This window comes from Fringilla coelebs, assembly GCF_963513975.1.
Source record: "Fringilla coelebs genome assembly, chromosome: 19".
Lineage (NCBI taxonomy): Eukaryota > Metazoa > Chordata > Aves > Passeriformes > Fringillidae > Fringilla > Fringilla coelebs.
In genome coordinates this window covers 1,185,488-1,239,373 of record NC_140045.1, presented here as the reverse complement: position 1 = coordinate 1,239,373, position 53,886 = coordinate 1,185,488, and the positions used below count along the sequence as shown (strand labels likewise).

At 64.4% G+C, this 53,886-nt stretch overlaps 1 protein-coding gene across 1 annotated transcript; it reads right to left on the bottom strand.

Annotated features, from left to right (window-relative positions):
- Nucleotides 1-5,054: 5,054 nt before the first annotated feature.
- Nucleotides 5,055-49,902, bottom strand: SDK2 (sidekick cell adhesion molecule 2; the record flags this gene model as incomplete). The annotated part of the gene is made up of 44 exons (XM_084218537.1): nt 5,055-5,860; nt 7,388-7,514; nt 7,785-7,923; nt 8,462-8,602; nt 8,845-9,009; nt 9,676-9,801; nt 9,896-10,261; nt 10,619-10,805; nt 11,398-11,513; nt 11,628-11,729; nt 11,928-11,984; nt 12,514-12,667; nt 12,779-12,849; nt 12,955-13,058; nt 13,229-13,430; nt 13,508-13,702; nt 13,949-14,047; nt 14,326-14,515; nt 14,640-14,755; nt 14,832-15,069; nt 15,166-15,316; nt 15,456-15,565; nt 15,645-15,766; nt 15,856-16,047; nt 16,316-16,414; nt 16,562-16,757; nt 17,379-17,494; nt 17,708-17,889; nt 17,973-18,113; nt 18,182-18,329; nt 18,497-18,633; nt 18,711-18,887; nt 19,099-19,201; nt 19,378-19,545; nt 19,634-19,750; nt 19,898-20,092; nt 20,162-20,245; nt 20,489-20,679; nt 20,889-21,000; nt 21,902-22,035; nt 22,682-22,829; nt 23,865-23,971; nt 31,728-31,887; nt 49,824-49,902. 44 exons carry the CDS (start codon nt 49,900-49,902, stop codon nt 5,504-5,506), a joined length of 6,621 nt encoding a protein of 2,206 aa, XP_084074663.1. The 3' UTR covers nt 5,055-5,503.
- Nucleotides 49,903-53,886: the final 3,984 nt, after the last annotated feature.

The window sequence follows — 53,886 nt, the reverse complement described above, 5'->3', positions numbered from 1 at the left end:
CTCGTGACACCCACGAGGCTGCACCCACATCCCTCCACTGCTCCATCTCCCTGTCCCCAGCCAGTCCCACTGCTCGATCCCTTTTTGGGGAGGCCCTGGGGTCCCTCCAGGACGTGGGTGGGCGGTGGCCGGGACACGATGGCAGGGATGTCCGTTGTCACCCCAGGCGACCAGCGTGGGTGCTGGTGCGGGGCTCCACGGCCCCCGGGATGGGTTCCACGGCCCCGGGATGGACTCCACGGCCACCGCGGCCCCCCCGGCAGTGGCGGTGAATCCCGAGATCATCCCAGCCCCACTGACAGCGAGAGTGCTGCTCTGCACAGCCGCTGCTCGCTCTCTCGCTCGCTCGAGGGGATTAAGACCAGACCTTTGTGGGAGAAAAGGGGCGGGAGAGCCCAGATTATCCCGAACCTGCCTAATGCAGCGTTTCTTGGCTATTCCGGAGAGTCTGGCGTCTCCGCGGAGGAGGGAGGGGGTGGCAAGTGGGGCGCTGGGATGCTCTGGCCACGCCACTCGTGGGGTCTCGGGTGCTGGTCCGGAGGTTTCTCATGTCACCGGTGCAAGGAGCTCCGGCCCCCGATCCCGTTGTGACAGCGCTGGGTGGGCAGCACCGGGCACTGGGACGGCTCAGCTGGGGCTGACACTTCCCTCCGTCGGAAGGAAGCGGTGTCACCACGGAGCTGGGCAGCGAGGCACTGCGGAGCTGCTGCGGTTGGCACCCGGGGAACAGCCTCTGCCCCCAGCCCGGGTGTCCATCACCATCCTGCTCACGCCTGCGTCTCCATCCTGGGCTGCGCTGCTTCCTCCAGTGCCGTTTTCAATGCCCATTTTATTGGCAAATTTTATTTTCCTTGCTCTCCGTACAGAGAAGCTGAGGCCAGAGGCAAAGCCCCGGGCCGGCAGTTGAGGAGGGGGCCACCTCCGGATGCAACAGTGGGGTTTTGGTCGGTGAGGAAGAGGAGGAGGGTTTGCCCCGGCCCCCAGCCTCATCTCGACCCTCTCACGTGAGACAAAGTGGGCGCTGGAAGGCTGCCGGGAGCCCGGCGCAGCGCTGCTCGCCTCACCTGACGCTGTCACGGGAGCGTGGAGATGGCTGAGACAGCGCAGTCGGCAGGGATTAACATCACCCGGCTGGTGGGAGCCGCCGGGAAGGCTCCCGCGGGCCGGCCTGGCTCCGGCTGGGAAGAGCAGGCACTCACTCAACTTGAAAAACTGCCTGGGAGAGACGGGCCCCCTCCCCTGGGGCGCCGGCAGAGCCCCGCGGCTGCAGCCGGCCCTGGGGAGGGAGCCCGGGCTGCTGGGCGGCTCCGGAGCACGGATCGCTCCCGCCCTTCCCCAGCCACCGCCGGCTCCTTTTGCTGCCTCTCAGCAGCTTTTGAAAGCAGAAAAGAAAAAAGAAAAGGCTTGAAAAGCACTTTGAAAAGCAGGGCAGGGAGAAGCGCCCGGGCTCCCGGCAGCCCCATCCCCTCCTCCTGCTGCCAGCTTTGTCTGCCGGCGCTGCCGAGCCAGCGGGGAGCTCCCCCCGAGCTGGGGATCACTGTCCGGACACCCCAGGGTACCCGAACAAAGCACTGCCCCCACACCTCCCCCAAATCCCTCCAGCCCCGGGACCCAGCGCTGCCTGCTGCCAGAAACCCCCCCAGTATCCCCGCAGACATCCCCCAGTAACCCCACAGACACCCCCCAGTAACCCCGCAGACACCCCCCAGTAACCCCGCAGACACCCCCCAGAGCCGGGGGGTGTCAGCCCTTCCCCACAGCGTTCAGGGCTGAGCAGGGACCCGGAGAGCCCTGGCAGGATGCTCTGCCCCTCGCTGCTGGCACCTCGGCCAGCTGGGCACCGTGGGCAGCAGGTTCTCCGCGCAGCTCTCACCTTTCCCGGCTGGAGCCCTCTCCTGGCTGGCAGTGCCAGGGAATGGGGGTGGTTTTCCCCCAGGAATCCATCCCCTGGCTCTCTCCCGGGGCAGCTGCTTTTCCAGCCTGGAACCCGATGATGTTTACAGCCCCTTCCAACCCAAACCTTTCCATGATCCCACCTGGAGTGTGGCTCCTGCGGTGCCCATGGAAAGCCCTGCCCTGGCACGGGGACCCCTCCAGGGGGGTGCCCCGGGCACAGGACAGGACAGGGGGCACAGACCGGGCTCCGTGCTCTCCTCTGCTCTCCTCTCCTGCCAGCCTGGCATGGAGCAGTGCCCGGGGCTCCGGGGCTCTGAGGATGCGCCGAGCCCCGTCTGGCCCCCGGTGTGGCAGGGCTGTCCCTGTCCCCAAGGCAAGGGAAAGGTGGGGACATGACACACTTGGCTCTGTCCCAGGAGCCGGCAGGGAACCGGAGATATCAGGAGGACAGGGAGAGCCCAGGCCGCGGGGCTGCTTCTAAAATAAATAAATTAAAACAAATCTCAGATTTCAGCCCGGCTTTACCACTCACAACCCTGATTTTGGCACATCAGCATCTCCTCATCACACCTGGAGAAGGGAACAGCTCCTGCTCCAGCGCTGCCCCCTCCACCTGGGGCATCTGGGGCTGCCTCGCGTCTGCTGTGCCCCCCTTGGCTCTGCCCTGCTCTGCCCTCGGGAAAGCCACAAGGCAGGAGCGGCACTCGGGAGAAACGTCAGGGCCGGTTTGGTCCCCGGGGAGTGATCGGCGCTGACAGCTCAGCTCGGCTCGGCTCAGCTCAGCCCGGCTCAGCCTAGCTCAGCCTGCCCGGCTGTGGCACGGAGCGGCCCGGGGGGAACGGGAACGGGAACACCGGGAATGGGAATGGGAAAGGAGTGGGAATGGGAACAGGAACAGGAATGGGAGTGGGAACACTGGGAATGGGAATGGGAAAGGGAACAGGAATGGGAAGTGGGAACGGGAACACCAGGAACAGGAATGGGAATGGGAGTGGGAACAGGAATGGGAATGGGAACAGGAATGGGAAAGAGAACAGGAGGCCCTCACCTGCCAGGAGCCGCCAGGATGGTGGGGAGGGAATTTGGGAAAGTGCTGGTTGGAAGTGGAGGTGGGAGAGAGGTGGCCGGGCTCAGTGCCTTTCCCTGTGAGCCTGGTTGGTTCCACTTCCTCTGTTCCATGGGGAAACTGAGGCAGCACAGCCGAGCAAGAGCTCTCACCAGTGCCACTGGCACCCAGCCCATCCCTGCCGTGCCCACAGCACCCTCTGCCGTGGTGGGAGGTGGGATCTCCCCCCTTCCTCGGGCACTGCATCCCGCAGCCGTGGGAAGCCGCGGGCTCAGAGGGCTCCTCCCACCCTCGCCACCATCGCCACCTGGCATCCCCTGGCACCCCGGGCACAGCCACAGCGTCACCTCGGGGCACGGCGCCAGCGCTGAGCCTGCCGCAGGTGTGGCTGCACCCTCGGGCACCTCCTGGCAGCCAGGGACCAGCTGGGCCAGGGCAGGTGAGCCAGGCCTGGGCTCGGTTTGTCCTGGAGCTGGGGAGCACAGGCAGATCCCTCAGGGGTGGGATCCAGGCCTGCATCCCCCTGTCCCGGGATGGAGAGGGGTGTGGGGAGCTCGGTGCTTGCAGGGCTGGCACAGCCATCACCAGGGCACAGCCCTCACCAGGGACCAGACATCACCAGGGCACAGCCATCACCAGGACACAGCCCTTACCAGGGCACAGCCCTCACCAGGGACCAGCCCCAGCCCCAGGAGCCCCTCCCTCCCAGCAATGCCCCTTGCAGGGGTGGCACCCCTTGCACAAGCAGCGTTCCCTGCCCTGGCAGCTCACCTGCACTGCTCCACTCCCCCGACCTGCTCCGCCCCGTGTCCCGGTGGGAGGAAGGTCCCTCTTGCACAAGCAGCATGCCAGGGCTGCACACGAGGAGCAGGCACAGAACCCCCTCTGTGCCACGTCACTGTCCCCACGAGTGGGGTGCCAGGGCTCCCAGGAGGGGACGGGCACCCCTGGGGGCTGCACTGCTCTGAGCAGGCCAGAGGAGCCACCCCCCAGCAATGCCAGCTGCTCTGGGGACACCGTGAGCCAGTGTGGGGACAGACGGTGAGTGTGGCTCAGCAGCAAGGCCAGCTCTGCAGCCCAGTTCTCCCAGTCCAAGGAGGGGCTGCAGCACTGGGGCCCCAGTGCAGCACCAGGCTCCCCCGGCAGCCCCCTGCCCACGCCAGGGTGAGGGTCCCAGTTTGTGGCTGCCAGGGGCTGTGACAGGGACTGTGCAGCCCTGGCATGGAGCTGGCACTCTGTGAGCCCTCCCCACCCCCAGCCCCGGCTGGTGACAGCTGATGAAACCTGAACACATCACCTGGATTTTCCTGCCGGGCCTGAAGGGCAGAGCGAGAGAGGGCGGCTGTGCACAGCCCAGGAGCCATCCCCAGTGCCAGGGCTGCTGCTGGCAGTGCCCAGAGCACGGTGCAGTGGGGTCTCCTGTGCCATCACCCCATTTCCCCACAGCTCCCGACCCCACTGTGATGGGAACGTGCAGGACACGGCCACCACAGCCCCCTGCACCCTTCTGGGCTGTACCCAGCACCTCGGGCACCCCTTGCCCAGCTCCTCCCTGGTGCCACAGGGCTGCCACAGGCCCAGTGGGACAGCAGGACACACGGACACGTGGCATTGGGCCTTTCTCTGGCAGAGCAAGGTGACAGAGAGGGGACACGCTCGTCCTCAGGCTGTTTATTGGCATCTCCCTCAGCTCAGGGTGCCACGGCCCTGCCGGGCTGGTGCTGGCTCACCCATAGGCACTGTGGGGGCTGGGCTGGGCTGTGCAGACACCCCCAAAACAGCCACAGACCCCCCGGGCATCAACACCCCCCAACGCCCTCAGGCCTGGGCACAAAACCCCGTGAAAACCCCCAAAGCAGCAGAAGTGCCGAGGGGAGGCTCCAGCTGCCCCATCCGAGTCCTCCCCCGAGCCCCGAGGTGCAGAACTGGGGGGTTGAGCACCACCTGCACCCCACTGGGGCTCTCCTGGGGTTCTCCAGTCCTGCCTTCTGCTGGGGGCTGTGCTGGGCCAGGCACCGAGGAGGGCGGCGATGGATTGTCCCCTGGGATCCTTCCCCCTTCTCCCAGAGGCTGGGGGGTGCAGAGTGGGGGGTTCAAGTCCAGAGGTTTTAGGATCAGCAGAGCTCCTCCGGCCCTGTCTCTGTGTCTCCGCCTGTCCCCACGTCCTGGGGGAGCCAGGGGTGGAGGGGCCGGGGTTTGGCACGGCAGGAGCCCCTGCCCCAGCCCCCAGCCCCCAGCAGCAGCTCCGGGGCAGCCCCCACGGGGGCCAGGGGCCATGTGGAGTCTGTGACACAGAAGCTTTGGCCACGGAGGGGCCCTGGGTTTGCTCCCCAGCCCCAGGGACGGCGCTTGGCATCCGGCAGAAACCCCCTGGAGCCTGGGGCTGCTCCCCTTCCTCCTCCTCCTCTTCTCCCCTCGCTGCTTTTTCCTTTTCTCTTAATTTCTTGGGGCTTTTCTTTAATTTTTTTTTTTTTCTTCTTTTTCCCTAATTTTCCTCCCCTCTCCTGTTTCGTTTTTTCTTCGTTTCCTTCTGTTTAAATATCAAACGAAAGAGGAAAAGCCGGCGATGGGGGCTCGGGAGCCGGGCGCCAGGCTGCTGGGCGGGCGGTACAGGGTCCCGGGCTGGCTGCTGGGGGCGTTGCCGGGGGTCTGGGGGGTGGGAGTCCTGCTGGCTTTGGGGCGGAACAGGCTGCCCTGCTGCGTGGAGGTGCTGTTGGAGAGCGGGGTGTGGTCGGGCTCGCCCGAGTCGCTCTCGGTGTAGCTGTAGGCCTGAGCCCGGGAGATGCCCTTCTGCTGCCGCCGCCAGGAGTTGTAGTAGGTGGGGTCGCTGATGTAGTGGTTGACGAAGGAATGCGCCTTCTGGTGCCCGGGGTCCACCTCGTACTCGCTGTCACTGCCCTGAGAAACAGCGTGGGGACGCGTGGTGAGGTGGGGACAGCTCCCAACAGCCCCCAAATTCAATGGGGTCGGGCTCTGCTCCCAGAAATGAGAGGGAACGGCCCCAACATAAAGAAAAGGCATCCAGGCTGCAGGTGGGAGAGCAGGATCAGCCTGTGCCCTGTCAAAGTGCTGAGCCTGGGCTGTCCCTCTCTGTCCTCCTTGACCTGGCCCTGCCAGCACTCTGCGTGTCACAGGTCCTGCAGGGACACCTGCACCCCCCCAGCTCAGCCTAAAGGCTCCAATTTCTTGAATCCCAATTTCTTAAACCTAAAATCCTAGGGAATCCCGAGTTCCAAGATCTCCTTGGGAAGATGGCTTTACTTGCCCTCCAAACTGAGTGAACCAAGCTGTGCCAGGGGAGGTCACGATTTCAGGAGGAATTTCCACACGGAGAGGGTGGCCTGGCATTGCCAGGGGCTGCCCAGGGAGGTTTGGAGTGCCCGGGGAAGGGCTGGACGTGGCACTCAGAGCTCTGGGCTGGGGACAAGGTGGGCATGGGCTACAGCGTGGGCTGGGTGATCTCAGAGGTCTTTTCCAGCCTGAATCATTCTGTGATTTCCAGTGCTTTCCTGGTGCTTTCCCAGTGCTCTTTTGGGAACGCTGGCGAGCACATCCCAAAAGTATTTAAAGGCTGGGACGGCTGCAGCATCACTGGGGGGTTTCTGCCTCTTGCTAAAACAAAACAAAACCTCATACAAAAGGTTCCTGAGCGCTGCCGAGGCCGCGCTGCCCCCGGGGCTGGCGGGGAGGGTGTTTTTGGGCTCTGCCGGTAATTGGATTCAGCTTCTCCGGCGGCGCACAAAGGGCCCATTGAGGGCGGTGGGAACTGCCCCGCGCCAGCGCCAGCTCCCGCAGCTCTTCACAGCTCCTCAAAAGCCACTCGAGCCCCGCTCGGGCCGCAGCGAGAGAAGCCGGCATCTGCCAAGGAAACAGCCGGTGCGGGCAGCGGCGGGGGGGCACGCTGGGCACGGTCCCCTCCTGCTCGGGGACGGCCCTAGGGACCCACGGGACCTTTCCCCGGGTGTCAGCCCCTCAGCATCCATCCTGGCGGGGACGGTCCCGTGGCCTCCCCGGGGCTCCACGCTCCTGCCCGGCCACAGCTGCCCGTGGCCCCGGGACGAGACAAAGGTGGCATTTTGTGGAGTTGGCAGAGCCGCGGACGTTGCCACCGGCGACCGGGCAGCGGGACGGCCCCCGGCCCCGCTGACCTGCCGTGCCCTGTCCCCAGCAGCCCTGGGAGCCCCCCGCAGTGTCACATCCGCAGCACACGGGCCGGGGGCTGTGCCAGCTTCCCTCGGGCGCTGTGCCGCCGAGCCGCGGGGATGCTGCTGCCTCCAGAGCGGGGTGGGGCGGGAGCAGCAGCGCAGCTCCCAAACCGGGACGCGCCTGGCGGCGGGCAGAGGAACGGGCTGATGCTCGGGGAGGCCTCTCAGCGCCTTCCACCCCGCCCAGGTCCCTGTCCCCGTGTGCGGCCCCGGGGCTCACCTGGGAGTCGGAGACCTCGGAGGGTTTCTCGGTCAGGCTGCTGCTCTCGGCGGGGATCAGGTCGTTGTACTTGGTCACGTCCTCGTCCGAGTAGTGCAGGCTGCCGGGGCTGGGCCGGGGCGGGGACCTCGGGGACACGCAGAGGGGGGGTCAGCGTGTGTCCCCTCTGCTCGGGGCTGGGCCACTTGGGGACAACCCCAGGGATCCACAGGGCCGGCTCAGGGATCACCCCTCTGCCGTGCCAACCCCTTCCCAAGAACCCCGATGGACTTTCAGGGGGGGCACTGGGCAGATCAGGGTCACCCCTGGGGATCCAAGCCCTCCTCGGCCCATGACCGAGCAGGGATGACCAAAGATGCTCCCCCTGTGCGGGGAGGGGGCTGTGAGGGGTCCCTACCGGGTGTAGATGCCGTTCTTCCTGCAGAAGGAATTCTTGACCGAGAGGCGGCGGTTGTTGAGCTCCAGGGCGGGGAAGCTGCCCTCATCCAGGCTCACCATCTCGCCGTGGCTCAGGGCGGCCGCCTTGGAGCTGTTCCCTGGGGGATGGGATGCTCAGCCTGCCCCAGCCCCTCCACAGGCAGCACAGCACGGCCAGGGGGGCTGGGGATGGCCCTGGGGGGGGTGTGCTGGTTCCAGAGTCACCAGGGCCTGGGGACAGCCAGGAGGAGCCAGCCCTGCCCTGGCTCAGCCCCCTGCCCTGCCCCAGCGCCCCCAGCTCCCCACTCTGGGATGTTTGCTTAACGAGGAGCTCTGGATTTTCCCCACAATTTGAGCCCTTGACAGAGCTAAGAAAACAGAGCTGTGTTTGGCTAATCCCAGTGACCTCTGCGAGCCCCTAGGCTGCCCTGCCTCCACAGCTGTCTGTGGGACAAACCCTTCATTTCATCCCGAGCTCCCGGCGCTCTCTGGGACCGTTATGGGGTGGCACTGGGGCTCTGCAGGAGCTGTTCCCAAGGCGGGCAGGAGGGGAGGCTCCCACCACTCCACACAGACCCCAAAGGCAGGGAGAGACCCCAAGAGGCTCCCACGGGAGCAGGAGGGTCCTGTCACCACCCACCACACTCCCTCGCTCACCTGAGTCCGACTTCTTGGAGTATTTCTTGCTCTGCCCGCGGATGATGAGCACGAAGACGAGGAGGAGGATGAAGATGAGCCCCACCAGGGCAATGACCACCAGGAACCACCACTCCTCATAGAACGGGTTGGTTTTCTGGGCTGGGGCACAGCAGGGAGGGTCAGAGGGGGACAGGGACATGGGGACAGCCCTCTGCAGAGCACGGGGGCACTTGGGGAGGCCTGGATCCCCAGAAAGGGACAGGGCTGCAGGGGGATTTGGAAAGGGGGGGCTGGCAGTGGGACTGGGGTTCTGTAGGAGCTGGGGTGGGGTTCAGTGATGGCCACGAGAACAGAGCACCAGCAGGACCCTCCCTCTGGCACAGGGGGCCCCGGGAACCCACCTGAGACGGAGGGGGAAGGGGTGCTGGGGGTGCCGTAGCCGTAGTCGTTGACGGCGATGACTCGGAAGTCGTAGCTGACCCCCTGCTTGAGGATGTCCATGCTGAAGGTGTAGGAGGTCACCTCCTTGGGGATGTCTTTGATGAGGATGTCCCAGAGCCCCTCATCTGGAAGAGACAACGGGGCTGGGATTTTAGGGCTGGCTCTGCAGGACCCCCCAGGGCAGGGGTGCTGTCCCTCCATCCACCGGCCCTGCAGGCGCTGCCCTTGCCAGCAGCCCCACCCAGCAGCGTTTTCCTCACGGACACCCCCAGACACTGGGTCCTAACACCCAACCCAGGCCAGCACTCCCTGCCTCAGTTTCCCCTCTCCTGACTGTCACCATCATATTTTCCGGAAAAATCTCCGCACCAGGATTTCTCTCCTGGGAAGCCTCAGGGAAAAAGGAAAACAATGTTATCTCATTTGCTCATATCTCCTGTGTTTCGCTGCTTTGGAATGTGGTTTGGAGATTGTTTATCCAACAGATGGTTGTTTGGTTGGTTTCATGTGAATTGTTTTGACTTAATGACCAGTCACGGTCAGGCTGTGTCAGGACTCCTTCCAGCCACGAGTTTTCATCATCATTCTTTGGGGCCTTCTGTCTGCATCCTTTCTCGATTCTTTAGTATAGTTTTAGTGTAGCATTCTTTAATACAATACAGATCACAAAATAATAAATCAGCCTTCCAAGAACACGGAGTCAGATTCATCAGTTCCTCCTTCGTCCTGGGGACCCTGCAGACACCCCACCTGCCCCCGGGGTGGGGATGGAGCAGAGGCAGCAGTGGTACCTGAGGGCCGTGCCTCGATGACGTATCTGGTGATGGGGCCCTGGCCGGGGTCCCCGCTGGACCAGTGGATGGTGATGGCCGAGCCATAGCGGGAGATGAAGGGCTCTCCGGGGGGGCCGGGGGCACCTGGGGACCAGAGCACAGCTGGAGACAGAGGCACAACCCGGCCCAGAGCCGGGCCAGCCCCCACCCCATCCCTCACCCCGCGTGCCCCCCGTACCTTCCCCGGGCCCCGTGGTGATGTTGGCCTCGACGTCCGGTCCGTAGGCGAAGGTTTTGGCCCGGATTCGGAAGCGGTAGGTGACGCCCTCAGCCAGGTCCTTGACCTTCATCCACAGCGGGCTGCTCCCCTTCACGTCCACTGTCACGATCTTGCTGACGCCTGCGGGGATGGAGGCTGAGCCGGGTCCCCCCGAGCCCTGCCCGCCGCCCCCGGCCGTGCCCTCACCATCCACGGGCGTGCAGGGCTCGTAGACCAGCCTGTAGCCCTCCAGGACACCGTTGGGCAGCGGTGGTGGCTCCCAGGACACGTTCACCGACGTGGTGGTCAGCTCGCTGAAGCGGATGGAGCCGGGAGCGCTGGGGGCTGCCAGGGGACAGGGGGACAGAGCCAGCTCAGTGCTCCAGGGGACACCCCCAGCAGCAGGCAGCCCCTCTCCGTGCCCCCACCCTAATGCTGATTGACCACCAGCTCACACCCCCGGGCCCCATCCCTGCTCCAGCAAGGATTCCACAGGGGAACGAGTCTCCTTGTGTCCTCCCAAAACCTTCATCCTCCTCAAGATGAAACATTCACCTCCATGTGCCCCCACCCCACAAACCCGCTGGGGTGAGCCCGGGGATGCTCTGCTCAGGATTGCAGCACGAATCCCTGGAGCTGGACCCGTGGAGACCCGTCCCCAGAGAGCCGAGGGTGCAGGGGGAGCCGTGCCACGGGCCCCACCTGCCTGCTGTGTCCGTGCCTTCACGGGGACGCTGCGGGGCCCGTCCCCCGCGGCGTTGAAGGCGGCCACGCTGACCCAGTAGGAGGTGTAGCCCGTCAGGTTCTTCAGCTTCGCGCCCGTCTCGGGCAGGAAAAGGGTCTTGACCCTCGCGCTCTGGTTCTGCCGCTGCTCCTCCCAGAAGTGGATCTGCGGGAGGGGCCGAGGGGAGCTGGCTGAGGCACGGGTCCCACCCAGCTCGCCTTCCCCGAGCCCTCAAACGTCCCCGCCCGGGCTCCAAGTGGCCAGAGGGAACAGAAGAGCCCCTTTTCCAGGAGGGCTGCAGGCTGTGCCGGGCATCAGGCACGGCTGGCATCACCAGGGGGTGCTGAGCTCGCCTTCGAGCCGGGCCAGATTCCCGCGGGATGGGGACAAGCAGGAGGAATCACAATGGATGGGGACCCGACATATCCCTGTACATGCCGACATACCCCTGCTCTATCCCTGTGCATCCCGACACATCCCAGCTCTATCCCAACACATCCCGGCTGCATCCCGGTGCATCCCGACACATTCTAGCTGCATCCCGGCAAATCCCGGCTGCATCCCGACACATCCCGGTCGCATTCCAGGGCCGACGGCGCCATCTGCTGCCCCGCCGCCGCTCGGCACCGGGATGGGACACCCGGCATCTCCTCGGGAGCCCCTTCCCTGAAATCACGCACAGCACCCCCAGTGCCACCCACCCTGTGCCCCCCAGGGGTTCAGCCCCTCCCCAGAGCCCCCCGGTGGCAGGAGGTACCTTGTAGCCCTGGATGTCCCCGTTCTGGCTCTCCACGGGTGGCGGTTCCCAGGTGACATCCAGCTGCGTGGCCGTGGCCGCCTGCACGGCCACGTTCTGGGGCGCTCCGGTGGGCACTGTGCAGAGGGAGGGGACGGTGTCACTGTACTGATTCGGGCCGTGAGGGGTCCCAGGACAGCCGAGCCCCCTCCCTGCAGCCCCCAGCAGAGGCAGACCCTGCCAGGACTCACCTGCTTCCCCCACAAACACCTCCTGGGGGGGGCTGGGGGGTCCCTCGCCCACGGCGTTGTAGACGCTCATCCGGATCTCGTAGCGCCGGTGCTTGCTCAGGTCTGGGGGACAAAGGGCGAGTGGGACCCTGGCCAGGATGGGGCAGCCCCGCTACCCCTGAGGGACCTGGCAGAGCCCCCCATGTTGGGAAGAAGGGGGTGTCCCCAAGGAGCAGCTGGATGGGGCAGAGGGGTTCCAGCTGGCCCTGCAGTGCAGGGACACGCAGGGGTGGCAATGGGGGACACGGGGTGGTCACTTACTGTCCAGCTTGTACTGGGTGAGGGACACCTCGCTGAGGTTGTGCACGGCATAGACAGCTGGGCAGGAGAACGGGGGGGTCAGTGCAGGGCAGGGGGGGCTCCTACCTCTGAGCCCCCAACCCCACACAGCCTCCCCACCCCACTGTGGGCCAGGGCTCCCCAGAAAGGTAATGCTCCCAGGTACTGAGGAGCATTTCCATCCTCCAGCCCCATCCCCTGAGTGCCACAAGCCAGGTTTGGGCATTGGGATCCCCACAGAGCACAGGGCCAGGTCCTGCCTTGGGCTCTGCCCTTGTCACTCATGTCCCTGCTGCCACCAGAGTGGATGTGACCCTGCTGCCTGCAGGGGCTGAGGACAGCAGCAGGACGTCTCACAGCCCGTGTTAGGTGCAGACACCCCTGTGAGGTTCACATTTGTGGACACAGTGGAACACAGCCAGTGACAGCACAAAGGGACTTTAGGGACCACGGACCTGGTGGCACAGGGAAATTTGTGACAGCTCCAGAGGGCACAGCCCGACCCTGCTAGCAGGGAGGTGCTGTGGATGCTGCACTGCTCAGATCCCACCTGCCACCCCCAGGTCACCCCAGCCCCTGTCCCAGGGCCGTGGGCACTCACGGGTGGCGCCGGGGTGGCCGAGGCCGCGCAGGGCGAAGCCCCTCAGGCTGTCGTGCAGCAGCTCCCGGTACCGCAGCCGGAACCCCAGCAGGATCCCGTTGATCTTGTCCTCAGCCGGGGGCTGCAGGGGAGGGAGGGAAGGCAGTCAGAGGCTGCTCTGGCCCAGGGCTCCCTAGCACTCTGAGGTGCCACCTTGATGCCACCTCCCCGGGCAGGGCAGAGGGGACAGTACCTGCCAGCGGATGAGCACCGACGTGGTGGTGTGGGGGGTGATGGAGAGGATGGTGGGAGCCTCCTCGGGGACTGTGGGGGAGAAGAGGGTGGTGAGGCTCCGGAGACGCCCAGGGCAAAGGAGGAGTTCCCCTGGGCACGGGGGTACCCACTGTCCCTGCCCCAGGAGGTGCTGACCCGCCTGCAGGGTGGTGAGGGACTCCGACTCCTCGCTGTACTCGCTGTCCCCGATGTCGTTCGTGGCCTTCACACGGAACTTGTAGGAGGTGAAGGGTTTCAGCCTGCAGGGAGCAGAGCGGGCTGGGGACAGGGCAGCCAGCCCCCGAGCCACCTCCCTCCCACCGCGCCATCGCTCCCCAGCCTCGTACCAGCATTTCCCACGAGATGGGGAAACTGAGGCACCGGGAACCCACCCGGAGCGTCACCACCCACCGCGTCCCCAGCCCCTCACCTGTCCACGACGAAGGCGGTGGCGTTGTGGCTTACGGGGGCGGAGTGCAGAGCCCAGTCTCCGTCGGGCAGCTCGCGGCTCTGCACGGTGTAGTAGCGCACGGGGGAGAGCCCGTCGCTGCCCGGCTCCCAGGACAGCAGCACGCTCCGTGCCCGCACCTCCTCCTGCTGCGCCAGCGGCTTCCCGGGGGGCTGCGGCCGGGCTGGGGGAGGCGAGGGGCTGGGAGCGCTGCGGGGGCACCGCCAGCCCCCCGCCGCCAGCCGGGACCCCCATCGTTACCTCTCTTCTCGGTGGTGACCACCAGGGCTTCGGCCGGCTCGCCCCAGCCCTTGCGGGTCTGCGCGGTGACGCGGAACAGGTAGGTGGCCTCGGGCTGGAGCCCCGTGGCCGTGAACTGCCGAGCGCCGGCATCCAGCACCTCCACGGCGGCCGCGGTCACCGCCGAGGTGTTCAGGCGGTGGCTGACCTGGTAGGCTGCGGGGAGGGAGCGGCGTGGCGGCACTGGGGAGGGGACACCAGCCTGGGCCCCTCCCCGTGCCGCCCCCTCCATCCCAGCCTGTCCAAAGGGAGCTCACACCCAGCCCGGGACCAACATCCGGGCAGGGAAACTTCACCCCTGAGGGCTCCCAGATCCCAGGGAACTGGTCTCTGATAATCCCGGCTCCCACAGCGCCTCTGCAGAGCATCCAGTGTGGCTCGACCCGGGTCCTCCCCACCTACCCAGGATGACGCCGTTGGGAGCTGCCGGCGGCTGCCAGATGAGCCGCACCAAGGTGGTCCTCACTTCAGGAAAGAGGAGCCCCACGGGGGGCCCGGGCACTGCAGGGGGACAGACTGGAGTCACTGGGGAGTGGGGAAAAGATCCCATCCCCTGGGAGGCCTGGGCATCTTGGGCAGGGGGAGAGGGATTGCCCCAGAGAACAGGGATAGGATGGGATCAGTCGCCCAGGGATAGGACGGGATCAATCACCCAGGGATAGGACGGGATCAATCACCCAGGGATAGGATGGGATCAGTCACCCAGGGATGGGATGGGATCAGTCACCCAGGGATGGGATGGGATCAGTCACCCAGCCCAGCCAGGTGCTGTCACCCACCATCATCCAGCGTCCTCTCGAGGACAGGAGGCCGGCTGGGGACACCATCGCCCATCCTGGTGAAGGCCAGCACCCGGATCTCGTACAGGGTGTACTTGGCCAGCCCGGTGAGCTGGGCACTGCGGGTGGCATTGCCCTCTGCCAGCCAGAACTGGGCACGTGCCTCCGAGCCCTTCTCCTTGTACAGCACCTGCAGCACAGCCCGTGTGACACAGCTGGGCCACCAGCTCCTTGGGGGTGGCACAGCCAGGACCCCACAGCCTGCAGGCTGATTCCCCCAGGGAAGGTTGTGGTGCCAACAGGCAGGAACTCACCTTGTAGCCCAGAATGAGCCCATTGCAGTCAGCCTCGGGAATGTCACTCCATCGGACCAGCAGGCTGCTGGAGGAGGTGGCCGCTGCTGACACATTGCTGGGCCCGGAGGAGGGCACTGGAGGGGGCAGCAGAGAGGGTCAGAGGCCGGATTGGCCCAGGTGGGTGCCCAGTGCCCAGGTGGGTAGCAGTACCTGACTCCCGGGTGCGTCCCAGCACCGGGGGGCTCCAGGGCCCGGAGCCGATGGCGTTGAAGGCCTGGACCTGCACCCGGTACTCCGCCCACTCCTCCAGGTCCTCGATGGTGAATTCCCGCTCCACGCGGTCCCGGATCACCTGCAGCGCCGGCTGCCCCCGCCCGTCCGCCCGCGCGTACCGGATCCTGTACCCCACCGAGTCGGGGCTCCCGTTGTACTCCTGCTCCAGGAGGGGCTGGCAGGGACGGGCACGGTCACTCCTGATGTCCCACAGCCCCCCGGCTCCATCCCCCTTCAGCCATGCAGGCACAGAGCCCCTGAGCCCCCTCACCATCCAGCGCAGCCACAGGCTGGTCTCGCTGGCCGTCCTCAGGGTGACGTTGGCAGGGGCCATGTCCGGGGGGGCCTGGAGGGTCTGGATCCTCCTGGAGGGCAGGCTGGGGGGGCTGGTGCCCACGATGTTCACCTGCCGCATGCGGAAACTGAGGGAGGAGAGGAGAGGAGAGGACAGGGGGGTCACAGTGTGGGCTGAGATGGCTCTAGTCCCCTGGGGAGGACAGCGAGGAGGGGGTCACAATGGGGGACCCAGGGATGGCACCGTGGCACCAGCCTGGCACTCGCCTGTAGTAGGTGTAGGGCTTCAGGTTGGGCACCTCCATGGAGCGGGTGTCGGGCTCGTTGGCCAGCTGGTGCACGAGCCCCCACTCGCCAGCCTCGCCGTTCTGGCCCACCTGTGGGGCAGCAGCGGGGTGAGTGGGGTGAGCTGCCCCCCAACACCCCCTGAGCCCCTTTCTGAGCTAGCCTGCGTACCTGTGCCTCCACCTGCCAGCGGGAGATGGAGGTTTTGCCGTCGTAACCCGGGCGAAACTGGATGGTGACGGAGCGGGGGCCGATGTTGGAGATGCCCAGGTTGGTGGGGGCACCGGGGAGCTCTGTGGGGACAGGGCAGGGTAGGTGGCACCGGCCGCTTGCCCCCGGCACTGCGCACAGCCCTGCAGCACCCCAACACCGCCGTGCTCACCTGGGGGCACCCCTGAGGAGATGGTGGAGGAGGAGACCTGTCCCTGTCCCTTGGAGGTCATGGCAGCCACCTCGATGGTGTAGGTGGTGAGGGCGGTGAGGCCGGTGACGCGGTACTCCAGGGTGACGTTGGGCAGGTAGTGTGTCACCCGCGTGTTGGTGCGGTTGTACTCCTCCCATGAGATCCGGTACCCTGGAATGCACCCCTTGCCGTGTCACCCCTGCGGTGTCACCCCTGCATTGCCCACCCCACAGGCTGTGCGGGGACAGGGGTGGGACAGGGCAGGTGGGAAGAGGACAGGACAAAGGGGGAGGAAAAGGACATGTGAGCGTGACTGTAGGGTGGCAAGGGGACACAGGGGACAGTGCTGCAAAGTGGGAATGGGACAGGAAAAGGGGAAGGTGCTGCAGGGTGGGAAGGGGACTGATGACAGAGCCAGCACCTGCTGCTGCTCCCTTACCCGTCAGGATTCCGTTCTTCTCCAGCGGCTCCTGCCAGCTGACCTTCAGGGACGTATCCAGGATGTCACTGAAGCTCAGGTGTCCCACGGGGCCGGGCACTGCCCAAAAACACCCAGAGACTCAGCGCCCAAGCGCAGGATCCCTCGGCACCCACGGGACCCCCGCGAGGAGCGGGCTCCCCTCGGACGGAGCCGGGGGGCGGGCAGGGCAGGGTCCGTCCCGGGGGGGTGGGAGCCTGCCCGTACCGTCCTCGTGGGTGCGCACCAGCTGCGGGGGGCTGCGCGGGCCGTCCCCGGGCGTGGTGAAGCACAGCACCGAGGTGAAGTACTCGGCGAACTTGCGCAGCCCCGGCACGTAGCCCACGTGCACGCTGTCCTGGAAGTTGGGCCGCACCGTCACCACCGTGGCCTCGTCCTCGTGCTCCGGCTCCCAGGCGATGAGCTGCGGGAGAAAGGAGCCGCCGTGAAGGCTCCCAGCGCCAAAAACGCCGCCTCCGGCGTCCTCTTATTAATTAGGCGTTGATTAATGATCAATTAACGGTGCGGGGAGCAGCCGATGCCAGCGCTGTTTACGGAGCTGTGATTAACTCCATCGATAACGGGATCCCCCCTTTGCCCGCATCCAGGAGGGATGGCTGGGCATTTAATTGGTATTGTGCAGGATAGCCTCTAGCAACTTAATTAAACACTAATTAGGCCCTAAAAATACTAATCAAAAATACTAAGTGGCGTTTAATAGGAATGTTAAATATCCTACTCACGCTGGTTATCTCATTCAGCGGCAATTAAATTCCCAAACTTCTTTCGAGTGGATTAAAACACAAGTTTAATGTTTTAATTCAATTTCATTAATGTAAATTTGAATTAATTGCAATTCGGAATTAATTACAGAGCATGGGAGACTCCGAGCCCATGCAAGTGTTAAATAACAGTAAATATTATTTTAACAGTCAGAGGAGAGCCAATTAAAATCGGGGATGTCGGCGAGGAGGAGCCAAGACAGTTTGTGAAGGCTGACCAAGTTTTCCCCACAAGCCATTCTGGTTTTGGGGATCACCCTCACCTTGTAGCCCTGGTTGATGCCGTTGATGAACTGGGGGCTGGGGGGGTTCCAGGTGAAGCGGATGGTGGTGGAGTTGGTGGCCTCAGCCTGCACATTCCCTGGAGGCACCGTGGGCACTGCCAGGATGAAAGGACAGCTCACAGGGACAGCTCCACGAGGTCCCCTCCATCAGCTGGCTGCCAACCCCGGTTCATCCCTGCCCAGCACATCCCCATCCCCTTGGGACCTCCACACCCATCCTCCTGTCTCCCACCCCACCGCCCCAATGGCGCCTGTGGCTGTCAGGGCACCCACCCAGCCCCTGCCCACCCCTGACTGTCCCTGCCTACCTCCCTGCAGGGTCCACTCTGTCACCTTCATGCTGTAGACCCCCAGGCCGGCGCTGTTGTAGGCGGCCACCTCGATCTCGTAGTTGGTCCAGATGATAAGGTCCTCCAGGAGGAGGTTGTTGACCTCGGCGTTGGTGATGTTCTTGAACTGGTACCCCACGGGCAGCCCGGCCAGGCAGTACCTGGGCACCAGGAGCCATCAGAGCTGCCCCTGCCCCCACCAGCAGCGGGTCTGGGACCCCCGGGCACCCCTGCTGGCCCCTACCGGATGATGTAGCCCTTGAGGACCCCGTTCTGGTGGCTCTCGGGGGGCGGCTGCCACTGGATCATGATGGACTGGTTGGTGCGGCCGCTGGCGATGACGTTCTGGGGGGGCGCAGAGGGCGGCTCCTCGGGCAGGGACACCCTGCAGGGACGGGGCAGGGTGAGCAGCCGGGGTCACCAGCCCCCCCAGGACCCCCAGCCGGGACTCACCTCTCCGTGTCCTTGCTGAACTGTCCCCTGCCCACGTCGTTGACAGCACACAGGCGGAACTGGTAGGAGCGAGCGGGCACCAAGCCCCGCACTGTCACCGATGTCACCTCGGGGTCCACGCTGGCCAGCAGCACGGTCCAGGGTGCATCTGGGGGAAGAGGGGACGGCAGGGTGGGGACCTGGCCTGCTGGACATTGGGGTCCCCTGCCTGGCTAACCAGCCCCAGGGTCCCCGAGCAGCATCTTCTGCAGCAGGGTGACGCTGGGGACTTCTCCCAGTGCCAGCGGTGCCAGGGGGGTGGCAGCAGCCCCTTACTGTTCTCGGAGACCTCCACGACGTAGCGGAGCAGGGGGCTGTTGCCGTCGAAGGGCTTGGCCCAGGTGAGGTTGATGGCCCGTTTCTCCTGCGGGCTCAGGGCGGCCACGGGGCTCTCGGGGGCGTGGGGGAGCTGCCTGGACAGGGGGGTTAGGGAGGGAAGGAGGGGGCCCAGCCCCGGGTGGGGATGCTGGCAGGGTGAGGGGGGTCTCACCGGACACGGAGGTGGGCGCTGCGCGAGTCGTTGCCCCCGGCTGAGATCACCTTGCAGGTGTAGGTGCCGATGTCACCCGACCAGGTCTGGGAGATGTGCAGGGTGCCCACCTCGTCCAGGCGCACCCGGGGGCCGCTCTCGGGGCCCAGCGGTGCCCCGTCCTTCTCCCAGACGTACCTGCCAGGGGGAGCCAGGTGTGCTGGTGTCCCACAGCCCCCCAGCGAGCAGAGGGGACCAGGGGCTCGCTGTCACAGGGCACCAGGTGGCACTGCAGGACCACCAGCGCGGGACTGAGGAAGGGGACCCTCATCTCCCTCCCCAGGACAGCAGTGATAGCAGCCAGGTGGGCAACCCGGGGATGCCTGGACTCCCCAAGCCTCTCACTCACCTGACGTCCACGCTGGGGTCATGGGTGACCCCGCAGCTCATGACAGCCTTGGTGCCCTTGATGACACTCTGGTCCTGCGGCGGGTCCGTGATACGTGTCCTTGCTGTGGGGGGACACAATGACCTACCAGCATTGCAGGAGCGGCACCGGCAGGGACAGCCCCCGTTTGCACCCACAAAACCCAGCTCCCATCCCCAGAGAGCTCCATCCCGCAGCACCGGGCTGGTCCCAGAGCCGGGCAGGGTCCCTCCCTTGCCTGGCCCACCGTGAGCCCCTTACCCCAGACCACCAGGTCAGCAGAGGCCTCGTCCACGCCACGGGAGTTGGTGGCCAGGCAGGTGTAGGTGCCAGCGTCGGGCAGGTGCGCGGGGCTCACCAGGAGGCTGCCCGACTCCAGCAGGGTGAAGCGCGGCAGCTGCACGGAGCCGCTGGCCAGGACCCGCTCCCCTGGGACACGGCGGAGCCCTGTCAGCGCCACGGCCACCGCTGGGGTGGCACCAGGGCAGCCAGGACAGGCTCGTCCCCAGCCCTTTACCTTTCTGCCAGGTGATGGCCGGGCGTGGCGCCCCCGAGGTCTCGCAGTTGAGGATGACGGCCATGCCATCGATTACCGTGCTGTCCTGGGGACCCCGCGTGATGTTGGGGGCGATGCCTGTGGGGCACAGAGGTGCACAGCCCCCCTGAATTCCCTCCCTGTGCCCGGCCCGGACTGACCCAGAAGTTTCCTGGGCTCCCTGAGCTGTGTGTGGCCCACCACCCAGACAGGGCACCCCCAGGGCAAGGTGGAGGTGGCACCTACTGGTCACGGCCAGGTACGTGGTGGTCTGCACCTCGCCGGCCGCGTTGCGGGCGAAGCACTGGAACATTCCGGTGTCATCGGGGAGCAGCCCGCTGATCTGCAGGCTGCCGTCCTCCAGCAGCTGGAAGCGGGACAGCTTCTCCAGCTGCAGGAGGGCAGCATCCTTGTACCAGGCCATCTCGGGAGGGGGGACACCTGCACGGGTACAGCCACGTCAGGCACGGGCTGGCGGCAGCGCACGGAGGGTGCCGGGGAGCAGCTCACCCTTGGCTTGGCAGGGGATGGCCACCACCTTCTCCATCTCGGCCGTGATGTGTCTCTCCGGCTCCCTGACGAACTGGGGGGGCTCTGCCAAGGGAACCAGGGAGTAGGAACGGGGGCAGAGCCTCTCCCCAGGGTCCTTGGGCTGACCAGTGCCCCTCCTGTCACCTCCCATCCCTGCCCGGGGGCTGAGCCTGCCCCAGCTCATGGCATGAGTGGTCTGGGCTGCTCGTGGGCAGGAGCTCACCCAGCAGGGGCAGGAGCTCACCCAGCATGGACAGAGGGAGGTGCCCACGGGCAGGAGATGACCCAGCAGGGGCAGGAGCTCACCCAGCACGGCCAGGAAGGCGCCAGCAGTCACGGCGGGAACGCTGCTGCTGCGCAGCACAGCCTCGCACTCGTAGAAGCCGCTGTCGCTCAGGGTGGGGTGCAGGATGGTCAGCCGCCGGCTGTAGTCGCTGATCCCGCTGGACACGGGCGTTCCGTCCTTCTTCCAGATGATGTGCAGCTTGATCAGCGGCCTGGGGGGCCAGGGCGTGTCAAGAGCCAGCTCCAGCTTCCCTGGAGGATCCTACCCCTCTCCATCCCGCAGGACTCAGGTGGGAAGGGACCTCCCTGCATCCCACAGGTTCCAGGAGTGTGGTGGGAAGGGGTTTAGGAGCACCCAGCCCCGGGGCTGGGCAATGCCAGCAGGGAGATTCCCCATCCTCATCCCCACCCCACGGCTCACCTGGCGTTGGCCACACACTCCATGGTCACCTCCGAGGTGCCGGCCACCACGCTGGTGTTCTTGGGTGGGACAATGATGGTGGGTGCAATGGGATCAGCCGGGCCACCCACGTCTGGGGAGGAAGAGGACAGAGGGACAGCCATGAGCACCCCCTGCCACCCTGGGGTGTCCCCAGAGAGGGCACCCGGATCCCCGGCTGCTCGGCTTGGAGGAGTCAAAGGTGACAGGGACCTGGTGGCACCAGGGTGCCTTCTCAGCTGTCCCTAAGCTGTGTCCTCCCGCAGGAGCCCTGGCACACCTGGGCAGGGCCACCAGGCTGGTGGCAGCAGGGAGGAGGGAGCAGGGAGTCCATAAAGCAAAATGATGGCAACAGTAAAAAACCCTTGTGTAGGCGCTGTAAAAACGCGATGGGCTCGAAAGCTGCTGATAGAGCTGAATCCATAAACAGGGCCTGGGATGTTTATGGAGCTCCAGGACGCCGAGGGATGGGAAAACAGATTGATGGGGATGGGAGACGGGCAGACAGACAGACAGGGATAACCTGTCCTAACCCTGTGGAACAGCAGGAGGGGAGACGGGGAGAGTGTGACAGGATTGATGTCACTTCAGGGCATGTCCCATGGGAGGGGCTGTCACCACCCAGATGGGCTGGGGGGCCCTTGGAAGTCCTGGGGGGCCCAAAGGAACTGGAGAGACAAAGCCACAGGGGTGGACCCCAGGCAGGGGCTGCTCCAGAGCACCAGGAGCTGACAGGGGGACATGGACAAGGGTGGGGGTGTCCATGGGGTGACACTGCAGCCCCCATTCCACAGCCCGTCCTGGGGCATGGCTGCACGATGCTCTGCCTGTGACACACCAGCGCCTGCAGCACAACCACGAGCACCTAAATAAATTCTGAGGCAGCTGAACTGTTTAGTAAGCAGAAGCCGGAGCCTCCGAAGAGATTTACTGCAAATTTAACCTGGGGGCGAGGCAGGGGTTGGGGAGAGGGGGCCGGTGCCCCCCACACTCACTGGCCACAGTCAGGGTGATGGGCTGGCTGGTCTTGTTGTCCCCGTTCTTGTCATTCACCGCCTGCACGTAGTAACGCCCTGCGTCCGGCGCCACCGTGGACAGGATGACCAGGGTGTTCTCCAGCGTGATGGCTCTGGGAGGAGAGCGGGGCGGGGGTGAACCCATCGAGCTGGGACCCTCACTGCCCACCAAGCACCCACACAGGACCCCCAGCCTCCCCCCAGGATGGGGGGACCAAGCCCTGCCCCCTCTGTCCAAGCAGAGCCCATGGGACGATGCAGATTCTGAGAATTTCTCCTTTTTTTTTTCATTTTTTACTTATTGGAACAATCTAATCTGCTGGAAACATAAAATGCTGTGGGGAATATGGGTTTTTTACCATTAAATATGAGATAAAGGAGTTTTATCTCCTCAATCCCGCTTTGCAAATCGAAAGGAGGCCAGTTCAATTCCTGCATAATGGGGGTTACAAATTCAATTCCTGCCGGCTGTGGCTGCCCAGGGCTCCGGCAGCACCGGGATCCGCCACAGCTCCGTGGGGACACCGGGCACACGTGTGTGTGCCGTGTTCGGCTCTATCCCACCCTCTCTCCCGCCCTCCTCCCGCCTGCTTTCATTTTTTGTGAAGACATCCCTTTCTCCGGTGACAAACAGAGCCATTAGTCACCGGGCCTGTCCCTGGATTTTACCGCGATGTTGGCTAAACACCCTCAGAGTGGGGACAAGGGGAAACCCCCGGGATGCTGGGGGGGTTCCAGAGGGATTCCAGGGGTGCTCACACGCGGCTGCTGGGGGAGATCTTCCGTCCATCCCGGAACCAGGTGACCTGGGGCTGCGGGAAGCTGGCGATGCGGGGCGCGCGGATGACGGCCGCCTCCCCGTGGGACACGCTCTGCTGCGTCTCGCCGTCCTCGAAGCTCCCCATGTCTGCAGAACAGGGCAGGGAACCGTGCCAGGGGCCGGGGGGGAGCCCAGGGATGCAGAGGCAGGTCTGGCCAGGCAGCAGGACGGGGTCTGGGCCATGGGCTCCCGTGGGATGGCACAGAGGGGCTGCTCCCCGTCCCCTCCTCGGCTGGCTCAGGGTGGGGGATGTGGGGGTGGCTCAGATGCCGCCAGCTGCTCCTGGTCATCCATCCATCCATGGATTCCATCCCTCCTGTGCTGGGTCAGGGACCCCTGCCCGAGTGTCCCCGCCACAGACAGGCTGCAGCCACAGCAGGGAGGGCTCAGTCCCGGGGCTCCCCAGCCTCTCCCTGCTCCCCATGGCATGTCCCGGTGCCAGGAGCACCCCAGCATGACCCTGGCTCCAGGGACAAGGTGTGGCACAGCTGCCTCCATCCCCCCTGCCATTCCCAGCCTGGAAGCATGGAGCACTTGTGGGAGACTGAGGGAAGCGGGGGGTGTGGAGGAGGGGGGTGGGACAGGGGATTTTTATTGACTTCCTTAATTGCTGTAATTAAAAACATGTAAAGAATCCTTTTTTAACGACTTTGCCATTATCATTAGTTGTTAGCACAGCTGCCTTATTAATTTCTCATTATCCTCCTGATTTGTCACTGCTCCTCAGGAGGTGTTTAAGGGGATGGGATTGGGGATATCCCAGAGGCAAAGGGTGACAGAGAGGGGCAGGTCCCTTTTGGGGGACAGAGCCGCCATCCCAGGCCTCAGCACTGCCATCTCCTCCTTAAATCTCACCGGCATCACCCCAGATATGCTCCAGCCATCCCTGCCAGCATCACCTCAGGAGTGCTCCGATGTCCCTGCCAGTGTCACCCCAGGGATGCTCTGATGTCCCTGCCCAGCACCACCCCAGGGACGCTCTGGATGTCCTTGCCAGTGTCACCCCAGGCTGCTGCAGGCTCGCCCGTGCTGGCCACGAGTGGCACCCACAGCAGAGCTGTCCCCCAGCGCCGGGAGCTGGGTGTCCCCGCGCGGTCCCCACGGGGCAGGACGGTCACTTACAGGCCACCTGCACCTCGGTCTGGCGCTGCAGCAGCGCTCCCATGCGGTTGCGGACGATGCAGCGGTAGAAGCCGGCGTGGGTGCGGTCCAGCGAGGTGATCATGTACCTGCGGGAGGGGTACCAGCCGTGAGGGGACATCCGTGCCACTGTCACAGCCTCCCGGAGAGGCTGCAGGTCCTGCACACCCTCCCGATTTACTGCGCGTGTGCCAGGAGCTCCCGGACCCGAGAGCGGCCAAGTCCGGCACTGCTCCGATGAATCCCGGCCGACGTCCCCCTTATCACCCCCACGCCTGCTCTTATCAGCGCCAGCAGCCGGTGAGGAGATAAAGGAAATCAGAACATCTCCACTCGACCGCCCCCCGAGCATCGCCGCGGTCCCCAGGCCGGACCCTGCTGCCACCAGGGCTGTCCCCAGCCCCGGAGCTCCGGTTTCATCCCCCTCGAACAGCCGGGGCAGCCTCCGGGGGCCGGGCAGGCGCTGCAGCCTCGCCGTCCCCGACGGGGAGCGCTGCGAGATAAAGCAGAGAGGGAATAAATACAGCAAGCTCAGCCCTCCTTGCCCAAAATCTAATCTTGCGTTAAAACCCGCCGCGGGCTCTTTCGGCAGAGCTTTGTTTGTTCTTCTGAGAACCGAGCGTAAATTAAACTTTCATAAGACCTGAGGAGCGCGTTCCCTGCGCCGGCAGCGCAGCGGGGCCCCGCGCCCACCTCCCCGCACGGCAGAGGGTGACAGGGGACACAGGGCCGTCCCCTGGCCCGGCGGGACTGTCACCAAGGCCGCGGTGACACCCAGCCAGCAGCCCACCCACGCGGCGTGCCGGGGTCACCCGTCCCCGCGGGAGGGGGGAGGGTGCCCTTTGGGAACGAGACCTTGAGTGTCACGGCTGATATTTAAAAACGCTCCCCAGAGGCTTTAAATAAGATATTTCAATTCCACGGAGCTGTCAGGAAGGGCTGCAGACGCCAGGAGTAATGGGCCCGCTCTCCTTGCCGTGTCCTCGTTAATAAATCACACCGTGACTCCCGAGCACACGCACGCCCACGGATGGATGGCTGGACGGACACACGGCAGCAGAGGGACACGTGTGTCCCCAAACAGACCCGTGTCCCCTCCAGATGGGGACAATGCAAAGCCACCAGCGCTGGCACAGCCCAAGGGACACAAACGGGGTCACAGGGAGCACCTTCAGCACAGCCCCGGCAGCACGGCGTCCCTTAGAGTGTCCCCACGGGCAGGACACCTCCGTGGGCACAGGGAGCCGTGTCCCCAGCCCAGGACACTCCAGCAGATGCACTGAAGGGGGCCTGGTCCCCACACACGGGAGCTGGAGGAGTTATTGAAGCAGCAGCACTTCCACACACACCTCAGCAGCTGAAAATAGCCCGGAGAAAGGAAATCAATTCCGGCGCAGCCCAGCCCGCAGTCATCAACCAAACCGGCACAGACTTTGTTCTCCCCGCTCGCCTTCCACCGAGGCTTTCATCCAAGAGCGCTCGGGTTCGATTTCCTTCCCCCATCGCGCCTGGCTGGGAGGGGACTGGAATTGATTTCACCCCAATGTCACCCTCCTGTCACCCCTCACGGGGGATGCGCGGCAGGCAGGAGGGCTGGATGCCTCCCCACCCCCCGGTTTGTGCCGCGGCTTCGCGGCCAGGAGTTGCAGGGCCATTGTTCCACGCGAGGAAGGAGCTCTTCCAGCTGGGACCGCTCCCGGTGCCTTTGTCCCCCCGGCCGGGTGGCTTTGTCCCCCCGCCCCCGCTCCAGCCGGGACCGAGGTGAAGCTGGCCCGGCTCCCGGCGCAGCCCTCGCTGCTGACTCCGCTGTTCCAGGGGTTTGTTTGGCTTCTCTGTGAAGACGGAGCTTGACAGGGCACGGTCCGTGGGGAGAGGCGAGCGCTGACCCCCCTGGCCCGGCAGGAAGCGGCTGCGGCCCGCTCAGCCCCGGGGTCAGGAGGGGGCTCCGCGGGCAGGAGCCCCGTGCCGGGGGAGCCGCGGGTCTGCAGCAGCGGCTCTGGCACCGGATCTGTCTGACAGATGGATGGCTGCATGCTGGGAATGACAACCTGTCCGTCCGTCCGTCTGTCCGTCCATCCCGGTCCCTCAGCCGGGCAGGGCTCAGCAGCGTGCCCAGCTCCCGGCGGTGCCCAGCTCCCGGCCGTGCCCAGCTCCCGGCTGTGCCCAGCTCCCGGCCGTGCCACCCGCAGGACTCTCCCGTCCCTCCGGCACAGCCGTGCCCCAGCCCCGGCGGCTGCCGCGGCTCTGTTATTGTAGGGTTGCTGAGGAGCGTGGGGCTGACGCTGCCGAATTATTCTTAGATTGAGGGGGTGGAGAAGGGCCGGGAAAAGCAGCAGCCAAAGGATTTGATCCATCAAATTGAAAGCCAGAAGAGCGCAGAAATCTGTGAGGTTCTTCCAATGCCGCCCAGTAACAGCAACAGCTGGATCGGATTTGGGATGGAAGCGCACTGGCACAGTCCCCTTTGATTAATATCCTGCATAACGACTAATTAATTCTGGAGGGGACGCGTGTTTGAATAGTTACTGTGGGATAATGAAATGTCAAGTGAGCATTAAAACACACTTAGCAGAGGTTTAACGACTCGAAGCATCCGAGCAGTGTCCCGGCCCCTGCTCCGGGCCAGCGCTCGATGAGGCTGTGAGCCCCCCCTGGAGCTCCATCAGCCCCGCTTAACTGGGCTATTGGATCTCAATTAGCTCCCGATTGGAACGGATTCTCTTTGGATCCACGTGGCCGCTGCCTCTCCTCCCGCCCGGAGTGTTTTCCCTCGGCCGTGGGAATTGGCAGCCCCGTAAATCGCTGCCTCAATTGGCCCTGCCAGAACAATGAGCCATTTAATAATTAATGCCCGTGTATTAATCAGCCTCCTTCCTGCAGAGCGGGGACGGAGCGAGCCTCGATCCGTGTTGCGGCATCCGGAGGGCTCTGGCGCATTGCTGAGCACGAGTTTGGCCACCTCCCAGCTCCGGTGGCATCTCCTGCTCTGACAGTCCCCTGTCCTCCCCACCGCGGCTCCTGAGCCCCTCCAGGATCCCTGCAGGGAGATTCCCTCCTCTGCCAGCCCAACGTGTGCCTCCTGCCAGCCCCGACGCTGCTGTGGTTCACTGGCACCGCTGCCCTGTGCCCACAGCTCCTCGTGCCAACGTCCAAGCGTCCCCAAAGTTCCAAACAAGGCACAGAGACAGGCAGGAGCCTCCCCAGCACAAACATTCCCAGGAAAAACCGCCCCCTCCACGCTGCCCACGCTCCTCACCAGCACTCCTGGGGCTTTGCCACCTGTGGTGGTGCCAAAGGTGACACCAAAGGTGACACAGGCCAGGCTGGAGCCACGAGAACCAGGAAAGCCCTGCTGAGCTCCCACCCAGCCTGGATGCAACCCTTCCAATGTTTGCTGCCCTTAATTAACTCATTGCATGGTAATTAGCTCCCCAAGGCAGAGGGATGGGCTTCACACCTGGGCTGGCAAAGGGTTGGGCCCACCAGAGCAGGGATGAGCTCCCAGCAGGAATCCAGGGGTGATCCATCGTGTTTGCCCCAGGCCTGGGATTTTCCGAGGCTCCTGGCTCCGTATTTCACATAATTGGGGGACAAACTCTGGGCATCAAACATTTGGGATCCCCACCGGGCCGTAAAGGCTCATCAGAGTCCTGTGTGTGCAGCCAGTTGTGTCCCTGCACCCCCGGGGGACACCCCACAACAGCCCAGAGAGGAGCAGGGCTTGAAAGAGCCCCAAATCTGGGTGAGGCCACACAGAAAGGCTCCCAGAAGGAGGGGGAGCTGGATCAGAGACACCACGTGCTGGAAAAGCCACCCCAGGGCTGGCATGGGATGGCACGGGGAGGCTCAGCTGTGCCAGCCCTGCTTGGCAGAGGGGAGCTGGGGCAAAGCCAGCCGGAGTCAGAGCTGGAATTACACTGTTCCAAGCTCCAGCAAAGGGGATCTGGGCTCTTGGGAGGAGGCAGGGAATCCTTCAGTAGCTGCTGGACTCCTGCAGCAGCTGTGGAGGCCCTGAGGGGAGGCACGAGGGCTGATTTAGGAGCCAGGAGATGCTTCTCTACGGATGGGAGTCTGTCCAGAGGTAATCTATGTGTAAGGTAATTTCCGAAGGCAGCAGGACTCGATGCAGCCCTTAATAGGACAATCTCATGTGATAAATTACCAGCCCCAACTAATCTGCATGTTAAATTTCTTGTATGAGAAATAAATATCCTCAATTCACCAGAGAAGCGCTTTCCTTCCGAGGATTTCATTAAAGACATCAAGCTGCCTGATTTGCATGTTGTGATTCCTCATCCGAGCTGCTCCAGAGAGCCCGGCACTGGAGAGGTCCTGGAGGCAAAACCAGAGCTGGGCACCCGAGAGCGTGGGCAGCCAGCCTGCTGTCACCTCGTGGGCACCAGAGGGGTGTCCCTGTGGGGCCCCCAGAGCAGGAGGCAGCAGAAATCCCACGGGAAAACGGCCTCGTGCACCCCGTGCCAGCAGCAGGGAATGGAGGGAGGGGAGGGCAGGCGGTCCCTGATCCCATCCCACCCACCAGAACGTTCTGGGATCACAGATCCGTGGGTACACACAGAGCCAGGCTGATCCTGAGCCCCCCACAGCCCCAGGGATGCTCCCAGGGGAGGATGGCTCCACACACACACACACACCCAGAACCAGGCTGATCCCTGAATTCCTGAGCCCCCCACAGCCCCAGGGATGCTCCCAGGGGAGGAGGATGGCTCCACACCCAGAGCCAGGCTGATCTCTGAATTCCTGAGCCCCCCACAGTCCCCAGGATGCTCCCAGGGGAGGAGGATGCCTCCACACACACACCCAGAGCCAGGCTGCTGCTCAGTCCCTCGGGGCTCCCGCATCCTGCTCCATCCCCCAGCATCCTCCTGAGGGAAGCAGCTCTGCACGCTGGTGGATCCAAGCTGGGATGCTCCATCCCCAGGGATGCTCCGGGGGGATGAGCCCGTGGTCACACACAGAGCCAGGCTGGTGCTCAATCCCCCCCAGCCCCCAGGGCTGGCTCCAGGGGGGATGGCTCCACAAGCACACAGCCCCGGGCTGCTCCCCAGGCCTTCTGGAGTCCCTCATGGCGCCGGATCCCCCGGGATGCTCCTCGGGGAGGTTGGCTCCGAACGCTCAGAGAGCCGAGTGATCCTGCCGCGCTCCCGGGGGATGCTCCCGAGGGATCAGCTCCAGGCACAGGCGCCGCCGCGGCCCTGCCCGGCTCGGGATCACGGACACCCCCGGCCCGTTGCCCACCTGGCCCTCGGCGAACGCCAAGAGCCGCTCCGGTGGCGGCGGAACCGCTGCGGGAAGGAAAGGGCGGTCGCCATGGAAACGCTGCCAAACTGGGAGAGAGGCTCCTTCCCTGGAAACGTGGCGTGAGCTCCTCCGACCACCGTGAGCACCGAGCGGCTCCGGGGGGGCGGGGGGACAGCCCCTGCCCACAGCCCCCCAAGGGGAAACGCACGAGCGCCACTGCAGCCGGAGGGACGCCCTGCTCAGGAGAGGGTCTGGGGAGCAGCAGTGAGGATGAGGAGGGTGGCATGCCTGGAGACAGAGCCCTGGCTGGGAACCACGAGGTGAAGCCACCAAGCCTGGCTGGGAATCGTGAGTGATGCCACCAAGCCTGGCTGGGAACCACGAGTGATGCCACCAAGCCCAGGCAGTCCCTGAGCACAGCCCCTGCAGCATGAGGAAGGCTTTGTCCTCTCCAAAGTCTTCCTCATGGGCACAGCCAGGCTCTGGAAATGTCCTCCTGTCCCTGGACAGACGGACACACGGCAGCACCGAGCTGGGAGGGACTGGTGCACCCCAAACGCAGAGCCATCCCCGGCCCCACATGGCCAAGACCATCCCTGAGCCTCCCTGGCCATCAGCACCAGTCCTCCCCTCTCCAAGGATTACTCTGTTTCTAAACTCGTTAACTTTTAATTACAACCTTCCCACTGCCTGAGCGGGCTGGCTCCGCGCCACCGACAGCTCTATTAAAATTCAATTTCTGCCCATCATAACTAATTTTGGTCCTTCTCCTTCTCACCAGCAGCCTCCAGTGCCAGGCACGACAGCCAAGCCCTCGTCTCCACACTCCAAATCCCCACGGAGCCGCGGGCAGAGCCAAGGGATGCTGGCAGGTTCTGGGGGAGCCCAGCGGGGATTTGGGATTTGCACGGTGCCTTCTCGGCTCCGGTGGCTGCGCTGGGTTTGTTTGGGTTTTCCCCACGTGTTTGTTTGGTTGGGTTCTCGCTTCCTTCCTTAATCCTTTCTGCCTGAGTGCTGGAGCTGAGGGCTCCGGGGGAGGGGAGTCACCTTGGAGCAGGGATGTGGGGATTCAGGGATGCATGGATTCAGGGGTGTAGGAATGCAGGAATGAAGGGATGCGGGGATGCGGGGATGCAGGAATGCAGGGATGGGGGATGCAGGAGTGCAGGAATGCAGGAATGCATGGACTCAAGGATGCAGGGATGCAGGGAGGGATACAGGGATGCAGGGATTCAGAAATGCAGGGATGCAGGAATGGAGGGATGCATGGATACAGGGATGCAGGGATGTGGGCATTCAGAAATGCAGGGATTCAGGGATGCAGGGATGCAGGAATGGAGGAATGAAGAGATGCACAGTGATACAGGGATGCAGGGATGTGGGGATTCAGAAATGCAGGGATTCAGGGATGCAGGGATGGAGAGATGCACAGTGATACAGGGATGCAGGGATGCAGGGACGTGGAGCTGGCTGGCATCCCAGAGCACAGACACCACTGCTGGGCCCTTTCCTACTGAAGGGTCAACTGAGGCACAGATCAAACCCAGGAGAAAGTCAGGAAAAGGAGTCAGAATGCCCGTTCTGGGTTTGGAGGTGACTCCCAGGCATCCCAACCCATTCCCAGGGCAGAGCAGGGCCCGGGATCAAGGTCCTGACTCCTTTCTCCTGCCTGGGAAAGAGCTGCATCCCCGACAGGAGAGAGCTGTGGGAACTGTGGGGTTCAACAGGTCCCTGAACTTCCACACCATGACAAGGGATGAGGGTGGCCCACAGGGCCCGCAGCCAGGGACTCAGGGCATTGCAGAGCTGCAGCCACCACGGCTCAGGAGGGGACAGTCCCCAAGGAGGGCCCTGGCTCCCGGATCCCAGCAGGGCTCACATCACCCAGCCGCTCTCTGTGCGTTCCCGGCATCCCGGAGCAGCCCCGCGTTGCTACGGCAACACGAAGCCTTTGGATTCGATGCCTGGGAAGGGGGAACGGCTTGTCTCAACCTGAATTATTGATTAAAACAGAGAGGATGACACACACACTCAGAGGAGACGGCGAGAGGTGCCCGCCTCGATTTAAAGGCCATCTCCAAGGGGCAGGAGCCGCTCCGTGCCAGGAGCAGTTGGCACACGGGGCTGGAGCTGGGCACTCTCCCACAGCAGCCCGCCTTGCTCCCAGAGAGCCCCGGGGGCTGTGATCCACAGCCCGGTGTTGAGGTGTTAATCTGCTTGTGCAAACACCTCCCCCCCTCGCTGCTGACCTGCCGCAAGTCCCGTTTGCTCTGCAAACAGAGCCTCAGCTCCCGGGCTGCCAAGAGCCGCCTCTGTGCCGCTCCCAGGACGGCAGCCCTGGCACTGGCACTGGCCAGGGACCAGCATGACGGGGCAGGATTTGCCACGGATGCTCGGGAACGCTCAGAATCCAGAGTCACTGAGGCTGGAAAACGCCTCCAAGGCCATCGTGTCCCAGCAGTGTCCCATCCCCTCCTTGTCCCCGGCCCAGAGCTGAGTGCCACCTCCAGTTTTCCTCCAGGGATGGGCACTCCAAACCTCCCTGGGCAGCCCCTGCTGACGGCTGACCACCTTTTCCAGACCCACCTGTACTCCAGGGAGAACTTGGTGAGCTCCTGGCTGTTGTGCAGCCACTTGAACTCCAGGGGCCAGCTGCCCTCGGCCATGCAGGTCAGCACCAGCCGGTTCCCCTCCAGGTGCACCTGGCTCCGCACCGGCTCCGTCTTGAAGTAGGGGGAGACATCGTCTGTGGGGAGAGGAGGGACAGGGATCAGGGGCCACACTCCCATGGAGCACTCAGCACCGCAGAACAAAATGATTTGAGGTCCCCTCCAACCCGAAGCACTCCGTGATTCCGTTGGCATCGCCCTGTGCCGCCTCCCCGCCCCGGCCAGGCCACCCAGCCCCCTTGCCTGTCCCTTGTCCCCCCCTGAGCCGTTCCAGCAGCCCATCCACAAGGGCTCAGCCCGCTGCAGGTTTATCTAAGCTGCTGCTTTGCTTTATTCCCAGCTCCCTTTGTAGCATCTCGGAGCTTTTAACTCGGGGGGTGAAGGGGCGGAGGGGCTGCGAGCCGAGCGAGGCAGAACCACTTACTCCTCTCCTGTTTTATTTGCTAAGTAAAACTATAAATCGAACCACACAGCTCCATTTTCTGCTTAACAAATGGAAGCCCTTTTACTTCAAAGGCACATTCATATTCCCCAGCAGCTTTCAAGTGCACGTTCAATCACGGCTCTGGGTTTTTTTCTTTGGGGTAGGGCTTTGCTTTCTTGTCTGCTCGAGCTGAATTCCTGCCGTGGATCCCTGTGAGCGGCACCAAGGCACTGCCCAGCACTCTGGAGGTGTGACAGGAGTTTGTGGGAGCCAGAGACAGCCCCAGAGCTGCACTGAGGGTCCCTCTCCTCGCTCCTGGCTCCTGCACACCCGCATGAAAATTCCCAGGGGATTTACACCGTCCTGCCTGGCAAAGGGCAGGGCACGGTGGTGCTGGATGCCAGGCCAGTCATTAGGAAGGGAAGGAGCAGCTTGTGGCTCGTTAATTTAATCTTCCTCTCTGACCTTCAGCAGCACCAGCTGGAAGGGGCAGCCCTTACTCCTCCTGGTGTCCCTGCCTCGAGGATGGAGCTGGACATTGGGGCATCCGGGCAGGGCAGCCCAGCACGTCCTGGGTGGCACAGGGACAGAGTGGTGCCCACGGGCAGCTCGGGGTCCTGGCTGCGGGGTTTGGCACCACTGCTGCGAGCCCGACCCGTGGCCCCGCTGTTCCCCGGCCTGGGGAGCTCAGGGCAGCCCTGCCACCCTCAGGGTGCCCAGGAGTGGGGACACAGGTGCCACAGGGCTCGCAGGAACAGCCCAGAGCAGGATCTGTGTCACCTGCGCACGCCACATGTCCCCACACCCCGGCAGAGCTTGACCCGCAAGGCCGGGGCATCGCCCACGCCCCCCTGGAGATTTTGGGATTATGGCAGTGCCCAGATGGGTCCGTGGCACAGCCAGATGGCAGCTCTGGATCCAAACACCTCCTGCACAGAGCCAGGAAATGAGCCGTGCCCCAGACTGGCATCCACTGGGCACGAGGCAGCTGCAGGGAGCATCCAAGCACGGCACAGCAGGCTGGTCCCCAGGGAATGCCGGTCCCCAGGGAATGCTGGTCCCCCAGGGAATGCTGGTCCCCAGGGAATGCTGGTCCCCAGGGAATGCTGGTCCCTCAGGACCACCAGGCTGTGCTGGAATTCTGATCCCTCAGGACCACCAGGCTGTGCTGCCAGGGCCCAGCTGAGGGCTCCGAGGGCACAGTGGCCAGTGCACCCCCTGCGCCCAGCCAGCAGCCAGTGCTTGGGAGGCACCTGGGAGGCACCTGGGAGGTGTCCTGGAGGCGTTTGGGATCAGGGTGCTGCTGGTGCACCTTCCCCTGGGCCCGCCCGCCGCTTGCATCCATCCTAATTTGATTTTAAGCAGCTAAGGCTCATCACGCTTTGAAGCGCCCGAGCCATCTGTTCTGCATTAAGGGGTGAAAAACGGCGCAGAGGAGGAGAGGCGGCTCCTAATTCCGCGCGGCTCGGATCGTTCGGGGGCGATCCGCCCGCCAAGGGCACAGTGGAGCGGCCGCCCCGGCCCGGCCCCTGCCGCGCCCCCTGAAAGGCAAACCCGGCGGGGGTGGGGGTCCTGCGGGTCCCCTGGGAAGGGTGAAGGTGGCACCGAGCTCCAGTGATTCCTCCTCATCCTCCTCATCCTCCTGGGAGCCCCTCCTGGGAGCCCAACCCAGTGCCAGGGGTGGCTGGAGGAGAGGAGGGATCCAGGGAGGGGAAAGCGGCTCGTTAATTCCAGGTCTCCAGAGAGGCCTCTAGGGACAAAACCAGGTATTCCTGGTGTTCCCGGTGTTCCTGGTGTTCTCAGGGGGTGCCCACACCAGCTCTTGGAGGGGAGAAGAGTGGGGGGCCCTACTGTGGAGCAGGGCTGTCCCTTCATCACCAGCCCCTTCTGCAGCCCCCCGGCCTCAGTTTCCCTCTCCAACCGCACCAGCCATCCCAGCTCTGCTCCCTGGGGACAGCGGCACTCTCCCACCATCCCTGACAGGCCCTGGCACCACCAAATCCAGGCTCATGGGGCTCTCACCGTGTCACCACGGAGCTGGCACGGACGGGAGCTGCCGTTCCCCCGGCCCCGGGGGGAGTGTGGATGACAGCCACGTCCCCCCAGACGAAGGGTCATTACTGCTCATTCCGCCTCTCCCCCATCTGTTGTGACTGTTTACACTCCGCTTGCTAATTAGAGGCTAATTAGTTGGTGCAGAAATTCATCACTTTCCAAACACAGGCGGCAGCGAGGGGCGTCTCCGGGAACATCTGCACATCTGCCGGCGGCACGGGACACTGCGCAGCTCCTGTGCCGCCCCCTGCCACCCTCTGCCACGCCAGCAGTGTCCCCTCCACAAAGCAAGGTGCCACCAAACCCCATCCTGCCCTCGGGGCTGAGCGGCCGGCGGGGACGGACGGGATTCCAGCAGGGAAGGGGGACGGGGACGGGGACAGGGACATTCCCGGCTCTCTCCCTCCCCTGCCGATGACAATGTAATGCCAGGCCCTGGCACGGCACTAATCCCGCCTAATGGGATCGCAGCCCTGGCCGCCGCACTTTAGTTACATCAGGGCCGGCGGGGCTTTGGAGCCGGGATGTAGGGCAGGGCTCCCTGAGAGCCGTAATGGATCCTAATTCCCGGCCCTAATGGGCGAGCTGGGCACTAAGCTCCCCTCTCTCCGCCTTCAAATCCCTCCTGATGGGCAGGGACGGGGAGTTTTAAGCCGGGAGGAATCCCGGGGTGGCTGCCGAGGGCACGGCTCTGCCCGGCAGCTGCTGCGGGGGGGCGCGGGGGACGGAGGGTGCAGCCCCCTCCTGCTCCCGTCCCTCTCAGAGCAGGATGGGGATGGGGCAGGAGATCCGATTCCTCGGGCCACCCCCGAAGCACCAGCGGCTTGTGGGACAGCCGGGTCCCCTCCTGCCTGGCGCCACCACCCAGGGGACAGCGCAGTCCCCACGTCTGCTTGCGTTCAGTCCCCCTTGGGGTGGCATCCAGTCCCTCCCCTGCCCAGCTCACCCACTGCGAGGTGACCAGCCCTTGTGGTGCTGCTGATCACCACAATTCAGGAATCCCAACAGAGCCGATGCCCACCAGGGCCTGGACCCAGCCCACCTTCACCTGCGGGCTCCAGGTACCCAGCAGAGCCCAGCCAACACCAGGGACCAGCACCTGCCTCGGGGAAAACAACTCCATCCTCTTCCTCCTTCCCAACAACCCTTCTTTGGTCCCACCAGGACGTAGCCCTGGAAGTGCCCACGGCGCTGCCCACAGCCCACCTGGGGCACAGAGAGGGGACAGAGCCATGTCCCTGCTCCCCCCACAGCTTCCCAGGGCCCCCCATCCTTCCTGGGACATCACCACGCAAAAAGGAGCTCGGCAGCCTGGAAAGGAGGGTGCCAGCCCGGTAAAGAAGGTGCCAAAGTAAAGAGGGTGCCAACCACTCCAGGAGTGGTGGCACGGCCACCTGGCACTGCCACCAAGCAGCTCCCACCACGGCCCCCCCAGCACAGGAGATGGAGCTTCCCAGGGCCCCCCATCCTTCCTGGGTCATCACCACCCAAAAAACCCCAAAAGGAGCAGGGCAGCCTGGAAAGGAGGGTGCCAGCCTCGTAAAGAAGGTGCCATGAGTGGTGGCACGGCCACCTGGCACTGCCACCAAGCAGCTCCCACCATGGGGAGATGGATCTTCCCAGCCCCCCCCCATCCTTCCCGGGACATCACCACCCAAAAAGGAGCACGGCAGCCTGGAAAGGAGGGTGCCAGCCCTGTAAAGGAGGTGCCAACCACTCCAGGAGTGGTGGCACGGCCACCTGGCACTGCCACCAAGCAGCTCCCACCACGGCCCCCCCCAGCACGGGGAGATGGAGCTAAATCTCTTCGGCATCAGGCTCTCGCTGGCTCCGCAGCACGAAGAGATTAAAAAACAATAAAGAGAAAGCGAAACCCTCCGCTATAATTACCAGCCTTTAGCCGCCAGCGGAGGCAGGAGGGAGGGAGGCAAGGAAAAAGGGGGGAAAAGAAACAGAGGAGAAGAAGAAATCCACTAAAATTTTAATAGGAACCACTGCATTTAATTTAACGACACATTTTTTCAATTACCAGAATAATTGTTTTATTCATAAAACGAGTTTCAATAAGAGGGTAATTTTCCTTTGTTTTTATTATTCATTTGTGGAACATATTCGCCGCGCGGGTCCCCGGCGCCGCCGCAGCTGGGGGGGGTGGGGAGGGGGGAGCGGCACCCAGGGCCCCCCAAAACAGCACCAGTGGGGAGCAGAGTGTCCCCGAGCACCCCGGGGGGTCACAGCCTCAGGAGAGGTGGCCCCAGGGGATCCTTCATGGCCATCCAAGGGGTGACAGGGACGTGGTGGCCCTGGTGAACCCCTGCCCACGCAGCCAGCCCTTGGCTGAGCCCCATTCCCGGCTTGGCAGGTGCCAGGTGAGGTCGGGAAGCATCGATTTGTCAGTGGCTGCTGGTGAAGCCACCAGGTGGATTCGATGGCCCTCGTGTCCCCAAGGGCACGGAGCCACCGCCACGCCCGGGCACGGCCCCGGTGGCGCTGCCGGTGTCCCCAGGAGGAGCCCTCCCGGGGTCCCCGGGGGCGGGTGGCAGTGCAGGGGGGTTGGAGGCTCTCTCCAGCGCTGCCAGAGCCATTAGTATTCCTGAGGCACGGCTCCAGCCCCTTAATAAAAAGCAAACACGGAATTGAAATGCCGAGCGCCGCCGGCACCTGGGGAGCCGCGGAGCGCGACGGCGCTGCCAGGAGGGGACCGAGGGGACAGGGCTGCGGCTGGGGGTGCCAAGGATGAACCGAGAATGAGTCAGCGTGGTTTGGGAACCTTGGCTGAGCCCCGCTCGCCCTCCTCCCAACACCTGGGCAGGTGCAGGGCAGCCTGAGCCACACCCTGCAGCCTCTGAGGGGATCCCGGCAGGGCGGGATGGCTCCATCCTCCTCATCCCAGCCAAAATCACAGAGTCACCCAATGCCAGAGTGGTTTGGGTTGGGGAAGTCCTTAGAATCCATCCAGTGCCACCCCTGCCATGGCAAGGACACCTCCCACTGTCCCAGGGTGCTCCAGCCCTGTCCAGCCAGGCCTTGGGCACTGCCAGGGATCCAGGGGCAGCCCCAGCTGCTCTGGGCACCTGTGCCAGGGCCTGCCCACCCTCACAATAAATTATTTCTTCCAAGGGATCCCTCCCAGCACCAGCCCTCAGTGCTGAGCCCAGCAGAGCTGGCCCTGGAGCAGCCACAGGGACGCTCAGCTGTCCCCTGCTGTCCCCCCAGGCTGGGATGGAGCAGTGCCAAAGGCACCCGGCACACTCCCACTCATCCCATCCCCAGGGACCAGCCCGGCTGCCCCACACACCCCCACCCACGGCGTGTCTTTTGATGTGGGCTTTCTTGCCCTTTTTACTAAGAAAAAGACTTATAATTGCAGATGTGACCATTAATCCTCCCAACTTACTTTGTTCCCTTCCTTCCCTGCTTTCCCCTCCCTCCCTTCTCCCCCCACTGAGACCGAGAGCTTTAAAACTCTCCTTCTGGCTATTAATTAAAAGCAACCTCTCCACTGCCGTGAGTGTACTTGCCATAAATTAATAGCAGCCTTCTTAATCAAATCTTATCTCCTCTCCGAGCGCGGGGCCGGGTGGGTATCCCAGCCTGCCCAGCCATGAAATGCAATTCCCAATGCTCCAGTGGCCGCGGCAGCTCCGCTCCATCCCCTCCTCCCTGGCTCCCGTACCTGGGCGGGCCCGGAGCCGCCACCTGGGCCGGCGGGGAGGACAGGGGCCCGGCCACCCGGCGCGGAGGTGGCTCCCGAAGGACACGCTCCATTTCTCAGCCATTTACCGCGTTTATCCGCAGCCCCTGCGGACGGCACTCGGCTTCCTGAATTATTTAGGAGGGGTTCGGTGCTCCGAGGCGGCGAGAGAGCCGCGCTGGGAAGTTCTGCTGCCGGAGCTGGGGGTGGGAAGGCGGCGGGGACACGGCGCAGCTTTTGGGGGGGTCAGATCCTGCGCTGGTGAGCTCACGGTGCTCCGGTTCCCGCAGAATATTGGAGAACATCGTGCTTCCGTTCCCCCATCCCGGGTCCCCATCCCTGCCCCGCCAGGTTTTCCTCCTCCCCACCCAACCCCCAGCCCTTCCTCTGAGGTGGCAGTTCCCCGACCTCGCAGAATTCCCAGAGAGCAGGGACAGAGGGGGACCTGGACGTGGTGTCCTGCAGCTCCTGGGGCTGCTACTCCGGCCCTCTCCATTGCCGTGTGGAAAACAGCGCTGGACATGATTTTCCTTCTGATCTCTGCCCCCCCGGTGGGCTGAGACGGGCACGGGGGGCTCGGGCTGGGGTCCCACAGCACCACGGCCCAGGAGACACCGGGGACTGCAGGGGGAGCCCCCCTAAAAGGAGCTCAGGGGGTTTTCAGCCGAGGCAGAGCGGCCTGGACAGCCCCTGCCTCCCCAGCTCCGATCCCACCGGGATCACTGGGATAAAACCGCCCTTGTGGAGCAGGGAAGCGCTGCAGGAGCATCTCACAGCGGCCACATCCCTCCGGCAGCAAAGCCCCGAGCCGCGCCAGGTGCTGTGCCCGTCCTGCCCGTGACCGGGAAGAGCTGGGAGGCTCCAAGGCTGGCACCCAGTGCCCTCCAGCCGTCTGCCACCAGCGGTGCCCCGTGGTGACCTTGCTGCCGGAACACATCCGTCCCTGTGCCTCTCTGAGCTGCTCACAGCTCTGGGAGCCGCTGCTCTGCCGTGGGGAAGGGGCACGGGCAGCACGAGGGGGCTGCTGGCCACGGGCACGCTGTCCCTGGCTCAGGGCACAGCTCCTGCCCAGCTGGAGATGGCAGCTCCTCTCCATCCAGCCCCCCATGTCCTTGTGCCGCTGCTTTGGCGCCTCCCTGACACGGGAGAAAGGATTTTGGGGTCATGGGGAGCTCTGGGGATGTGGGGACACCTCCCATGAAGGGTGCAAGGATGAGTGCCCGTGAGCCCGGGAGGGCTGGCAAAGGAGGGAGCTGCAGCTGGCCTTGCCCTCCCAGAGAGGAGCTGGGCTGAGCCCAGAGCTCCAGCGCTGCTGGGCCGCTCCCTGTGCCTCCCTCAAAGGGGATTTGGGGTTCCCTACATACCCTAAGCCGATTGCAGAGGTGTGGTAACTGGATTAAGGGGGAGGCTGAGCGAGAGGCAAACCTGGAGGAGCTGCTCAGCAGAGCACGGCTCCCGCCCGTGTGACACCGCAGGATTTGCAGAGCTGCAGCTTAAACTGATTTCCTTCCCCTAAGCCTCTGGAAAGGTGAAGCTGCGGAAGGGACGTGGGCTCTGCCCCCTCCTCACCCCACAGAAACCCTGCAGGGCCCTGGGATGGGCTGGCTGAGGGGTCGTGTCCCCACAGTGACCCCCTCAGCCACCCATGTCCTCACACAGGCACTGGGTCACATCCCCGCCTTGGTCCCCACAGCCAGCCCTGCCTGTGGCACTGGGTCACATCCCAGAGCCACCCCTGCTTGTCCCACTGGGTCACATCCCACAGTCTGTGGCACTGGGTCACATCCCAGAGCCACCCCTGCTTGTCCCACTGGGTCACATCTCACAGTCAGCCCTCCGTGTGGCACTGTGTCACATCCCACAGTCTGTGGCACTGGGTCACTTCCCACAGCCAGCCCTGCCTGTGGCACTGGCCCTGAGACCTCCAGGTGACCCCACAGTGCCTGGAGGAGCAGCACAGTGACCCCAAACCCCTGCAGATCCCCTCAGCACCCAGCAGCCGCCCCTGGTGACAGCAGCCACCGCCCGGGGCTCTCGGTGACATCCCTGTGGGTGACATCCCTGTGGGTGACATTCCTGTGGCTAATCCGAGCTGACCACTGCAGGGCACGGCCAGGGAGGCCACGGCCTCAGCACCCCCTCGCTGGCAGCAGCCAGTGCTCCCCAGCCCCTCCACACAGCCTTGTCCTGGGGCACAGGGGACACCCGTGGGGACCACTGCAGTCCCTGCACGGGGACGCAGAGCACCCCCCGAGTGATGCCCCCCAGCGCTGTCCCCTCCTCCAGCGTGGCACCGGTGTCACCTGTGGGCTGCACGGCAGTTCAGTCCGTGTCACACCTCATCCATCTCTGCTGGAGATCTGTCCTGGCATTCCTGGTCCCAGGGTGGGGGTAGAGGCTCTGGGGGTGATTCCTGGAGCTGGCAGGGCTCGGGAACAGCCCAGGCAGGAGCCCAAGGCCAGCCAAGGTGGCTCTGGCAAGTGGAACGTGGCCAGATCTGTCCAGGCACTGCCAGCAAGAGCCCCCTGCCCTCAGCGGCTCTGAATGGAGCTGGCAATGCCCACCCGGACCATGGCAGCCCCCAGGATGGATGGAGGGATGGAGGGATGAGGGATGGATGGATGGATGGATGGATGGATGGATGGATGGATGGAGGGATGAGGGATGGATGGATGGATGGATGGATGGATGGATGGATGGATGGATGGATGGATGGATGGATGATGAATGGATGGATGGATGGATGGATGGATGGATGGATGGATGATGAATGGATGGATGGATGGATGGATGGATGGATGGATGGATGGATGGATGGATGTCCTCCTCCCTCCCTGCATCCCACCAGGCCTGGCCAGTGGGACACCCCAACCACGCTGCCATCTCCCTTTCCTCCTCCCACATCTGTCTCCAGGCCCATACTTATTTATTTATTTGTTAATTAACTGCTGTTTCCATAACAAACGCTCCAGCTTCTCCCAGCCTCCAACAGCCCTGGGGCTGGATTGTTAACTAGGATTTTAATTTGTTAATTAAAAGCAGGATGGCTCCATAACAAGCTCCTCTTCCACAGCCGGGGCTCTTGGCGGGCTCAGGGGACCAAGGGCAGCCTCACCATGCCCGGTGAGCCCCTCCAGGGATGGGGGACGTGAGGGGCTCACATCCCTGTGACACTGGGGACACAGCCAGGTGACAACGTGGGCAAGGTAAGGCTTGAACTGCTCCCAGAGCCAACGGAGAAACATCAGCCCAGGCCGGGAAACAGAGATTTATTCAGCCCCAGGGCTGGGAACAGAGCGGGGCTGTGTGCTGCCCATCCCTGCCGCTGGAAAAACCAACATTTCCCTCCCGGGAAACCCCAAACAGTCACACGCAAACACAAACACACACACGGCCGCCTTGTGCGTGCCCAGCCCCGAGCCCGGGGGGCCACAAGAAGAGCTTTGTGTCGAGGCACCAGGCAGCCCCCGCCGACCCAGAGTGCAATCCCTGTCCTGGCCCCAGGGCACGGAGCTCCAAAGCGTGGAGCTGCCAGGAGCTGGAAGGGACAAGGATAGGAGCTCACCCAGCCCAGGGGGGACAAGGGACAGGAGCCACCCCCAGCCAAGAGGGGACAAGGGACAGGAGCCCCCCCAGCCCAGGGGACACCCCCAGGGCTGCCCTGCTGCGGGTGGCAGGGACAGACATCGTCCTGCTGAGCCTGTCCCCGAGCAGGACACAGCCCCGTCCCCAGCTGGGATGTTGAACGAGGCTCAGGACAAAACTCCTTCCCCAGCAAACTCCTTCCGACGGCAGAAATCCTCCGAAGCCCGCGATTACGCAGCTCCGCCGTATCTGGGTCACTGCTGTGAGTCACGGACACCGGAGAGTGACTCAACGCTATTAGAGGGGCCGGATCCTGCGGCTGATTCTCCCGGGAGAGGCTCCAAAACACGGAGGAAGGGAAGGATGGACGGACATCACCTCCAGACCCCCGCGGCAGGCAGCAGCCCGGCCAGGAGAGGGGTCAGAGTGCATCCCCCGTCCTGCACTTCAGCCCTTCCCAGCCCTTCCAGCCGAGCCCGGAGCTTCCCCACACGGATTCGGCAGGAGCAGCTCCACACCGAGCTGCCAAGCGAGGTCCCAAGAGCCCGAACTCTGTCCCCAGTGTCACCCACCCCAGGGAGTGACACACAAGCCCGGGGCCGGGTTTGGCCCCATGGAACAGGCTGAGCGCATCCTCGAGGAATTCCTGGAAGGACAGACGCCGCAGCCCTGCGCTGCGGAAACTCCGGGGTCACAGCGGCCCTGAGGGCTGGGAAAGCAAAGCCACCACGGGCCTGCCCTGCCGGAGCCACAGCAGCACCTGAGATGTCCCTCCTGTCGAGGACACCCGCGTCCCACCCCCTCCTGGCCCCGCAGGATGCTCAGCAGACGGACAGACAGACAGGCACACAACAGCCGCTTCCCAGACTGGAATCCCAACGAGGCCCAACCCAAAAAACGGCGGGGGAAGAAAAACAGAGGAGAGAAACCACAAGAAAAACCCCGCTCAGCCCTTCCCAGGGCACTGACGCAACGGAGTCGCCAGCCCCGCGGGATGGAAGAGGCTCTGCCAGCTCCCCCCTGCCCGTGCCAGGTGGGATGAAGGCTCTGGTGGCCGGAGTCCCCCTCCCCGCGGCACGGCGCCGAGCCAGCGGGCCCCGGGCACTCGCCCATTCTGGGGAGTTGCCCAGACATCCTTTTTCCTAAGTATTAATTAGTCGTTGCATTGCTCACTTGAAACAGAAATAGCTGTAGCATGACGGCGAACATGAGTTTTCCTTGGAAAAGCTTTTTTTTCCAAAGCTTTTCCTTCCCAGCCAGCCCTGTTGGCGGGGTGGGGGAAGGACAGGCAGCCTGGCATTCCCCCCCCCGAGAGCCCTGAATTTCCAGGGCAGCGCAGCAAACTCTGGTCATCGCATTTATTCACACACTTGTGGCTCTCCCAGCCAGAGGGGCTTTTCCAGGCAGAGCCAGCGATTCCAGCCTGACGTGAAGCTTATGGGGAGAAGCCAAGCGAGCGAGACTCCCCCGGCGCCCCCGGGGAAGGGCTCCGGCAGCTCCGTGCCCTGCTCCCCGCACGCCTCTCGGTTCCACCGCCCCGCACAGCCCCGCTGCCCGCCAGGAAAACGGAGACGAGGAGGCGAGGAAGGCACCCATCCTCTCCCTCCCCGCCGGGGCCGGGTGCCGAGCGCTTCCAGGTGCTCAGCCGGCGGGGAGGGCTCTCCCGACGGCGGCAGAGCTCGGAGTGAAACATCCCACCCTAATGAGTTGATTTTATTAGTTTGCGAATGCATCGAGAACTCATTATCAAAATAAACATCAGTTCACTCCAGCGAGCACGGCACCGCACGCCCCGGCAGCGCCGCAGCTGCGGCCGCGCGTGGCTCCCGCCCCGGGACACCCCGCGGGTCCCCGGCACCGACCGGGGGGGCCGGGGCAGAGGTGCCCACCCTGCCAAACCCCTTCGTGCCACGCGGTCCGCTCCTCCCTTTCACTGCGGGGCTCCAGGTGCGCGCTGCGGTGGGACAGCCCCGAGCTCCTGCCACCCCCGGGAGAAGCCCCCACCCCACCCCGGGGTCTCCAGCACCCCCGGGAGCCTGCGCAGCACCCAGAGCGCGGGAGGGTGGGAAGGTCCCCCCGGGGACAGCCAGGGCAGGGCAGTGGTGGGACACGGCGGGGCACAGCGGGAGCATTGTCCGGCTCGGCAGGACGCGCTCCCTGTGGAAGCAGCAGCTAATCCCATTTCATCCCCCGGCACGGCCATCAGCTGTTTTTCAGGCATGCAGGAGGCGGGGTGCTGAAACCAGAGCTATTGTGTCCGCCGGTCCCAGCCCCCTCCATCCATCCATCCCTCCATCCATCCATCCATCCATCCATCCATCCATCCATCCATCCATCCATCCCAGCCCCACGCTGGGCCCACCTGGCCTCGTGCCCCCATCCTGCTCCGTCCCCAGCCAGCCCTTCACGCACTGCCAGATCCGTGCAGGACCCATCACCTCCCTCTGAGCTCTGAGCCTAACCCCTGATAAACCCAGGCAAGGAGGAAGAGGAGGAGGAGGAGGGGAAATACCGAGCATCCCACCCTGCAGAGACCCGTGGGGTCACCCAGCGCTCGATTGCTCCCTGCAGGGGGACACGGGCTCCTGGAAGGAGCACAAATGTCCCCACAAACCCCCAGCACTGCCCAGCCCGTGCCCCAGGTCCCAGTCAAAGAGCTGGGACGTGCTGGGAGGTGGCTCTGCAAGATGGGGACGGAGGGACAGGTCCCCCAGGCCATCCCAGGAAGAACTCATCCCTGCAGCCAGGAGCAGGGAGCATGTGTGTCCCCAGCCTCACTCTTGCCCTGGGGAAATGCCCCCTGGATCCAGCAATTCCCAATTAAGGGGGTCCAAACCCAGCACTTCCCTTCATCAAGCTGAAGGAGTCCCATCCTGGGGGCCCCCACCTCACAGCCACCCCTGACAGCCAGAGTCCTTCCACACTCCATGTCCCTGTTCCACACAAGGGACATCACTCCAAGCTCCAGGCAGCAGGACCCTGCCAGGCACCCAACCCCTCCCAGCTTTGTAGACCCCGATGCCCCAGAGAAAGCCCTCCAGGGCCCAGCAATCCCACAGAAGAATCCCCATCCCTCTCCCTGCCCTGGCAGGACCTCGGTGCCCCCAGGCACGGAGCTGGGAGGGCTCAAGGTTAGAGCCGAGGACTCGCAGGTTGTGGGCTCACCCAGCAGCGCAGAAAGCAATTAGCTACCAGGGCTAAAATTAGCTCAGCGGCTTCTTCTGCTAATGGTCAAAGTCATCAAGGCTTCCCTGCACCCGGGGCTTCCTCACGGACAGGGAGAGAGGGACGGGAGCCAGAGGAGCAGCTCACGTGTGCCCACGTCCCCTTCCCGCTGTACCCGGTGCCACCAGGCAGCAGGACACCAGCCGGCCCCCTGTCCCCTTCCCACCGTCCCCACCACCGCTCCCGCCCTGTGCCTCAGTTTCCCTGCGCCGCCCAGGCTGAAGGGAAGCTCCTGGAACGCTCAGGAGCTGCCACGTGTGGGGGTGGGTGGTGGGGACAATGAGGGCCGGCAGGGAGGGAGAGTGGCTGCAGCACAGCATTCCTGGAATGGCCACCGTGCCATCCCTGTGGCCAGCCAGGATGCCCAGCTGCTGGCACGCAGCAGCAGCTGATCCTGGGGCCTTCAGAGGGTCATGGAATGGCTTGGCTTGGAAAGGGCTTAAAGCTCTTCTGGTCCCACCCCTGCCACGGGCAGGGACACCTCGAGGTTCCTCCAAGCCCTGTCCCAGCCAGCCTTGGTCCCCTTGCCCAGCCCGCGGTGGTGACACTGATCCACACGGGAAGGTGACACCCCGGAGCATCCCCAGTGTCCCCAGGGATGGCCCTGCTCGAGCCGAGAGCCCCCAGCCCCAAGTCTCCATTCCTGGGGGCCCCATCGGAGCAGAGAGACAAAGGGGGCCGGGGACCAGCTGCAGCCCGGGAATGTCCCCTGTCCTCGGCCCCCGTTCCCAGGGATCAGGTTTCCCAGTTCCCAGGCAACCCGAGCCCGGCATGGCTTTCCAGGCAGGCATTCCTGCACCCCCGGGGCTGGGGGCGAGGGGAGGGTGGGGCGGGGGCCACCGAGGGGGCCACTGCCTGCCCGGGGCACAGGCAGGTGCTGGGAGTCGGGCTGGGGAGAGGGGCTGCAAGGTGAGGCAGCGCTGGGAGGGGGGTGCAGGGCACAGCCCCCAAGCTGGGAAATGCACCCCCAAGAGCTGGTCCCCAAACACACCCACGGAGGGTGCTGAGGGCAGTGGCATCACCAGCATGGCCGGGGTGTGAGGGATGCCAAGGGGGGTGTGAGGGATGCCAAGGGGGGTGGGAGGGATGCCAAGCATGGCCAGCACAGCAGGGAGCTGCTGCCAGCACATTCCTGCCTGCTGGCCGGGCAGAGTGATAGGAACATGTCCTGAGGCTGGATCCACCCCCATGGATGGGGGAACCCCAACTCAGAGCAGCAGCCGTGGGGATGAGGGTGGTGCCTGGCATCACCACCACACCTGAGCGATCCTGGCACCATGGCCTTTCCAGCAGCTCCGTGCCATGCTCCACTGCACCGGCAGAGGAGCTCCCAGGACATCCCAGTGCCCCAGTGCCCCCCACCCTGAGCCATCCCGGCCCTCCAGGGCTGCTGGATCCCCTCGGCTGCTTTGGAAGTCCCAGGCCCAGTGCCACGAGGCACCGGTGGGGCCACCAGCCCTGGCAGCACGGCGGGCACGGCGGGGGCTCCGCTCGCCCTTCGTTAGCACAATCACATCACCACTGACAGCAGCATATTTCTCCCCGGCCGTTTCTCACCCAGCCACACGCCAGCCACTCGTTAACGAGCTTGGGGCATTAACGAGGGCTCAGAGGGGAGGGCACCCTCCACCACCCACCCACCCACCCAGCGGGTTCTGCTCCCACATGGCGCTGCCCCACGGGGCCATTTCACCCCAAGCGCTGCCTGTGCTGCTGCTGCAACCAACACACCCCAAACCAGTTCGTGTGGGGCCTACAGTGATGGGAGTGTGGCTGGAGCTCATCCCCAGGCAGGAACCAGCCACAGGCAGAGGCTGGGGACAAGGACACGGCTCGTGGAGCGGCGGAGGCAGGGTCACCCCTCGTGGCAGCACCCGCCAGCCTCCCTCCTGGCGGTTTAATTATCGGTGCTTTCCCAGGTTCTCAAGCAGCCAGGCATCCGCCTGCTCCCTCCTTGCTGCTCTCCTCGAGCTCCTGCCTGCGCTCCCGCCGAGCGGAAATGCCACCGCAGCCCAGTCCCCGTCACCAAGGGACGAGCGGCACTTGACGTTGTCACTCACCCTGGTCCCCGGATGGCACCGGGGCAGGAGCTGCTCAGCCGCCGCCAGCTCTCCCTGCCCACCAGTGCTGCAGCTGGAGGTGGCTACGAGCTCCCGTTTCCATCCCAGCTCTCATCCTGCCTGTTCTCCTGCTCAGCTGGCACCCCAAAGCCTTGGGGAGCAGCGCAGTGACAGGCACAGTGACACAGCCTGCCTGGGACCGGACCGTGTTCCCCTCCCTCACGGTGATCAGGTCATCAAAATTTCATCATCGCTGTGCCCAGGCACTAATGGCTTCCCAAGCAGCATCAAAATTTAATCTTCCCTTCCTCTCCCCTAAAAGCCACTCTCCTTCCCGAGCTGGTGCCTTTCACGAGGCCACCAGCGAATGTGGCGGTGCTGGAAGGGACAGGAGAGCCAGGGCCATCCCCTCCTGCCCTGATGCCACAGAGGAACCGGCAGCTCCCATCACCAAAGTCCTGGTGTGAACACCAACACTGCATCCCCAGGAAGGGCAGGGGCTCATCCTGGCCCCCCTCTGCCCGGCCCCACAGGGCACCGTGTGTGCAGACGTGCCCAGGCTCCACGCACAGGGACAGAAGATGCTGGAACTCCCCTGCTGCCACCTCTAATAAGCCTCTTTGGTAGAAGCTGCCCATGGCAGGCCCCTGCCCCAAATCCCGTCTGGAACCTTAAGCTGCCCAAATCCCTCCTGGGACTGGCCACGGCCTCCTCAATCCCATTAGAGGTGCTGTGCCAGCACGGGGGGTCCCGGGCTGTGCCCCCAGCGCTGGATGTGGGGAAACTGCATCTCTGGGTGTCAGAAAATCTACAGAGAGCGAGCGGGAGGGGGCTGGGGACCCCCAGCCTCCCCCCAGCTCTCGGGGATCCCTTTATTGCCTTGTTCGTCGGCCCAAGGGGCCTTTGCTGGTGGGCTGCCCGTGCCCCCAGCCCTGGCACAGCCCCCGGGCCCAGCACGGGTCGCACTGCGACAGCTCCCGCCCGGGCAGCGCTGCCGGCTGAGCCTTCCCCCAGCTCCGCATTGGGCTCCGGGTAATTAGCGCGAGGCCCCTAATCAATAAGTTATTTTTTGCCACGGGTAATTAATAATTACACAGCACAGACGGGCTGTAATTAAACTTCCATCCTGTCTCTCACGGGCAGCAAGGGGCCTTTTTTCACCAAGCACAGGTATGAAAGTGCCTCACCCCGTGCCCGGGCAGCCCCCGCGCCCCGGCCGGGCAGGTCTCGCACCGTCGCCTCCTCCTTCCCTCCCGATTGATCCCGTTTTCCTTGGCTGCCAGAATCAATAGCCCTGGCACAAAGCGCCGCTGCCCCTCGCTGCCGGCCCTGCCTGCCCCACCGCACTGGGACAAACCAGAGCCTGGAGCCCTGTGCCGGGCTGTTCGAGCTCCATCACCCCGCTCCCTGTCCATGCCCGCGGAGAGCGCCGGCGCCCCACGGGCACGGCAGCCGGGAGGTGACCCTGCTGGCGCGTCCCCAGTGCCACCCGCGGCAGGGGGAGGCGGGCACGTGCCGGGCTTTGGGAATGATCCCTCCAGCACGTCCAGCTCGCCGGTGGCCGCTGCCACGCCGGGGCCGGGCACCGAGCAATGTCACGGCGCCCGCGAGGACGTGACACGCGCCGCAGAGAGCCGGAGCCGCAAAGCTCGGCTCCTGCGCCAGGAGAGCGGAGAGGAGCCCCTTCCCCACCCCTCCGGAGCGCTGGGGCACAGGCAGCCCCTCATCTCCCGCCCCACAGCCCCACGGATAAATGGGAGGAGGCCGGGTCGCCCCAGAAGCCCGTCCCGCAGGCAGGGAACAAACGGATCGCAGGGGACCCGGCAGCCGGAGACGCCAGCCAGGAGAAGAGAAACTCGGCAAGGGAGTGAATCAATCAAAGAGACCTTCAGAGCTCCCCACACAGGGCCTGCCCGGATAATATACTGCCGCTTTAGATGTTATGTTCTGAACTTAATTACTGAGAAATTATAGCAGTGCTGGGGGAGGCTCGGGGGGAGCGGGAGCACGGGAGCGCTCAGGGACTCCTGGCTCCGCTTGCTGCCACAAACAAGGGCAAGAAATGTCGTGGGTGAGGACCCCCGGCGCTGCGCTCAGCTGTGCCCCCCCATTTCCCGTCTGGATCTGCTCAGCCCAAGCGCAGGGACAGAGGCGGCCACGCTGCAGCCCTGCCGGCCGGGAGCCTCCTCTCTGGGCCCGCGGGGAAGGGGACCACAGGGTCCCCCCGGCCCCTCCGAACCCCAGCTGCACCCCGAAGGGCCACAAACTATTTTTATATCCCTGTGGGCTAGCGGAGCAGCTAAAAGCAGCCCGTGCTGTGCCCGATCGCAAAGGGTGAGCAGCAGAGAGGGGCTCACCCTGCCCTGCAGCCCCCAGGGCTTGTTGGGGTGCAGTGGGAGCCCCAGGCACCCACAGGGGCTCGGGGGTGCAGACCCCCCCAGCCCCCTGCCAGTTCGTACCAGCGACTGGAAGTCGACAGGAGCAACATCAGGGTATGAGCTGCTCCCTGGGAATCCCCCAGACTCGCATCCCAGGGTTTGTGCTACAACGGGGGTACCCGTGGAGGGGGAGAGGGGGTTGATGAGCAACGCTCACCCCTCGGGGTTGCTCACTCTCCCGAAGGCAGTCCAGCGCAGACTCGACCTCATGCTCAGAGCAACACGTTCCCCCCATCCCCGGCCTGAGGGCAGTTCTGGGGAAGGGGGAGGCAGAGCAGAGCCATGCTGCTCGTCCTTCTGAGCCACCACGGACACCGCGCTGCACCCGGCACCGGCGGGCCCCGAGTCCTGGCTCCGGGGAGGCTTTGCGAATATCACGGATGCCGCTCTTCCCCCGGTAGGAGCTCCGGAGCCGCCTGGCTCCCATCCCCCGGCTGGCACACCGATCTCCCAGCCCGGGCTGGCAATAGGCTCGGTTGCGGGGTGCAGCGCGGGGTGCCCCCGTCTCCCGCCGCCCCCCGCATCCCCTTACCTTGGGCGCCGGCTCCCGGGGGGCCGGGCAGGGCGAGCACGGCGAAGCAGAGCAGCCCCCAGCTCCGGAGCCGGGCCATGGCTCTGCCGAGACAAGCTGGGGGGGCTGCGGGGGGAGAACTTCCCCGACTTTATAATCCGGGCGGCTCCGGCGCAGGGATCCCCGCAGCAGCGCTGCTCCGGTGGAGGCGAAAGCGCCGGGGTGAAGGGCTCCTCGTGGGGCTGGGGGCGGTCCGCAGGCAGCTCCCCACCATCGGCAGCTTCCCCAGGGACGTGCGGAGCCGGGACCACCAAATCCGGAGCGGAGCCGGCAGCCGAGCCCCTCCCCGAGCGCTGCGCCCCGCGTCAGGGAAGGGGACGGGAAGCGCAGGGCGCCGCGCCCCCGGCCCCTCCTGCCCGCCCGGGCTCCATGGGGGCCGGGTCCCCGCCGCTCCGGGGCCGAGCGAAAAGTTTGGGGGCGGGGGGCGGCCCCTCCCCAGCGCTCAGCCCTTGCCGAGGGACATCCCCTCCTAGGCGGCTCCGGGCGACAGAGACAGGATTCGTCCCCGGCGGGCAGCGGGGGAAAGTGCGGCAGCGGCGGGCGGCGGCGCGGGGTCCCGCTCGGAGCCGCCGGGCGGGCTGGCGGCGCCGCGCCGATCCCTCTCGGCGCTCCGGCCGCTGCTGCTCCTCCTGCGCTGCGCGGCGGCGGAGTGAGCGGCGGCGGCGGGGCTCGGCGGAGCCGGGGGCAGCCCGAGCCGGGGAGGCGGGGAGACGGCGCGGCCCCGAGCGCTACCCAGCGGCCGCGGAGGGAGCGGGCGCGTCCCCACCGGCCGCCCCCGGTTCGTGCGGAGCGGGCGGGTCCCCCCCCCGCTCCCGGTGCCCCCGCTGTGGAAACAGCGGCTCCTGTCTGCAGGTCCCACCCCAGCCCACCCGCCGCTGCCCCGGTCCCTCCGACAGCACTCGGAGCATCAGCGCTCGACCCCTGAGAAGGGGACGCGGCACATCCCTCAGGTAGCTCTAAGGCAGAACTCAGTGACACAGGGTTACCAAAGCAAACGTTTTAAGGGTCTCAAAAACAAACCCCAAAAAACCAACAAAGCCTTTAACCCCAGAGATGACCCAGCAGCACCTCCCTGACAACCCCACCTCATCAGGCCTGATCCCGCAATTCCTCAAGCCCAGAGCTCCCAACAGGATCGCACATCCTTCAAAGATGTCTGTGCTTTCTGCTAGCACAGTGCCTTGCATTAGGTGGGGGAAAGCAGCTCAGTCACGGCTGCTACCGAGCATTAACACCCAAGGACCTGCACCATCTGCACAGGAGGAAATATCCATCCGGAATTCTGGATCAGCCTCCTGAGCGCACACGGCCCCTCTGAGCCAAGGGACCTGCGAGGATCAGGGTGAAACGAAAGCGTGAGCAGATTAGCCCGGAGCCAGCCCCGGCAGTGCCGGGTCACGCCAGGGCAGGGACGGAGGGAACACTCTCCCACAGGCACCGGCAGAACCGCCTGTGCTGTCCCCGGTGTGCATTTCCACTGCAATGGAACCCTCACGTGGAAATCCCGCTCAGCCCTTGAGGGGGGACAACGCCTGCGAGCACGTTGCCTATTTGGAGAGCTACTGCCAAATTTCCCGTCGACCTCTTGAAGAGAGACTGAACAATAACCCAGCTCTTGCCCACCCCGGCATTAATCAGCTCCGTGGCTGGCATTCTCAGCCGAGATGACGGGATCAATGTGCTGTGGGAGGCAGCAATCCTGGCTCGCCCCTCAGGGAGGTGTTTCCCGATGCTGGAAGGAGCAGAGGGAGAGGCTGTCCTGCCAGGGGTGGGCTCAGCCCCCACGGTGGGTTCAGACCCGTTCCCCAGGCACCTCCGCACACGCTGCAGCCACAATAACACCCAGCACGCTCCCAGGCCCCCGCAGGATCGGGGCTTTGTTCCATGAAGAGCAGGAATTCCTGTCTCCAGGGCCATAAATCCGGGTCTGACCCTGGTGCCAGCGCTGATTTATGGTTATTACCATTAATCTTGCCGAGCTGTGAGTGGTTTATTACCCCCTTGCACAGGTACCTGGTTCCCCACGGTCACCCAGCCTGATTGAGTCTGGACCTCACACCGGTGCTCCCACCGCAGCACATCCCCCGCCCTGCTCTGTGCCAGCTCTCCTCTGCCCAAAGCCCTCCAAGCAGGAGCAAGTTCCAGCAGGTTTCACCACACCTGTCTCCAGGAGCGTGTGGAAGAGCCTGGAGCTGCTGGCACAGCCCAGGGATCGGAGAGGGCAGCCGTGGCCCCACGTTGCCACCCACCCGTGTCCCTGAGGACCTTCCAGGTGATGCCTGGATGTCCCCCCGTGCTGCTGGGTCACCCCTGCCCCCCTCAGGGCGTTTCTCCACCTCCCATGAGTTTTGGCCCCCTCCTCCACCAGCATTGCTGAGAATCCCAGCTCAGCCTACAATTTGGGGCAGCGCCACTCGTAATTACACCAGGAATCGTGACGGCGCATCCCTACAGACCACCGTCAGCCACGTCACGCGGCTCCTGCCCCTCCGAGACTTCTCCAAAAGGGCTTTTTGAGCTCCTCTCTCATCGCTGACCCCCGCACGGGGGTCTGCAGCCCGCACCGGCGGCTGCGCACCCCCGAGCCGCGGCCGGAGCCCCGGGCGAGGCGGGGCCGGCCCCGCGGAGCCGCCGGCCGCGGGCAGCAGGAGCCCGCCCCGGGGCTATTTGCGGATGCGAACGCTGTTATTTTGCCTCCTGCTTGAAGAGGGCGCATCAAAGTCAAACCCAAAATACGGCGCTGGGCTTGAATTAAAAACTCTTGTCTGAAACCAAGGCAAGTTCCAAAAAAAGATCAAGGCTTTGTTTGAAATGTAAAAAGTCTTTGCTGGGTTGTCAGGAGCTTTGGGGACCATCAGCACTATCCGGAGGCTGCAGGACAACAGCCAAGAGCTTCAGCTGTCCTCAGCATCCCTCGTCTTTCTCAGAAGAGGCGCTGACTCCCAGCAGCATCCCTGCTCCTGGAGCAGAGCGCTCCCCGCGCTGGGGAAGGGCGGGGAAGTGCAAGGAGAGGTCGGAAGCGCTGCCTGCGAGCGAGAGACTCCAGGAGCTCAGTCCTTCTCTGCTATCAGAGGGCAGAGGAGATGGATGGAACCGCAGGCTGTCAGCACCGGCGCAGGGAAGAGAAATTGGATCCGGGAGGCTGGGCAGCCTCACGGGCAGCAGGGTAACGAGCTCCCACAGGCAGGAGGGGAAGCCAGAACCATCCAGACCGACAATAACGGGCGCATTTCTAACAGGGAGGATAACTCCAGCTGCAGCAACGCTCCCTAACACCTTCTCGGTTTTGTAATTAAGATTGAAAGGGGCTCTTTTTTCTCCAGAAGCATCAGCTCTGCTGGAAGAGTCAAGCCAGGGTAGCGCTGCAGGCCGGAGCAGCCTCTGCAATCATTTAACTGCTCTCTTCAAACCTGGGCTTAGCACAGGTCCCTTCTCCCCAGAGCTGCAGCTCGGGGTGAGTCACAGCCACCTCATCCCTCCCCAGCCCCGGGAGGCCACACGCAGGCAAACGCCCCATTTTGGGCAGGGCTGAATCTGCCTCTCCTCGAAGGGCATCAAACAGGGCTCCACTCCGCCCTCGGGTGCTGTGCGAGGAGCCTCCAACCTGGCTCAGAACAGGAGCATCTTAAATCTTTAATGAGTTAAAAAACCACCGAGGATGGGAGCGGCACCAGGAGCGCGCCCCCTCCCTCCTGCCAGGGCTGCTCCTCGGCCCAGCCCCGGGGCTGTCTCCCAGCATCAGCTGTTCGGGGCATCTCAGCCCAATTAAGATCTTCCTCCGAGGCCGTGCTCAGCGCTGAGGGGGCTCTGAGCTGGCAGAGAGCAGAGCAGCATCCCCAGCACTGGGGGCAGGACTCCCACGGCTGAGCAGGAGCTGGCTGTGCCCTTGGAGAGATTCGGAAACGAGCCACGAAGGGTCAGGCTGACCTGGCCGTGGCTACCACCCCTCTGCAGCCATCAGATGGGCCCAAGTGTTCCACAAACCACTGGAATGGGGTGGGGGTTAAGGGTCCCATCCCCCCAG